The sequence below is a fragment of the Salvelinus alpinus genome, chromosome 5 (genome assembly GCF_045679555.1).
Source record: "Salvelinus alpinus chromosome 5, SLU_Salpinus.1, whole genome shotgun sequence".
NCBI lineage: Eukaryota > Metazoa > Chordata > Actinopteri > Salmoniformes > Salmonidae > Salvelinus > Salvelinus alpinus.
Genome location: NC_092090.1, coordinates 16545745 through 16616394, shown reverse-complemented (window position 1 = coordinate 16616394; position 70650 = coordinate 16545745). Strand labels below are relative to the sequence as shown.

Genomic DNA, 70650 nt, shown 5'->3' with positions numbered 1-70650 from the left:
ACCTTGATTCTGAATAATTCTGAATGAATCGTGAGAGAGTTACGGAGGGTCAAAGTTCATACCCCAAGACATGCTACCCTCCCGTTATGTGGTAATGGTGATAGGTTAGCGTACAGTATCTTGGCGGTATGATCTTTGACCCTCCGTATACTCTCTCACTCGTAATTATTTACAATTCATTCAGGATTATCCTCAATCATGATAGCGTCCATATGACTGGAGAAGTGTTTAGAAATATAGTCTATTCTTATAATAATAATAAAAGTGACTCCAAAATGACACAGTACATCAGTGGTACCAAACTCATTCCATGGAGGGCCTAATGTTTGCAGGTTTTTGGTTTTCCCATTCAATTAAGACCTAGACAACCAGGCGAGGGGAGTTCCTTACTAATTAGCGACCTTAATTCATCAGTCAAGTACAAGAGAGGAGCGAAAACCCGCAGACACTCAGCCATCCGTGGAATGAGGTTGACACCTGCACAGTAATTTAATTTTTTTTTATTTAACTAGGCAAGTCAGTTAAGAACAAATTCTTACTTTACAATGACAGCCTACTGGGGAACCGTGGGTTAACTGCCTTGTTCAGGGGCAGAACAACAGATTTTTACCTTGTCAGCTCAGAGATTCAATCTAGCAACCTTTCAGTTACTGACCCAACACTCTAACCACTAGGCTACCTGCCTCTAACCACTAGGCTACCTGCCTCTAACCACTAGGCTACCTGCCTCTAACCACTAAGCTACCTGCCTCTAACCACTAGGCTACCTATCTCTAACCACTAGGCTACCTATCTCTAACCACTAGGCTACCTGCCTCTAACCACTAGGCTACCTGCCTCTAACCACTAGGCTACCTGCCTCTAACCACTAGGCTACCTGCCTCTAACCACTAGGCTACCTATCTCTAACCACTAGGCTACCTGCCTCTAACCACTAGGCTACCTGCCTCTAACCACTAGGCTACCTATTTCTAACCACTAGGCTACCTGCCTCTAACCACTAGGCTACCTGCCTCTAACCACTAGGCTACATTTACATTTACATTTAAGTCATTTAGCAGACGCTCTTATCCAGAGCGACTTACAAATTGGTGCATTCACCTAATGACATCCAGTGGAACAGCCACTTTACAATAGTGCATCTAAATCTTTTAAGGGGGGGGGGGGGGGGGGGCAGAAGGATTGCTTTATCCTAGGTATTCCTTGAAGAGGTGGGGTTTCAGGTGTCTCCGGAAGGTGGTGATTGACTCCGCTGTCCTGGCGTCGTGAGGGAGTTTGTTCCACCATTGGGGTGCCAGAGCAGCGAACAGTTTTGACTGGGCTGAGCGGGAACTGTACTTCCTCAGTGGTAGGGATGCGAGCAGGCCAGAGGTGGATGAACGCAGAGCCCTTGTTTGGGTGTAGGGCCTGATCAGAGCCTGAAGGTACTGAGGTGCCGTTCCCCTCACAGCTCCGTAGGCAAGCACCATGGTCTTGTAGCGGATGCGAGCTTCAACTGGAAGCCAGTGGAGAGAGCGGAGGAGCGGGGTGACGTGAGAGAACTTGGGAAGGTTGAACACCAGACGGGCTGCGGCGTTCTGGATGAGTTGTAGGGGTTTGATGGCACAGGCAGGGAGCCCAGCCAACAGCGAGTTGCAGTAATCCAGACGGGAGATGACAAGTGCCTGGATTAGGACCTGCGCCGCTTCCTGTGTGAGGCAGGGTCGTACTCTGCGGATGTTGTAGAGCATGAACCTACAGGAACGGGCCACCGCCTTGATGTTAGTTGAGAACGACAGGGTGTTGTCCAGGATCACGCCAAGGTTCTTAGCGCTCTGGGAGGAGGACACAATGGAGTTGTCAACCGTGATGGCGAGATCATGGAACGGGCAGTCCTTCCCCGGGAGGAAGAGCAGCTCCGTCTTGCCGAGGTTCAGCTTGAGGTGGTGATCCGTCATCCACACTGATATGTCTGCCAGACATGCAGAGATGCGATTCGCCACCTGGTCATCAGAAGGGGGAAAGGAGAAGATTAATTGTGTGTCGTCTGCATAGCAGTGATAGGAGAGACCATGTGAGGTTATGACAGAGCCAAGTGACTTGGTGTATAGCGAGAATAGGAGAGGGCCTAGAACAGAGCCCTGGGGGACACCAGTGGTGAGAGCGCGTGGTGAGGAGACAGATTCTCGCCACGCCACCTGGTAGGAGCGACCTGTCAGGTAGGACGCAATCCAAGCGTGGGCCGCGCCGGAGATGCCCAACTCGGAGAGGGTGGAGAGGAGGATCTGATGGTTCACAGTATCGAAGGCAGCCGATAGGTCTAGAAGGATGAGAGCAGAGGAGAGAGAGTTAGCTTTAGCAGTGCGGAGCGCCTCCGTGATACAGAGAAGAGCAGTCTCAGTTGAGTGACTAGTCTTGAAACCTGACTGATTTGGATCAAGAAGGTCATTCTGAGAGAGATAGCAGGAGAGCTGGCCAAGGACGGCACGTTCAAGAGTTTTGGAGAGAAAAGAAAGAAGGGATACTGGTCTGTAGTTGTTGACATCGGAGGGATCGAGTGTAGGTTTTTTCAGAAGGGGTGCAACTCTCGCTCTCTTGAAGACGGAAGGGACGTAGCCAGCGGTCAAGGATGTGTTGATGAGCGAGGTGAGGTAAGGGAGAAGGTCTCCGGAAATGGTCTGGAGAAGAGAGGAGGGGATAGGGTCAAGCGGGCAGGTTGTTGGGCGGCCGGCCGTCACAAGACGCGAGATTTCATCTGGAGAGAGAGGGGAGAAAGAGGTCAAAGCACAGGGTAGGGCAGTGTGAGCAGAACCAGCGGTGTCGTTTGACTTAGCAAACGAGGATCGGATATCGTCGACCTTCTTTTCAAAATGGTTGACGAAGTCGTCTGCAGAGAGGGAGGAGGGGGGGGAGGGGGAGGAGGATTCAGGAGGGAGGAGAAGGTGGCAAAGAGCTTCCTAGGGTTAGAGGCAGATGCTTGGAATTTAGAGTGGTAGAAAGTGGCTTTAGCAGCAGAGACAGAAGAGGAGAATGTAGAGAGGAGGGAGTGAAAGGATGCCAGGTCCGCAGGGAGGCGAGTTTTCCTCCATTTCCGCTCGGCTGCCCGGAGCCCTGTTCTGTGAGCTCGCAATGAGTCGTCGAGCCACGGAGCGGGAGGGGAGGACCGAGCCGGCCTGGAGGATAGGGGACATAGAGAGTCAAAGGATGCAGAAAGGGAGGAGAGGAGGGTTGAGGAGGCAGAATCAGGAGATAGGTTGGAGAAGGTTTGGGCAGAGGGAAGAGATGATAGGATGGAAGAGGAGAGAGTAGCGGGGGAGAGAGAGCAAAGGTTGGGACGGCGCGATACCATCCGAGTAGGGGCAGTGTGGGAAGTGTTGGATGAGAGCGAGAGGGAAAAGGATACAAGGTAGTGGTCGGAGACTTGGAGGGGAGTTGCAATGAGGTTAGTGGAAGAACAGCATCTAGTAAAGATGAGGTCAAGCGTATTGCCTGCCTTGTGAGTAGGGGGGGAAGGTGAGAGGGTGAGGTCAAAAGAGGAGAGGAGTGGAAAGAAGGAGGCAGAGAGGAATGAGTCCAAGGTAGACATGGGGAGGTTAAAGTCACCCAGAACTGTGAGAGGTGAGCCGTCCTCAGGAAAGGAGCTTATCAAGGCATCAAGCTCATTGATGAACTCTCCAAGGGAACCTGGAGGGCGATAAATGATAAGGATGTTAAGCTTGAAAGGGCTGGTAACTGTGACAGCATGGAATTCAAAGGAGGCGATAGACAGATGGGTAAGGGGAGAAAGAGAGAATGACCACTTGGGAGAGATGAGGATCCCGGTGCCACCACCCCGCTGACCAGAAGCTCTCGGGGTGTGCGAGAACACGTGGGCAGACGAAGAGAGAGCAGTAGGAGTAGCAGTGTTATCTGTGGTGAGCCATGTTTCCGTCAGTGCCAAGAAGTCGAGGGACTGGAGGGACGCATAGGCTGAGATGAGCTCTGCCTTGTTGGCCGCGGATCGGCAGTTCCAGAGGCTACCGGAGACCTGGAACTCCACGTGGGTCGTGCGGGCTGGGACCACCAGGTTAGGGTGGGCGCGGCCACGCGGTGTGAAGCGTTTGTATGGTCTGTGCAGAGAGGAGAGAACAGGGATAGACAGACACATAGTTGACAGGCTACAGAAGAGGCTACGCTAAAGCAAAGGAGATTAGAATGACAAGTGGGCTACACGACTCGAATGTTCAGAAAGTTAAGCTTACGTTGCAAAAAAAAAAAAAAAAATAAAAGATCTAATTGACTAAAATGATATAGTACTGCTGGCTGGTGAAGTAGCCTGGCTAGCAGTGGCTGCGTTGTTGAAAGTGAAGCTGGCTAGGTGACCTCGACAATTTCTCTAAATTTCTCTAAACTACACAATTATCATGGATACAAGGACAGCAAAGACAACTAGCTAACACTACGCTAATCAAGTCGTTCCGTTGTAATGTAAGTTTCTACAGTGCTGCTATTCGGTAGAAGTTGGCTAGCTAGCAGTGTTAGCTAGCAGTGTTGGCTAGGTAGGAGGACGGCAGCGCGGCAGGCGAAAATAGCTGGCTAGCTAACCGATAATTACTCAAAGCTACACAATTATCTTAGATACAAAGATAGCAAAGAAAACTATGTAGCTAGCTAACACTACACAAATCAAGTCGTTCCGTTGTAATGTAATCGTTTCTGCAGTGCTGCTAATCGGTGGCTAGCTGGGTTGACTACGTTACGTTACGATAGGACGAGAATACCTGGCTAGCGAACCTCAGCGAACCTCGATAACTACACAATTATCCTTGATACAAAGACGGCTACGTAGCCAGCTAAGTAGCTAGCTAAGATCAAACAAATCAAAGATAGCAAAGACAACTGTGTAGCCAGCCAACACTACACTAATCAAGTCGTTCCGTTGTAAATCACTCGTTTCTACAATGCTGCTATTCGGTGGCAAGCTGGCTAGCTAGCAGTGTTGGCTACGTTGCGTTACGTTAGGACGAAAATAGCTGGCTAGCGAACCTCAATAACTACACAATTATGTTTGATACAAAGACGGCTATGTAGCTAGCTAAGATCAAACAAATCAAACCGTTGTACTGTAATGAAAATGAAAATCAGACCGTTGTACTATAATGAAATGTAATGAAAAGTTATACTACTATTGGGTAGACGGTGGACGTTTGCTAGCTGGCTAGCTGCTGGGCAGATAGCAGTGTGGACTACGATAGACGACGAAATACGATAATTACGCAATTATCTTTGATACACAGACGGCTATGTAGCTAGCTAAGAAGAAATTGCTAAGGTTGGACAAATTAAACAAATTAAACCGTTGTACTATAATGAAATGTAATGAAATGTAATGAAAAGTTATACTACCTGCAGAGCGAATGCAAATGCGACCGCTCGCTCCAAACCGGATGTTATACGAGATAGGTAGCCTAGTGGTTAGAGGCAGGTAGACTAGTGGTTAGAGATAGGTAGCCTAGTGGTTAGAGGCAGGTAGACTAGTGGTTAGAGGCAGGTAGCCTAGTGGTTAGAGATAGGTAGCCTAGTGGTTAGAGGCAGGTAGCCTAGTGGTTAGAGGCAGGTAGCCTAGTGGTAGGCTACTTATCTCTAACCACTAGGCTACCTGCCTCTAACCACTAGGCTACCTGTCTCTAACCACTAGGCTACCTATCTCTAACCACTAGGCTACCTGCCTCTAACCACTAGGCTACCTGCCTCTAACCACTAGGCTACCTGCCTCTAACCACTAGGCTACCTATCTCTAACCACTAGGCTACCTGCCTCTAACCACTAGTCTACCTGCCTCTAACCACTAGGCTACCTATCTCTAACCACTAGTCTACCTGCCTCTAACCACTAGGCTACCTATCTCTAACCACTAAGCTACCTGCCTCTAACCACTAGGCTACCTATCTCTAACCACTAGGCTACCTATCTCTAACCACTAGGCTACCTATCTCTAACCACTAGTCTACCTATCTCTAACCACTAGGCTACCTATCTCTAACCACTAAGCTACCTGCCTTTAACCACTAGGCTACCTGCCTCTAACCACTAGGCTACCTGCCTCTAACCACTAGGCTACCTATCTCTAACCACTAGTCTACCTGCCTCTAACCACTAGGCTACCTATCTCTAACCACTAAGCTACCTGCCTCTAACCACTAGGCTACCTATCTCTAACCACTAGGCTACCTATCTCTAACCACTAGGCTACCTATCTCTAACCACTAGTCTACCTATCTCTAACCACTAGGCTACCTATCTCTAACCACTAAGCTACCTGCCTCTAACCACTAGGCTACCTGCCTCTAACCACTAGGCTACCTGCCTCTAACCACTAGGCTACCTGCCTCTAACCACTAGGCTACCTATCTCTAACCACTAAGCTACCTATCTCTAACCACTAGGCTACCTGCCTCTAACCACTAGGCTACCTATCTCTAACCACTAAGCTACCTGCCTCTAACCACTAGGCTACCTGCCTCTAACCACTAGGCTACCTGCCTCTAACCACTAGGCTATCTGCCTCTAACCACTAGGCTACCTGCCTCTAACCACTAGGCTACCTGCCCCTAACCACTAGGCTACCTACTCTAACCACTAGGTTACCTGCCTCTAACCACTAGGCTACCTGCCTCTAACCACTAGGCTACCTGCCTCTAACCACTAGGCTACCTGCCCCTAACCACTAGGCTACCTGCCCCTAACCACTAGGGTACCTGCCTCTAACCACTAGGCTATCTGCCTCTAACCACTAGGCTACCTGCCTCTAACCACTAGGCTACCTGCCTTACCATTAATTTATATTGGGAACAAAATAATCTGAAACACATCCATAACGAACTCCAACAAGTTTGTAGAGTCACAAGCTTGATGTAGTCATTGCGTGCTAGGAATATGGGACCAAATACTAAACTTTTTATTACTTTATTTATAATAATCTTAAGGAGTGTCAATAATTTTGACCCCTACCTTTTTGAGAAAAAAAAATACTTGTTAAACAAAATCTCTTTCTTTGAGCAATTATATTATGATAAAATAATATAATTTCCTCCTTTTTTTGAGCATAAAATATAGCTCAGTATTTAAATGATTTATTTTATACAGTCATCAGAGCAATGTTGAGGGAAACCTATTTGAATCAGAAAAGTATACAGATATTGTCACGCCCTGGCCATAGAGAGGGTTTTAGTCTCTATTTTGGTTAGGCCAGGGTGTGATTAGGGTGGGCATTCTATATGTTATATTTCTATGTGTTTGGCCGGGTGTGGTTCTCAATCAGAGGCAGCTGTCTATCGTTGTCTCTGATTGAGAACCATACTTAGGTAGCTTTTTCCCACCTGTGTTTTGTGGGAAGTTGTTTTCTGTTTAGTGTGTATACCTGACAGAACTGTTTCATTTCTCACTTTGTTATTTTGCTTGAGTGTTTTTGGTGAATAAATTATCATAAACACGTACCACGCTGCACTGTGGTCCACTTCTTCAGACGAGCGTTACACATATGATGGGTAAGATATACAAAACCTTGCAGAGATCATATCCAACTGAATCTTTTAGAAAAATATTTAAACTACTGGAACCAAGACTTAAAATTGCTCATCTTTATCAAGGGGTTAATAATTTCAGACTGTACTGTATATCATAAATACCTACAGTTATTCCACATCCACAAAAGAAGAGGGAGGGCAAAGGAATGCAATAACATTCTGGAATGGCATGCAGAGTCAGTTTCTCTTTAATCTTAGTTGAGAACAGTCCTCAGTCTAAATCCCCATGTCCAGTGGAGACAGAGTCAGTTTCTCTTTATTCTTAGTTGAGAACAGTCCTCAGTCTAAATCCCCATGTCCAGTGGAGACAGAGTCAGTTTCTCTTTAATCTTAGTTGAGAACAGTCCTCAGTCTAAATCCCCATGTCCAGTGGAGACAGAGTCAGTTTCTCTTTAATCTTAGTTGAGAACAGTCCTCAGTCTAAATCCCCATGTCCAGTGGAGACAGACAGACCAGAAGGATTACATAATTGATGGACAGGGATGCCACAGCAGGACCAGCTCTGATCAATCAGCATCAGAAGGGTCCCTGTCTGGCCCTCATTACACACGGACGTCCATCATGGTCTAGGGCCCTTAGTGGGTGACTAGAGAGAGACCTGCTAGCTATAGCCCGCTGAGAAGTGCCCTCTAGCATGAGTTCATTCAGACAGCTAGCACACCCACTCAACAGAGAGCCACAGAGGGGAAGTGGACAGCTAGCTAGCTAGCCCCCTAGAAAGTGTCCTTGGTCGCCCACTCCTCATGAGTGCACTCAGCCTCCCCCTCACCAGAGTGTCAGGGCAGATTGGGGGCATTAGGTAGGATTATCACCCCTGCTGCCCTTTTTGTTTTGATGTCCGTCTCGCCAGCCTCCCTCCTCTCCGCTTAGGGTCCTGGAACTGTCACACAGTCCTGGTCATTGGCGGGCAGAGCCCAGCAAATCCCCTTAGACCAAATACACATAGCCTATCATCCACACTGTGCGCACACACACACACACACACACACACACACACACACACACACACACACACACACACACACACACACACACACACACACACACACACAGAGTGTGCTTCTGGGTGTGCTGCTGGCAGGAAGAGAAAGAGTGTAAAGAAGTAGAGGCTGCTCAGCCAACGTGAGTTGAGGTGTAGACATCATTAGACAGGAAAATGCGCAACATTCGCTCACCATTAAAAATTGAGCGTTTTATAAAGCAAGTTTAAAAGGTTGACGTTCCGGCCTTCAATGGCCTTTTTCAGAATCTGAAGAAGGCCATTGATGGCCGCAACGTCAGTCTTTTAAACTTGAGGACTGTGTCCAACAAAACATTTTTTTTATGGTGATCGAGCGTTGTGCCTTTTCCTGTCCAGGAATAGAGAGAAAAAGTAGAGGAGAAAAAAAGGGGGAGAAGTTAGACCGGCAGACAGAGAGACGGACGGACGGACGGACGGATGGACAGGCAGGCAGGCAGAGGTCTGATGTGAGGTTGAATAAGATAGTCACAGACAGACAGACAGACAGACAGACAGAGGTCTGATGTGAGGTTGAATAAGATAGTCACAGACAGACAGACAGACAGACAGACAGACAGACAGACAGACAGACAGACAGACAGACAGACAGACAGACAGACAGACAGACAGACAGACAGACAGACAGACAGACAGACAGACAGACAGACAGACAGACAGAGGTCTGATGTGAGGTTGAATAAGATGGTCAGAGACAGACAGACAGACAGACAGACAGACAGACAGACAGACAGACAGACAGACAGACAGACAGACAGACAGACAGACAGACAGACAGACAGACAGACAGACAGACAGAGGTCTGATGTGAGGTTGAATAAGATGGTCAGAGACAGACAGAAGTGGAGAGCCTTTGTTGCGGCCCTATGCCCAGCCAGCACCAAGGGGATGAGTGAGTGAACACCCTCCCCTGTCCATCCCTCCCCCTCCTTGAGCTTCTCGCTCTCACACGCACACAACATACACACACAGAGGGACTGTGAATCAGAGCAACAGATTGAACCCATTTGTATGGCACTTAAACTAATTGAGAATAAAGTCAGGGTGCAGGTTGTAAGACCGGAATCCTTTTCAGGGGTTGGATAGCAGATGATTAGGAGTGTTTTATCTCTGTTGGATCATCTATATGGTATGAATAAGGCTTTGTGTAACATGAATATAGTAACTGACCAGAACAGACTAACCATTACATGTCCATAACATGGACAAAAAAAATGGTAACTGTAATCCGTTACGTTACCAGCAAAAATATTGCAATCAGATTACCGATACTTTTGAAAAACGAAATGATTACTTCAAGGATTACTTTTAAATTCAGAAAGGATGTTTGTGGGAAAAAAATCTTTGACACTTCTCTGTTTTCTCAATGACATTCAAATCAGCATTGCTGCTCTCTCATTCAGCTATTTGCGCCTTATGGATTGTGGTTGTTGTGGATGGCTGTTCACAAATCTAAATGTGTATTTGAACCCAATAATGGTTGAATTCAAGAAGTTTAAGCTGCCTATCAATCATTGTTTTCGAAAGCAGTGGACAGACAGTGACCCTTTTGCAACAGCTGCATAGTGCAGATCCAAGACTGTGGAATAAAAGTGGGACTTTTCGAGCTCAATCTAATTCATGCTGATAAAACAAATTATTGTAGAATAATAGTGAAGACATCAAAACTATGAAATAACACATAAGGGATCATGTAGTGACCAAAAAACTGTTAAACAAATCAAAATATATTTTAGATTTTAGATTCTTCAAAGTAGCCACCCTTTGCCTAGATGAAAGCTTTGCACAATCTTGACAAAGCATGCCATTCTATGAGCGCAGCATTTATTTTTCATCTCGAATCAATGAGCCCAATCAGTCCTCCATGACAACAAAATCATAAACAACAGAGTAGGGCTGGCTAATAAGTCCTTCGTTTTGGGGTCATGCTCAGGTTAAACAATTTGGCTAAACTATACCTCCATATTTCCAAGTCCTATTCTTGAAGATCAAGGGGTATAACATTTACTGGAATGACTGGAATTCTGATAGACTTTGGTTTTTAATGTAAAGATACAATTTAATCGTATTATTATATGTAGTAGAACGTGATGGGTTAAAAGAAACCTACATAACCAACTCATAAAGTAAAATGTAACATCCATATATGGCCAGCTATGTAAACTTTAACATTGATTTATCCTGCAATAGATGTCTTTCAGTTGGTAACATACATTTTTGTCTTCTTCTAATGCCTCTTAAAGGGAAAGTAATCTAAAAGTAATGGAATGTAGTCAGATTACGTTACTGAGTTTGGGTAATCCAAAAGTTACGTTACCGATTACATTTTTGGACCGGTATAACTGCAGGATAACTGACAGACTACAGTAACTGACCAGAACAGACTAACCTTCTAACTGACAGACTATTATAGAGGGCAGCCAAATCATGATCCTGTTTTTATTCAATACAGAGACAACATACTCATACTCTGCCGTTCAGGGCGCTGAAGAGGTCAAGCAGGGTGTTTGTCTGCAACCCCTGACCTCATCTCCCCAGTCTGTAGTGTTCAGGCCTGACCTTTGACCCTGGATGTCTTTGGTCCTTGAGTTCAAATGCAGACCGTGACCCTGTCATTGAACTCCCAGAGGGGAAGGGGAATTCCACCATCGTCTTTTGTTGTGCTCCCGCTCTCATTTCCACAAGGAGTGGTGGACCAGAGTGAGGTGGGGGTCCAGATATCAGAGTGGTGGGCTAGAGTGAGGTGGGGGTCCAGATATCAGAGTGGTGGGCTAGAGTGAGGTGGGGGTCCAGATATCATAGTGGTGGGCTAGAGTGAGGTGGGGGTCCAGATATCAGAGTGGTGGGCTAGAGTGAGGTGGGGGTCCAGATATCAGAGTGGTGGGCTAGAGTGAGGTGGGGGTCCAGATATCAGAGTGGTGGGCTAGAGTGAGGTGGGGGTCCAGATATCAGAGTGGTGGGCTAGAGTGAGGTGGGGGTCCAGATATCAGAGTGGTGGGCTAGAGTGAGGTGGGGGTCCAGATATCAGAGTGGTGGGCTAGAGTGAGGTGGGGGTCCAGATATCATAGTGGTGGGCTAGAGTGAGGTTGGGGTCCAGATATCATAGAGTGGTGGGCTAGAGTGAGGTGGGGGTCCAGATATCATAGAGGGGTGGGCCAGAGTGAGGTGGGGGTCCAGATATCAGAGTGGTGGACCAGAGTGAGGTGGGGGTCCAGATATCATAGAGGGGTGGGCTAGAGTGAGGTGGGGGTCCAGATATCAGAGTGGTGGGCTAGAGTGAGGTGGGGGTCCAGATATCAGAGTGGTGGGCTAGAGTGAGGTGGGGGTCCAGATATCAGAGTGGTGGGCTAGAGTGAGGTGGGGGTCCAGATATCATAGAGTGGTGGGCTAGAGTGAGGTGGGGGTCCAGATATCATAGAGGGGTGGGCCAGAGTGAGGTGGGGGTCCAGATATCAGAGTGGTGGACCAGAGTGAGGTGGGGGTCCAGATATCATAGAGGGGTGGGCTAGAGTGAGGTTGGGGTCCAGATATCAGAGTGGTGGGCTAGAGTGAGGTGGGGGTCCAGATATCAGAGTGGTGGGCTAGAGTGAGGTGGGGGTCCAGATATCAGAGTGGTGGGCTAGAGTGAGGTGGGGGTCCAGATATCATAGTGGTGGGCTAGAGTGAGGTTGGGGTCCAGATATCATAGAGTGGTGGGCTAGAGTGAGGTGGGGGTCCAGATATCATAGAGGGGTGGGCTAGAGTGAGGTTGGGGGTCCAGATATCATAGAGGGGTGGGCTAGAGTGAGGTGGGGGTCCAGATATCATAGTGGTGGGCTAGAGTGAGGTTGGGGTCCAGATATCATAGAGTGGTGGGCTAGAGTGAGGTGGGGGTCCAGATATCATAGAGGGGTGGGCTAGAGTGAGGTGGGGGTCCTGATATCAGAGTGGTGGGCTAGAGTGAGGTGGGGGTCCAGATATCATAGAGGGGTGGGCTAGAGTGAGGTGGGGGTCCAGATATCAGAGTGGTGGGCTAGAGTGAGGTGGGGGTCCAGATATCAGAGTGGTGGGCTAGAGTGAGGTGGGGGTCCAGATATCATAGAGTGGTGGGCTAGAGTGAGGTGGGGGTCCAGATATCAGAGTGGTGGGCTAGAGTGAGGTGGGGGTCCAGATATCATAGAGGGGTGGGCTAGAGTGAGGTGGGGGTCCAGATATCATAGAGGGGTGGATTAGAGTGAGGTGGGGGTCCAGATATCATAGAGTGGTGGGCTAGAGTGAGGTGGTGGTCCAGATATCAGAGTGGTGGGCTAGAGTGAGGTGGGGGTCCAGATATCAGAGTGGTGGATTAGAGTGAGGTGGGGGTCCAGATATCATAGAGTGGTGGGCTAGAGTGAGGTGGGGGTCCAGATATCAGAGTGGTGGATTAGAGTGAGGTGGTGGTCCAGATATCATAGAGTGGTGGGCTAGAGTGAGGTGGGGGTCCAGATATCATAGAGTGGTGGGCTAGAGTGAGGTGGGGGTCCAGATATCAGAGTGGTGGATTAGAGTGAGGTGGTGGTCCAGATATCATAGAGTGGTGGGCTAGAGTGAGGTTGGGGTCCAGATATCAGAGTGGTGGGCTAGAGTGAGGTGGGGGTCCAGATATCAGAGTGGTGGGCTAGAGTGAGGTTGGGGTCCAGATATCATAGAGTGGTGGGCTAGAGTGAGGTGGGGGTCCAGATATCATAGAGTGGTGGGCTAGAGTGAGGTGGGGGTCCAGATATCAGAGTGGTGGGCTAGAGTGAGGTTGGGGTCCAGATAGCATAGAGTGGTGGGCTAGAGTGAGGTGGGGGTACAGATATCAGAGTGGTGGGCTAGAGTGAGGTGGGGGTCCAGATATCATAGAGTGGTGGGCTAGAGTGAGGTTGGGGTCCAGATATCAGAGTGGTGGGCTAGAGTGAGGTGGGGGTCCAGATATCATAGTGGTGGGCTAGAGTGAGGTGGGGGTCCAGATATCATAGTGGTGGGCTAGAGTGAGGTGGGGGTCCAGATATCAGAGTGGTGGGCTAGAGTGAGGTGGGGGTCCAGATATCATAGAGTGGTGGGCTAGAGTGAGGTTGGGGTCCAGATATCAGAGTGGTGGGCTAGAGTGAGGTGGGGGTCCAGATATCATAGAGGGGTGGGCTAGAGTGAGGTTGGGGTCTAGATATCAGAGTGGTGGGCTAGAGTGAGGTGGGGGTCCAGATATCATAGAGTGGTGGGCTAGAGTGAGGTTGGGGTCCAGATATCATAGAGGGGTGGGCTAGAGTGAGGTGGGGGTCCAGATATCATAGTGGTGGGCTAGAGTGAGGTGGGGGTCCAGATATCAGAGTGGTGGGCTAGAGTGAGGTGGGGGTCCAGATATCATAGAGTGGTGGGCTAGAGTGAGGTGGGGGTCCAGATATCATAGAGGGGTGGGCTAGAGTGAGGTGGGGGTCCAGATATCAGAGTGGTGGGCTAGAGTGAGGTTGGGGGTCCAGATATCATAGAGTGGTGGGCTAGAGTGAGGTGGGGGTCCAGATATCATAGAGTGGTGGGCTAGAGTGAGGTGGGGGTCCAGATATCAGAGTGGTGGGCTAGAGTGAGTTGGGGGTCCAGATATCAGAGTGGTGGGCTAGAGTGAGTTGGGGGTCCAGATATCATAGAGTGGTGGGCTAGAGTGAGGTGGGGGTCCAGATATCATAGTGGTGGGCTAGAGTGAGGTGGGGGTCCAGATATCATAGAGGGGTGGGCTAGAGTGAGGTTGGGGTCCAGATATCATAGAGGGGTGGGCTAGAGTGAGGTGGGGGTCCAGATATCATAGAGGGGTGGGCTAGAGTGAGGTGGGGGTCCAGATATCATAGAGGGGTGGGCTAGAGTGAGGTGGGGGTCCAGATATCATAGAGGGGTGGGCTAGAGTGAGGTGGGGGTCCAGATATCATAGAGTGGTGGGCTAGAGTGAGGTGGGGGTCCAGATATCATAGTGGTGGGCTAGAGTGAGTTGGGGGTCCAGATATCATAGAGTGGTGGGCTAGAGTGAGTTGGGGGTCCAGATATCAGAGTGGTGGGCTAGAGTGAGGTGGGGGTCCAGATATCATAGAGGGGTGGGCTAGAGTGAGGTTGGGGTCCAGATATCAGAGTGGTGGGCTAGAGTGAGTTGGGGGTCCAGATATCAGAGTGGTGGGCTAGAGTGAGTTGGGGGTCCAGATATCAGAGTGGTGGGCTAGAGTGAGTTGGGGGTCCAGATATCATAGAGTGGTGGGCTAGAGTGAGGTGGGGGTCCAGATATCATAGTGGTGGGCTAGAGTGAGGTGGGGGTCCAGATATCAGAGTGGTGGGCTAGAGTGAGGTGGGGGTCCAGATATCATAGGATCCTTCAGCATTTAATGACCACTTAAAACAAATTGAATGTTTGTTTTTTTTGTATGGAGGATTAATAGACTGTGTATATCTGCTCAGTACATCTAACTCTATTGGTAATGAGAATATACGGGCCCCCAATCTCATACAGACACACAGACAGTAGACATCGATATAAGCATAGGGTCCTCTGTTCTGTATCACATCCAGCATAGCATCCTAACAGCACCTAGATAGAGCCACAATATCCAGTCAGTCCCACACACCACCGGGAACCAAACGTCACGCAAACGTTTCATTAGCATAATTAACTTCCATCAGTCGAGGCCTTCTCACTTTCATATCTCCCAGCATCTCCAGAGAGTGTGGGAGCTGCACTGTTAAAGCATTGTGCTGCTTAGATTAACATCAGTCCATTCGTCCCCCTAAACTGTAATATGTTCTGGTATGGGGTCCCAATGACATTTCTGCTGAAGTGACAGTGAGTTATTTCCCCATAGCCAATACTGGGCATTTCTGGGGAAAGAAAATAAGTTACCAGAGGAGATAGCACAGGTGTTCAAAACAATGACATTTCTGCATCGTGGGTCGGGCACAGGCTGCCCATAACATGATGCAGCTACCATTATGCTTGACAATATGGAGAGTGCTACTCAGTAATGTGTTGTATAGGATTTGCCCCAAACATAAGTTTGTATTCAAGACATGAAGTTAATTTCTTTGCCACATTTTTTTGCAGTATTACATTAGTGCCTTGTTGCAAACAGGATGCATGTTTTGGAATACCTTTTATTCTGTACAGACTTCCTTCTTTTCACTCTGTCAATTAGGTTAGTATTGTGGAGTAACTACAATATTGTTGATCCATCCTCAGTTTTTTCCTATCACAGCCATTAAACTCTGTAACTCTTTTAAAATCCCCATTGGCATTATGGGGAAATCCCTGAGCAGTTTCCTTCCTCTCCGGCAACTGAGTTAGGAAGGATGCCTGTATCTTTGGATGGTGTATCAATACACCCAGTCACTACAAAGTGTAATTAATAACTTCACCATGCGGTTGAGTCTGTGTTTGAAATTAACTGCTTGACTGAGGGACCTTACAGATAGTTGTTGGGTACAGAGATGAGGTAGTCATTACAAATAAATCATGGTAAACAATATTGAACACAGTTGAGTCTATGCAACTTATTATGTGACTTGTTAAGCACACTTTTACTCGTGCATTTATTTATGCTCGCCAAAACAAAGGGATTGAATACTTATTGACTCAAGAAATTTCAGCTTTACAATTTTTATTAATTTGTAAAAATTCAAAATCAAAACATAATTTCACTTTGACATTATTGGGTATTTTGTGTGACCAAAAAATCTACATTTTATACATGTTAAATTCAGACTGTAACACAACAAAATGTGTAAAATGTCTAACTGGAGTTTCTAACGAGTTTCTTACTGGTGTTAATAACCAAGACAACATCAATGCTCCTGAGTGGCATAGTTACAGTTTTGACTTCAGTCTGCTCGAACATCTATGGCAAGACTTGAAAATGGCTGTCCAGCAATGATCAACAACCAACTTTACAGAGCTTGAAGAATTGTTTAAAGAATAATTTGCAAATATTGTACAATCAAGGTGTGAAAAGCTCTTAGAGACGCAGAAAGACTCACAGTTGTAATCGCTGTCAAAGGTGATTCTAACATGTATTGATTCAGGGGGTTGAATACTTATGTAATCAAGATATTAGTGTTTTATTTGTATATATTTTTCTAGAAATGTAAGATTTGTGTAGATCGCATATATTATATATGTTGTGTACATCGTATATATTATATATTTTGTGTAGATCGTTGACAAAAAATGACAATTAAATCAATTTTAATCCCACTTTGTAACACAACAAAATGTGGAAAAGGTCAAGGGGTGTGAAAACTTTCTGAAGGCCCTGTATATTCATACAGGTGCACGCATGCAAACATGTAATGTGTGGAAAGGAACAGCAGTCCACTATTTTATGTTCCCAGGTTTATGAAAACTCAAACCATTAAGAAAAAAGATTTTAATATAGAATTCATGTCACTTTTCATCATGCTGACCATGCATAAGTAAAAATACTTTTAAGTACTATTTAAGTCGTTTTTTGCTGTGTCAGTACTTCACTTTACTATTTATATTTTTGAGAACTTATACTTTTACTTCACTACATTCCTAAAGAAAATAATGTACTTTTTACTCCCATACATTTTCCCTGACACCCAAAAGTACTTGTTACATTTCGAATGCTCAGGCAGGACAGCAATATGGTCCGTATACGCACCTATCAATCATCCCTACTGCCTCTGACCTGGCGGACTCACTAAACACAAATACTGCGTTTGTAAATTATGTGAGTGTGGGAGTGTGCCCTTATCTGTCTGTAAAAATGTATAGCATTTACTCTTACTCAAGTAGTATTGTACCGGTTACTTGAGTCATTTTCTATGAAGGTATCTTTACTTTTACTCAAGTAGTATTGTACTGGTTACTTGAGTCATTTTCAATGAAGGTATCTTTACTTTTACTCAAGTAGTATTGTACCGGTTACTTGAGTCATTTTCTATGAAGGTATCTTTACTTTTACTCAAGTATGACGATTCAGTAGTTTTTCCACCACTGTAGTTTTAAAACGGTAATACACAAATCCCTCTTCATGTTTTTATTGAATGACTCCCTTTCCTTAATCACTGTGTGTCAGTTGGACTGGCCAAGGGATCAAATTGTATTGGTCGCATACACGTTACTGTGGGTGTAGCAAAATGCTGTACAGAAGAGACAATAAGGGCTGAAACTAAACTATATGTACACAGCTTCACTCATATGTGAATTATAAGTAGTGAATAATGAGAAGCAGTTGATTTTCTAGTTGTGTTGGTGGTAATGTGTGTTCCTTCACTCTCTGTCTAGCTCTTAGAAAACGCACACACTTCTTTGAACTCAAGTTAGCACAATGATGACCCCATGTGGCCATTTAAGGGACTACAGTGGGAAAACGAATATTGAACGTCGTTATTTTCTATAACCAATGAGAATCCATAAATATGATATTCAAAGTATACTTTATTATCCAGAAACAGAACATGTATCAACAGAAAAGAAAAATATAAATGTCAAATTTGTCAGCAGTAAATTGTGTGATATTTTCCACAAGCTGCAATTTCCTGGAGAACAAAAACCCCAAATGCACACAGAGTAAAACTGGTAACATAGACCATAAACATCTGAAACACCAAACCTGGGAGTATTTACAGAACATTAACTCACAGAAAAAAATGACCTTGAGGTAGACAGTAGTAAAAGTAGGCAGTGCAAGTAGGCCTACAACTGTCAGTAAGGGAAGCTGCAATGCTTTGTGGGTGCTGTAGTGTCTACTTTGTGGGTGTTGTAGTCTCTACTAACAGATCAGTCTCTCTTTGTCCTGTAACATCCTAATCATCCGTGGTTCTGCTGTGGAATGAGTCAGTGGAATGTGGAACAACAGGTCTCAGAACAGTCAGTCAGTCAGTCCTCTAAGCAGACAGACACAGACATGGAGGCCAGAGGCAGTCAGGTCTCAGAACAGTCAGTCAGTCCTCTAAGCAGACAGAAACACAGGCATGGAGGCCAGAGGCAGTCCGTTGGCTGTCAGTTGGCCATGTGATGATGCAGACAAGGTGTCTTCTTTACAGAAACAGAGTTGGTCCAAAACCACACCAAGGACAAGGTCTAAGATCCTTATCCTGGCCCAAAGATGAGGGACTCTCTGGATACAGACCGAGGAGAGAAACCTGAGAATAAAAATGAACAGTCAGTTGTAATAGAGTGTTTTTTGTGCTGTTAAGACAGCAGCTAGCTCCATAATCATGCTAGATAATAATCAACACAAAGTTCAAGACAGACAGTGATCGCTACACCGAGAGGAGACCGTCACACAGGCTTAAAAAAGGATGGTATTTCCGTGTGTGAATAGCTTAATCATGCAACACTAACCAGAATGAGCAACACGTGGTGCACTTCTGGTTCAACGTCAGAGAGAGCACACAATACAACACTAACCAGAATGAGTAACACATGGTGCACTTCTGGTTCAACGTCAGAGAGAGCACACAATACATCTTAGACACCATCATCATGTCTCAATGGTCTATGCTTTTCTGTTGTCCAAGAGCATTGAAACCCTGCGTGTTGGAATCTCAGTCGTCATTCTGTTGTGGTAGAAATGAGCCGTTGGTACACTACAGTACAAGCTATGACAATGACAGCGACTAACCTGCAGATATGTCATCCCCGGTGTTTGAAAGGCGGTGGTATCTACTGCCCCTGTCCTGGATCCATGGGTTGTAGAGATGGTGGTATCTACTGCCCCTGGCCTGGATCCATGGGTTGTAGAGATGGTGGTATCTACTGCCCCTGGCCTGGATCCATGGGTTGTAGAGATGGTGGTATCTACTGCCCCTGGCCTGGATCCATGGGTTGTAGAGATGGTGGTATCTACTGCCCCTGGCCTGGATCCATGGGTTGTAGAGATGGTGGTATCTACTGCCCCTGGCCTGGATCCATGGGTTGCAGAGATGGTGGTATCTACTGCCCCTGGCCTGGATCCATGGGTTGTAGAGATGGTGCATTCATCCAACTACCTGTGAGAACATTTATTTTGTTAGTACAATAACTTAGATCAAAGACATATGAACAATTAGAAATAGAGACACAGAGAGAGAGACACAGAGAGAGAGACACGGAGAGAGAGAGACACAGAGAGAGAGACACGGAGAGAGAGAGACACAGAGAGAGAGACAGAGAGAGAGAGACAGAGAGAGAGACACAGAGAGAGAGAGAGAGAGAGAGAGACCAGGCCAGGTCAACCAGTGAAGAACAAACACCATTGTAAATACAAACCAATATTTATGCTTATTTATTTTCCCTTTTGTACTTTAACTGATAAATCTGTCTAGAAGATTCTAAAGATTTCTGTTTTCAACACTGATGAAAACTTAAGCCTAGTATGTCAAACTGAAATGGTATTTTTGTCAGACTAAACAACCTTTTTCCCCCATTTAGTAGACCTGGTCATAATACAATTAGATCTGTGGTCTTAGTTTCACTAAAATCTTGTTTTTCTCTGTTCTCTACATTACTGGATGTGTACTGGCTTTGTGAGGGCTACTTTTCTAGAGGATCTCCCGCCCTTTTTCACGTTAATCCACCTGAACAGTAACTTCAGCAGGTAGGCAACGTTTTTGTTTTCTGGGTGAGTAGCTCTTCATTGGCTCTGCATCCCTAACCACACCTGTGGCTCACTTTGAAACCCTGCCCACAACATTCTCAGCCACTTCACCATCTTTTTGGGTGGTTTGTCGGGAAATGTCTCAGTTGTGTCTGCTTTTCGTTTCAGACAGGGGGCTTTGACTTCTTCAGAGGTGTTGTTTTTTGAGATAAATGATCTCAAATTTGTCACAAGTTCTTCGAAGCTATGTTTTATGCCGGCAACTGAATCGTTGAGAAGCCCGTTCTCATTTTTCATACAAAGTACATATTTCCGGAACTGAAGTTGGCAGATAACTGCAGAATACCTATCATGTTTATCTAATAAGGCCAACTGTTCATCCATATCATCCTCTTTCTCCCACAAACCACCACACTTCTCTAGCTCTCTGATCAAATCATGTGTCACCATGGTGTAGTGTCCACCTGGATGGTGTTGTTCATGCTCCATTGCTTTCTGTTTATCTACAACAAGTCTTTTCAGCAGGGGCCTGTTGCACAAAACTAGGATAAGGGATTAAGCCAGGATATCTTGGTGATCCTGGCTCAATTGATCCGTAATCCGGTTGCACTAAAGATGGATAGGGGGCAGGAGGATATGTTATGGTATAAATTACCATGGAGATTTATTCTGTGGAGCTAGCCTGCTCCAGACCAGGCTAAATTCCAGGATCTATTTAATCTCATCCCTAATGTCAGTCAGCAGTCACCACAAATGGAAACCAATAGTTATTTCACTGCTCACTATACATTGTTATCACATATAACTAGACCCACTGTTATTATTTAAACGTTTGTGATCATTAATTTCAATGATTTTGGATAAAAAATGATTTTTAGATGATGTTGCTATCATTAGATAATTTACAGTTTCCCATAGACTATAAGGCTATATATAAAATGATAGAATATTAGGGCCACAGAGGGGAAAAAAACACAAGTCATAATATTGTAACCAGTTGTTTTAAAGGAGGACAGTTGTTAAAATGACAGATGTGGGGCATTTGGTGAAATTGTACTTCAGTATGGTTTCATAAACAAAGACATGCTGATGTGCCAGAATATTAAGTATCACATTGTCATAAGTATCAAAACTGTAAAAACAATATGTAGCTTTTCTGCAGAAAGAACCAGCCTCATAAATTTATGACTTTATCTTCAGTGTGGCCCTAGTACTCTGTCATATAAACAAATACACATTCCATATGAATATAAAAACACAATGTGTAACATTATGTTCCTTTATTGAATAAGGACAAAACAAAGCAGGTAAACCATCAGCTCCTTTCGAAACTGAAGTCACAGTGACTCTACAAGATGGAAAGCACAGAATCCAAGCATATTATACAAAATGATACATACACATTCAAAGGTCTGTATATAACACACCCTGCATGTCTGCACACTAAAATAAATGCAGGACAAATCCATACACATCAACTGAACAGACAAATGAATGGATGCAGTAGCCTCCCTGCAGCCTTGTATTACACACAGTATACCGCACAAACATCATAAGAGGCCAAATTCGTCAAAAAACGAACCCAAAAAAAACCAAATTCCTCTGCCACCGCAGGACATATTTAACCAAAATTGAAAGCACACATACTAACTAAAATAATTCAACACATATTGGTCCCTCAGCAGCCGACCACTGTCGTCATCAGGGAAGATTGCCGGATTGTCCCAGTCCATGGCTGGTGGCACTCTGGGGGCCCTCTCCTTCCTCAGGCAGGCCACATTGTGGAGGACAGCACAAGCCACAGTAATATCACATGCCCTAACAGGGCTGACCCTTAATTTGTGAAGGCAGTGAAAGCGTGCCTTCAGGAGGCCAAAGGTCATTTCAACTCTGGCCCTGGTCCTGGCATGGGCATGGTTGTAGGCCTGCTGTGCTTCCTGGGGGTCTGTGAAAGGTGTCAGGAGAAAAGGCTGGCAGCCATACCCCCTGTCTCCCAGCAACACACCAGAGAATTCACCTGTCAACACAAAATCTCATCATTACTACCTCATAAACACAGTGATATTCTTGACACAGCCATGATGGTTATAAATAGGGGTTGTGTGGCTTACCTTGTGATAGGCACTGATAGATTTCAGAGGCCCGAAAGATTCTGGAGTCATGGACTGAGCCAGGCCATTTTGCCACAACATTGCTGATCACACAGTCAGCATTGCAGACCATCTGAAATCATAAGATGAGGAATATTACACCAATCAATGCACATCACTGGCAATGCAGAGTGTTCGTCAATGGACAATATCAAAAAGTTATGTTCACCTGAACATTAATGCTGTGAAAGGATTTCCTATTCACAAAATCGGCCTCATGGGCACCTGAGGGGGCTTTTATCCTTATGTGTGTGCAGTCCACTGCACCAATGACATTGGGGAAACCTGTCACACAAGGTAATGAGTATCCTACTATGTGTTAACAGTTGTCCTGTAATTTGTAGATCCTCTTACCTGCAATCCTATAGAACTCCTCTTTGATGTCACAGAGTCTTCTGTGGCCAGGGAAGGAGATGAAGACATCTGCTAATGCTTTGATAGCCAGACACACACTCCTTATTGTGCGGCAAATTGTGGCCTTGTTCAGCTGTTCTGCATCCCCCACTGAGTACAGGAAGGCTCCACTAGCAAAAAAGCGCAAGGCCACACAAACCATTTGCTCCACACTCAGTGCATGGCTCCGTGCAGTGCGGTGCTTAATCCTGGGACCCAGTAGTCTGCATAGATACCTGATGCCATCTGCAGAAAACCTGTATCTTTCATATAGATGGTCATCAGGGAAGGCCAGTGGGTCCAACCGGTCCCTGAAGACCCTTTCTCGCCTGAAGGCTCTCCTCAGCACAAGTGCTTCTTCATCCACCACATCTCGCACGAATGGGCATGCCATTGTCAGAGCAGAAAGGAACACACAATTTTGGGCCTTCATATAGGCTAGTGGCCACACCTGGTGCTGGGGGGGTGGGCAAAAGAGGGCGATGCCTTATAACGATGACTTGGTTGTACTGATTGCTGGGAAAATAAAAAAAACCTTAGAAAGATGCCACCGTCCTGTGTGCTCACAATAAGAGCTCATATGTCATGGCTCACTTGACTTTACGAGAATATACCTAATTTTTATTTTGAGCTGTGTCATCTTCTTGGAGCTGGGGGAGGAAAGAAAAATAATGAATAATACATTTGTGTTACAGTTAGCATACAGTGTACATTGAAGGCATATCTCACCTCCCTCTCAAGTTTTTTTATTTCAAGGTCCAGTTTCCTAATTGTCCTCTTTTTTATTTCGGACTCCAGTGCAAGATTTTCCATCTTTTTCTTCTTGTACTGAATGTCTATGTCTGCCAGTTCTATTTGGCGCCGGAGGTGGTTGCCATACAACTTTCTGATAGCTTGTGAGCTCTGTGAACACAATACAATTAGCGCAGCTGGAATTTGGCAGGATGTGGTGTCCTTTTATTAATACGCACTATGTTGCCAGGCTGGTTTTCCCACTGTATAGCATCTGGGTCCTGTAAAAGAAATTAGATTTTTTGATTTTGATGAGGACTCCTCACCATTGTAGAGTAAATAGTACTTTCACAGTCTTAACATGATACCTCATGCCTTCTGGAATCCAGAGAGATGGTCTCCTCCTCATCATCGTCTCCATCATGTGCTGTTGCTGCTGCACTGGGGCCTTCACCCTATCACATTTAATCGGATTCATATTGAAGCTAGTAGACAAGACATGCCAGGCCTACAGTATGCCTTTGATGGAGTACTCACTGGATCAGCATCGTCTGGTGCTTGTGCTGGTGGCTCTAACAGGAACACAGTGCTGCCAGACACTGCAAGGCAATAGGTAAACCAAAGTCAGACAGTCCAAATTGATTCAATATGAATGTGGTTGTATCCCATGTAGAGATGGAAGGACATACCTTGAATGAAGCGGGTGGCATCTTGGGAGGAACCTATGCTCGTCTCTTTCCCCCCAGGGATCCCCTCTAAGACGGGCCTGCCTTTATTTAGCTCCAAGGCCATGTCCTCTGCTGGGGTAAGGTCAGCCTTTGGTGACCCACCACCCGTGCCTTGTCTGTGGGTATTCTTTTTCACTGCTAAAACAGTACAGACAATGTGTGAGCAGGCACCTTCTGGGTACAATATATGCTTGTGCTTTGTTAAATATTAGTCAGGGACCATACCATTCTGCAGAATGTTCTTGTATTTGATTTTGACCTGCTGCCATGTCCGTTTTGGCCCGTTCATGTTTAATCTACACACACACACACACACACACACACACACACACATTTAATGGAGTCACACTGCAAAAAATTACTTGGTATTTTTGTCTTGTTTTCAGTAAAAATATCAAAAAATTTATCATAGCTTTATACAGTGTGATGGAGTTACTTTACACAATTTCACTCATATCTGCAGTGCATTTCAATTAAAAATTTAACCGTTTCATAATTACAGTACAACTGCATTTTTGGAGATGTGAATTAAATATTTGAATTGTAATTGTGATGTTTCAGCGGAGCGGTGAGTGTGTAATTGTGCACTACTTACGCATTCAGGCGGTCTGCAATACTTTGCCACGCTTTTTCTCTTTGCTTTATCACTGTGGCGGTGTTGCCTTTCTTCGTAATTATATCTTTTACCTCCTCGTATGCCTCCATGAGGATTTGTGCTTCCGACGGGGAAAAGTACGCGGCTCTAGTTGCCATGGTAAATCAGTTAATCTGTGATCTGTGGCGGGGTCTATTTGAGTGAGCCGTGAGCGCGCACCTATCCAGGATTGGTTTCACCTGGCTTAATGAATCCGTGTCTGCTCATCCTGGCTTGGTCTTTGTGCAACCAATTAAGCCTGGACGCACATGTTTTGGCTTCATTGAGCTCAGCTGAGTCATTTATCCCGGATGTCTTAATTCTACTTTTGTGCAACAGGCCCCAGGACTCACTTCACCCCGTAGGGCTGATTGTTGAGGTCTGGCTACTTCCCTCTCCATCTCCTCAGACTTCTCTGTCATTGTGCTTTTACCCTGTAGTGGTGAATGTTGAGGTCTGGCTACTTCACTCGCAAGCCTTGAATCCCTCTCCTCTGACTTCATTGTCATTCCCTCAATGTTCTGTTCAGCAGTTTTCTGTTGTTTCTCAGTGGCAGCATGTCCAGGCTTCACAACTGCTTTCGTGCGGTTGCCTTTCACATTCAGGAGACTTGAGCGCTCCGTTGCCAACACTTTTTCTTTCTTAACTGCCTGCTGAAGTGCTTTCAGCACTGACATTCTTTTTCCTCTGTCCAAAGACTGAAGCCAATCCCAGGTGCGACTCCTCTTGAACATGACCACGGCCTCCAGTGTGATGCCAATGACTCCCGATTTAGCCCTTTGTAGATGCTCCAACAGGCCAACATCTCTCTGTAGGCTGGCATCTTTCTTTGGCATTGACCTCAGCTTGGCTCTCAGCTCATCTGTTGGCAGAACATACCTGCAATGATCAGGATTACTAGACAGCATCTTGCCACATACCCTCAGACAACTAGCAAGTAGCAATTCAACGATCTGAACTGTCAACTCATAAAAGTCTGTGTCTGTCCACATGGTAAGCCTGTCAAACACAAGGTCCTCGGGCACCTCAATGTCATCAAACAAGCACGCATTTCCCTCAACAATCTGTCTCCCATCCTCCTGCCACTCCTTGAGTTTGGTAACAAGGGTTTGATATCGTGCTTCCATTTTCAATATGTTGCCCTTCGAGGTCAAGGCTCTCCAGAGAGGATCAATGATTATCTTAAAAGTCAGACCCAGAGCTCTGAATCCAGCCTTGAACTGTGGAAGCTCCAAATCAGCAGCAACTCCTTTGACAAAACTCCTGTCCACTATGTAATCACTGGTAAACTCCACCAAATCATCATGGATGCTGTACACCCCTGCAGCATTATGACAGAGTGTGTCAAGTCTATTTCCTCTGAATGAAACCAAAGGAACCTCGTCAAATTCTCCTTTGGTGGTCAAAAAGGTTTAGCATTTCACAAACCTGTCATCCTTTGCACACCCTTTGGCTTGGACAGCATCACACACAGATCTCACCAAGTGCACTGTTCCAGACTCCAATTCTGTTATCCCAAAGCTAGGGGAGCCACCAGCTTCCTTATCTCCAAAAATCTGCTTTTCCCACAGTAGAAGAGTTGTTTTTGCCTGGTGAGCTAAGCCGTCAATCAAATGTAAGCCACAGAACAGCTCATTCACAAGGGACAGCATTACCTTTTCAGCATAAGTATAGGCATGATATTGCTCAACCATGTGTGGCAAAATCTCTGATCTGTATTCAGTTAAGATTTGCTTGAATTTCCTCTCTGGGGCAGCCGGGTCACCAACACATATAATCAGTTTGGTAAAGATCTTCCTCTGGTCCACTTCATCCCTCATGACTACATCCAGGATCATTTTCCTAAACATGTCTACTTGGCTGTTTTCTGGGTCGGAGGCTTGCGCTGTGAGCTCAGAGTGAAGATCAGATTCCTCCTGTGGGTATATGTCGGCAAGTACCTTTTTCTGACTAAACTTTGCTTTTTCATAAGCGCACTGTGTGACATTGCATTTTCTTTGCTTTTTCATCAGGCCACTGTGTGGCTTTGTAGAGATGGCATGCTGAGGATACAGGCCTGCCCTTGTGGGTATTTCTAGGACTGAGGTCATTGACCAGGGTTCTTTAACCTGAATAGTCGCCTGAGACTTTGGAAACCTTTTGGCTGGTTTCTTTTTCTCATTTGCCATCATGGCAGTTTTTTCCTCTTTCCTTTCCTTTACATCCAATCGCCTTCTTTCTGAGATTTCTTTCCATCTTTGACACAAGTGATGCATTAGGCATAGTTCCCGTAGCGGCTGTTTTCCGGCGGGGCTTTTGGACTGGGGAACGTGAAGGGTTCCTTCAAGAGTTTCTCTTTCATATCTTTTGGACTGGTGAACGTGAAGGGTTCCTTCAAGAGTTTCTCTTTCATATCTTTCCGTTTTGGTAACCGCTTTAGTCTGTTCCCAATATTTTCGGAGCGTAGCAATTGTTCGTTTTCCAAGTCAAGATGGAAATGGTGTTTAATGACACCAACAACAATCTCCTTAGATGACGCACATACTTCATTGGCAAAATCATGAATTTCAAGCATTAAACCTGTTGTCAGTGAATGCAAATCAAGTTGATTTTTTACTCCCAGTTTTGATTTCACATCAAGGTCTAGACCTATTCTCCTGCAGTAGGGGTACGGGTTATTCACGGTTCTATCCATTGTAGACACCAAATGGGATTGTTCACACCTCTGATCTTCACCATGAAATGCAGGGTGCTGTATGACTCATTGTTAATGGAGACGACATTGAGTCCATTTGTCTGGCCTGGTGTTGCCGTTTCGTCCATATACAGTGTTTCTTCAGTTCTATTCCAGGGTTCCTCATCCTTTATCTGTGGCAGAGATTTGGGGTTAAAATCAGGCTCATCCTTTGTACAGATGTTGTTCGGCTCATTCTTCTGGCAAGACATTGCCTTTTCACCGGTGTACAGTGTTGCAACGGTCTTAGAGTTTGTCTCTGCCTTGATATGCCGAAGAGGTAGGCCTAGATCAGACTCAACCTTTACGTCAATCTCAGAACCTCTATTCTTCTGGACATGTGTTGCCATTTCATCTGCACACTTTGTGACAGCAGTCTCACTAAAAATGGGTTCCTTCTTGACTTGCCCAAAAGATATGGGATGAGGATCAGACTCATCTTTAAAACAGACATCAGTATGTCCTTTCTCTTTGCCAAGTGTTGCAGTTTCAACAGAGCACGACGTGACATCCATCTGATTAGGAATGGTTTCACTGGCATTCTGAAGAGTAACTTGCCCGTCATGATAAAACCAAGTCATTAAAAAGTTGTTCATGGCCTCGTGAGCCTTCTGAAATTTGATGGCATTCTCTTCCTTCCTAGCCATCTGATATTTACTTTGTCTAACTTGCTTGTTTCTCTCCAATTGCTTTTGTTGAGCAAGTTTCTGTCTCAATGTCTTTGATGAGTCCTTGTCTTGGGAAGCCTTTGAAAGTAAAGATGCTTCAGAAATCGATTTCGCTTTCTTCTGAAGATCAGGTAGTGTGAACACTTCAACTGTGTCATTTTTATTGTTATATTTCTTCTTGATTCGCTTTAATCTCGCAGCACGGACAAATTTCCAGCGTTGCTCACTTTGCAAACCGAGATCAAAGTTGTGTTCTAGAATATCAAACACAACATACTGAAAAGCAGTTGTTACCTTGTTGGCAAAGTTATGAATCTCAAACATAACACCGTTAGTCAGAAACTTCAAGTAAAGTTTTTCTTCTGATCTCACATTGAGGTCTAGACCTATTTTCATGCAGTTGGGGTATGGATCCCTAAACTTTATGTGACTCACAGGACAGTTTCTTGACGGGTGGCATACGCTTTTCACTTTGAGCTGGAGGATTGTTCAATGTTTTACAATTGGGTGGCAGAATGACATATTGCTGCTGCACAGAAGCCAAGGTGGTCGCTGCAGTAGGGCTGGTTAGCAGAGGGAGGATGGCAGTACTTTGGCTTGGAAGAAAACTTCCGTCTGACAATTGTCAATTGGTTGGCAACACTGTTTGAGATTGGCTACAACCCTGTGTGGATGGGTTGGTTTTCCCTTCTACAGAGAGACTACTTGGTGGATTTGATAGGATGAAGAACTGTTTTCCTCCTATGTTCAATGCTTGTAGTAGAGGTATACCACTAAGCAGTTTCTTTGACTGAGTGCATGCATTGAGTATTTGGCCTTTTTGAACCACTAATGTTCCCACCCTCTCCATGTGATTGTAAAATGGCTGCAATTTGATCAAAGTTAACAGCCGTTGTTTGATGTTCATTCTGTAATCCAGGGTTATGTTCGGCAGATGAACAGCATCTACAATTTCCCTGCCCTGAACACCACTGGTTAGAACATCTTTCACCTTGATGTGACTTTCTTTTTTCAATGTAGGTGAGGAAACAGGGCAGTGTGGGTCATTTACATTTTGTGTCACTGTGAAATTTGGTTCATTTGTTGATTCTGTGGTAATCTCCCATTCACTTACTACTGCTGTTTCTAACCCACCTGGCGTCTGCCTTTGAGGTTCATTAGGATCTGTTGCATATGGGTGATCTAGTTGTCGGCCTACCTGGGGTAAAGACCATGGGAAAAGACCTTCATCTCATCTAGCTGTACATCTAATACATTCATCTCACAACAAAGCCAATCACTGACTAGTGTTACGCTTAAAGGAAAAGAGAAGTACAGGAAGTAGCCCGAAAACATTTCCAAGTGTGCCAAAAACGTAAGATTCACTGAGCTTAAGTACAATAGGTAGCTAGAGGTAAATTGTGAATATGTCTCAATGGATCCTATTTAAAGACCACAGATTCTAGATCGAATTACCAGCTAAGCAAACTCCTTAACCCCAGTTGTAAGTAGCACAGGGGAAAGTAGATATTAAATAATTTGTTTTAAATAGTAATCTGTACTGTACTGTAGGCTATAGCTAACGTCAGCCAAGTTAGGTCTACAACCAAATAGGCTCACTTGTATCTATAAACGTGAAAGCCAACCAGGTTAGCAAATCGTTTTTATAAAACGTGCTTGACTTTACAAGCTACCGTTAGCTAGTTCCTTCTAGCTCTGGCTGGTACTGTTATCTATCTAGCTGACTAACGTCACCCTTCTGCAAAGAAATAGCCTTGACTTCCATTTAATTCTAGAAAACACTCAACACTTGGTAAATCTGTTCTCCAAACGCGTTCCGTGCATACTTTATTACATAACCTTGTAGAAATTGTGTTGTTTTCAAGAATCGGACCGTAAACAGGATTCAACGACGTGATGTCCATATCCGCCTCAACTTTCGTGCACGATTGTAAGTTGTTTTGATTGGTCCATATTCTTCTTCTTTCGAGTTGGACGGAAGTACAGTGTCTCACATCTAAATCCCATTACCGCCACCTGTCGTCCTGGTAGTGCTCAGATGGAAATTATAATGTGTTCTATTTCACTTCGTTCTCTCGAGATAGATCAGACAGTGCCGTAAAATAGAGAATCTAGTGCCCTAGAATAGTGTTCACTCATCATGTGTTGACTTTCAATGTAAAGTTCACTTCCCCCCTTTCAGACCAAATTCACTGAATGCGAACACATTTGTGGCCGTCTGATTGGTCCAGAAACCGATGGTTTGACCTAGAGTCAGAACACACACTGGTAAAGTGGCAGTTAGAAAATTCGTCATTGGCTTTGATACTCTGATTGGTTAGAGATGATCCAATCGCTGATTAGTTGTTTTGTACAATACCCCTCGTGCCCCTCATCACCACAAAGGACTTCAATGCTGGCAGGCTCAGACTAAAGTTTGCCTGGCCACCTTATCTCAGCTCACTGGTCACAATAACAACACCCACCTGTAGCACGCGCCCCAGCAGGTATATCTCACTGGTCATCCCCAAAGCCAACACCTCGTTTGGCAGCCTTTCCTTACAGTTCTCTGCTGCCAATGACTGGAACGAATTGCAAAAATCGCTGAAGCTGGAGACTTATATTTCCCTCACTAACTTTAAACATCAGCTATCTGAGCAGCTAACCGATCGCTGCAGCTGTACATAGTCCATCTGTAAATAGCCCACCCAATCTACCTACCGCATCCCCATATTGTTTTTATTTACTTTTCTGCTCTTTTGCACACCAGTATCACTACTTGCACATCATCATCTGCTCATCTATCACTCCAGTGTTAATCTGCTAAATTGTAATTACTATGGCCTATTTATTGCCATACCTCCTCACGCCATTTGCACACACTGTATATAGACGTTCTTTTTTTTCTATTGTGTTATTGACTGTACGCTTGTTTATTCCATGTGTAACTCGGTGTTGTTGTTTGTGTCGCACTGCTTTGCTTTATCTTGGCCAGGTCGCAGTTGTAAATGAGAACTTGTTCTCGACTAGCTTAACGGTTAAATAAAGGTGAAATAAAAAAATAAAAAATTTAATAAAAAGTATGTACCAGAACGACAGAGCAAGACTCATCAATGTCACCGGAGAAAGCATCCGAGTGACAGAAACAGCGCCTCTCTGTCTTAGTATCTGTAGCCCATATCTGATACTGTCTGGACAAAAAGGTTATGACATACCATCATATTTTTCTCAAGACAGCATCAGCTACATGGGTTACAGATACTAAGACAGATGAGCGCTGTTTGCCTGGCTGGGATGCTGTCTCTGGTGAAATACAAAATATTAAGAACACCTGCTCTTTCCATGACATAGACTGACCAGGTGAATCCAAGTTGAAGCTATGATCCCTTATTGATTTCACTTGTTAAATCCACTTCAATCAGTGTAGATGAAGGGAAGGAGACAGGTTAAAGAAGGATTTTTAAGCCTTGAGACAATTGAGACATTGATTGTGTCTGTGTGCCATTCAGAGGGTGAATGGGCAAGACAAAAGATTTAAGTGCCTTTGAACGGGGTATGGTAGTAGGTGGCAGACATTGACTATAGCTCAGCATTCAACACCATAGTACCCTCCAAGCTCATCATTCAGCTCAAGGCCCTGGGTCTGAACCCCGCCCTGTGCAATTGGGTCCTGGACTTCCTGGCGGGCCGCACCCATGGTGGGGAAGGTAGGAAACAACACCTCCACTACGCTGATCCTCAACACCGGGGCCCCACAAGGGTGCATGCTCTGTCCCCTCCTGTACTCCCTGTTCACCCATGACTGCATGGCCATGCACGCCTCCAACTCAATCATCAAGTTTGCAGACGACATAACAGTAGTGGGCTTGATTACCAACAATGACGAGACAGCCTACAGGGAGGAGGTGAGGGCTCTGAGTGTGGTGTCAGGAAAATAACCTCTCACTCAACATCAACAAAACAAAGGAGATGATCGTGGACTTCAGGAAACAGCAGAGGGAGCACCCCCCTATCCACATCGACGGGACAGCAGTGGAGAAGGTGGAAAGTTTTAAGTTCCTCTGCATATATATCACTGACAAACTGAAATGGTCCACCCAAACAGACAGTGTGGTGAAGGCGGTGCAACAGCGCCTCTTAAACATCAGGAGGCTGAAGAAATTTGGCTTGTCACCTAAAACCCTCACAAACTTTTACAGATGCACAATTGAGAGCATCCTGTCGGGCTGCATCAACGCCTGGTATGGCAACTGTACCGCCCACAACTGCAGGGCTCTCCAGAGGGTGGTGCGGTCTGCACAACGCACCACCGGGGGCAAACTGCCTGCCCTCCAGGACACCTACAGCACCCGATGTGACAGGAAGGCCAAAAAGATCATCAAGGACAACAACCACCCGAGCCACTGCCTGTTCACCCCACTATCATCCAGAAGGCGAGGTCAGTACAGGTGCATCAAAGCTGGGACCAAGGGATTGAAAAACAGCTTCTATCTCAAGGCCATCTGACTGTTAAATAGCCATCACTAGCACAGAGAGGCTACTGCCTACATACACAGACTTGAAATCATTGGCCACTTTAATAAATGGAACACTAGTCACTTTAATAATGCCACTTTAATAATGTTTACATATTTTGCATGACTCATCTCATATGTATATACTGTATTCTATACTATCTACTGTATTTAGTATGCCGCTCTGACATTGCTCGTCCATGTATTCACATATTCTTAATTCCATTCCTTTACTTAGATTTGTGTGTATTACGTATTTGTTGTCAAATTCTTAGATATTACTTGTTAGATATTGCTGCACTGTCAGAACTAGAAGCACAAGCATTTCACTACACCCGCAAGAACATCTGCTAAACACGTGTATGTGACCAAATTTGATTTGATTTGAGATGTTAAGACTACACACAGTTATAAATGGTCCATTTGCGAGATTGACTTGTCATTTCAATAGGTATAGGCTACAGACTAAAATCTGGGTTTATGATTGTAATTTGCCATGTTTTGCTTAGCTAGTTGCAGGTAGCCTATAGCCCCTGATAGGACTACATCTAATTTCAGATAGCCTACAGTAGCCAAAGCAAGATGTAGACTGAATGATTTAGCAGTTGGTTTAGTTCAAATTGACAGACTAATTTATTCAACGTGAATATCAAGGCGATTTTGAGGTAAGAAGTGTTTGTTTCCCAATAGGCTGCTGGAAAAGGCTACTGAGGAAAGGGTCGTAATATCAATCACTGAATTAAATATTAATAATATGTATGTGAACTGAATATTCCTGTCAACAACTGCCAGTGTTTTTGTAGTTTTTTTAACCTGTAGCCTAATCTGACTGACTGTTACTGTTAATCTAATGGGTTCTAACAACTGATCGGTAATTACGATAGAGCTTTGATAAATCCAATTTACTTAACTAAACATGGCCATTAACAATAGCAAATAATAACACAAGGCTACAACAATAAACTTAAGAAATCTGTTTGCCAGGCCCAGGTAGGCTACACAAGTTTTATTTTTTAATTTAACCTTTATTTAACTAGGCAAGTCAGTTAAGAACAAATTCTTATTTTCAATGACGGCCTACCAAAAGGCAAAAGGCCTCCTGCGGGGACGAGGACTGGGATAAAAAAATTAAAATACTGTAAAAATATAGGACAAAATACACATCACGACAACAGAGACACCACAACACTACATAAAGAGAGACCTAAGACAACAACATAGCATGGCAGCAACACATGACAACACAGCATAGTAGCAAAACAACATGGCAGCAGCAAAACATGGTAGCAGCACAAAACATGGTACAAACATTATTGGGCAAAGACAAAAGCACAAAGGGCAAGAAGGTAGAGACAACAATACATCAGGCGAAGCAGCCACAACTGTCAGTAAGAGTGTCTGTCCATGATTGAGTCTTTGAATGAATAGATCCAGTTTTAGTGTTTTTTTGCAGCTCGTTCCAGTCACTAGCTACAGCGAACTGAAAAGAGGAGCGACCCAGGGATGTGTGTGCTTTGGGGACCTTTAACAGAAAGAGGCTGGTAGAACGGGTGTTGTATGTGGAGGATGAGGGCTGCAGTAGGTATCTCAGACAGGGGGAGTGAGGCCTAAGAGGATTTTATAAATAAGCATCAACCAGTGGGTCTTGCGACGGGTATACAGAGATGACCAGTTTACAGAGGAGTATAGAGTGCAGTGATGTGTCCTATACGGAGCATTGGTGGCAAATCTTATGGCCGAATGGTAAAGATGTTAGCTACAGTGGGACTTTTTTAAATAAAAGGGCTTCATAAATGAAAACATAGCAATGTATCAACCTATGTGACATCTGAGGGCCAACCAACTTTCTGGTAGAGAATGTAGTGATGAGTACTAAAATCGTCACCCGTAATAAAGCGCATTGTGCTATGATAAACTGCATCTAACTGCTTTAATGAATTGGCAGCTGCGTTCATATAGATGATGTCGCCATAGTCTAGGCCGATAGGAATGTTAACTGAATAATCTGCTTTCTACTATTTAGCGAGAGGAAAGACCTATATTTCTATAGAAGAAGCACATTTTTATACTCAGTTTATTAACTAACTCATCAATATGCTTTTTAAAAGACAGCTTTTCATCTATCCAGATGCCCAGATATTTGTAAGCACGGACACAATCAATATGGACACCATCCAAAGTACATATGCTAAAATCAGACTTATTTTTATGCGCTCTAGAGAACAACATATACTTAGCTTTACCTGCATTCTTAGGCAGGAAAGAAGAGGAATTTGTACCCTTCAGTGGATTTACTGTTTTCTAAAATGGTGAGATAGAGCTTGAAAAGCGGTTGATTTAGCTGTCTTCATCAAGATAGTACATCAGTTTCTCAATTGTCTGAAAGATTGCCAGTCCACCACAGAGTCAGGTTATCTTGCTTTAGCCCAGGCACTATTTCTCTTCTGAATATACTCAGATAATTCAGAAGAAAACCAAGGGATCTATCTTTGACTCTGAATTGTTTAAAAGAGACGTGTTTATCTGCCAGAGGAATAAATATGGAGGACACATTTTCTAGAGCCAACTCAAGGTTAGGAATACAGAAGACAATGGCTAGATCAGAGTAGAACATGTCATAAAAAAAAACCTTGATTAGAAAACTTTTTGCAATTTATCTTCTTAATTAAACAAGGATTAGTATTTTTCTGTTTCGTAAACTAATACATACCATGGGACAAAGATCACTGAGATCATATGCAAATACTCTACTAGACAAATATTTGTGGGGGTTATTTGTAAGAATTAAATCAATCAATGAAGAGTTAACAGGGTTTTTCACATTTAGCTGTGTGGGTTTTGAGATCAATTGAGTCTGATTAAAATCAATACATATACTCTTCAATTGATCTGAGGCCGGGGATAGCCAATCCAGATTCAAATTCCCGAAAATGTCCATAATTGTAGCCCAACTTCCAGGAAAACCTCGGACATGGCAACTCAGGCTGTACTGTATTTGTTAAAATGTTGTTTGCGCACAGAGTTGGGTTGGCTCACGTGCGCTCCTCCAGTACAAGCACCAGGTGGCGGTAACACAATTTATTAGCTCTTTTCAGCCAATGAATACAGTCAGCTCTTACTCTGTGGTTCTATACGCAGATCCTCCCAGGAAGTGTTGCTTGAACGAATCTCCCTCGACCGTCATTCCACAAAAAATGGCCAAGTTACAGTTGTTGCAAGCGTTTTTCTCCGACCGATTAACAACAGTGGCCGTAGAGATATCGGTGGCAGTGGAAAACGCGTTTGCCGAGTACCAGGATGAGATCTCTCGTTCAAAGGAGGAGAATCAACGCCTGCAGAGGCTGCTGGATTCGGTTTTAATTCCCGATGTAAAATTACACAAAGCAGGTAAACTATCAACAGGCTTGCCATTAGCTGCTTTTGGCAACACTGGTGTATTTACACACTAGTGTTGACCCTTCGTTAAGCCCCGCCACCGAATATTTGGCAACCAATTGCAGCGCTCCAATGCAATTGTCGTCGAGCGACACCTCGGACAATCTCACGTTTAAATCCACTGACATTTAAAAAAAATACTTATCAATACCAGTATGTACTGTATGTGATTTAGTTTATTTTACGCCTGCTACGTTATGTTATAGGTTTGGGAACGCTGTCAGCAGGGTCACTGCACTTTAAATACGTCACTCATTGAGCGGATTCGATTATGCTGAGCCGGGGCACCGGTCAATGAGTGACGTGAACAGGCGAAAGTGGTGAGTGGTGAGGGAGGTGGTGAGGGAGGAGCGCTCGTTTCAAATGGAACAGTAATCTGTGCCGCTCGGTCATGTTGTCGACTAACCAGCATGGTGCATCGTTCTGTTCCATTAAATATGTTAGACTTTTCAATCTAGTTTGGAAGGCAGATTAAGCGTTTTTATCAAAAGCAATCACGTTTGCATGTGAAAACACAGAATCCTAATCTACGTGCTAATTAATCACTTTTGTTTTGTCCCGACTTTGCCGTGGGATTTGAATGGGGCACCTGGCTCAAATACACCAGCGTCAATAAAAGCACATATATAACACTGTGTATGTAAATTATGCTAACATTAGCTAATAAATTATGTCATTACAGTCTCAAGTCACAGAGGGTGATTATTTATTGAAATGTATAGATTTTTCTTTAAAGTTATTTCATATCTTTCTTTCCAGACCCCCCGCAGCTCACTCTCACTGTTTCTGGAGATGAGGTTCCCCCTGAGCAGCAGCACTGTGAGGAGGAGTGGAGCGATCAAGAGATCATCGAGTCCATATTCATTTCCCCCTGTGTGGAAAGCAACAGTGATCAGGACTCACCCGAGCGCTCACGACTTTACCAAACTCTGAAGAACTCCCTTCCCACCATTGCAGCAGAACTGATCCAAACAAATCCAGATGGAGAGGACAACAAAATATCAGAATCAACCAGTGACACTCCCCTCACACAATTAAAGCCTCTCAAAATGAAGAGAACACGGTTAAAGAAAGGACAAAGGTCTTCCATCTGCACCGAGGGCAAGACAACCAGTGAGTTGAAAGCGCCATTGAGGCTTCACACAAGGAAGAGGCTCTACAGTTGTACCGAGTGCACAGCAACCTATGACAGACCTTGTCATTTGGAAATCCACAAGAGAACTCACACAGGTGAGAAACCATACGAGTGCAAAGACTGTGGTAAATGCTTCAACCGCAAGAATAGCCTAACGATGCATATGCTAACTCACACAGGGGAGAAATCGTTCTGCTGCCATGAATGTGGCAAACGCTTCGGTCTAAACACGAGACTGATACTTCACATGAGGACACACACAGGGGAGAAGCCACACAAGTGCCCTTTCTGTGCCAGATGCTTTACATTTCCAAGTCACTTAAGTCGTCACAAGAAGCTCCACACAGGAGAGAGACCACATCAATGCAATGTATGTGGGAAATGCTACACGCGGAAGGAGCACCTGACAGACCATATGACATCCCACAGTGGAGCAAAACCATACAGCTGTATGCAATGTGGCAAATGCTACGCACTGCAAGGAAACCTGAGAGCGCATATGGCGAGTCACACAGGGAATAAGTCATTGTGCAGGTGCGCTGTGTGTGGATTAGGTGTTCTAAATCTAAGCCGCCACATGCAAGAAGTTCACACAGGAGGCAAACAGCATCAGTGCCAAGATTGTGGGAAGTGCTTCAACCGAAAGGAAAAACTGACAGAGCACATGAGGACTCACACGGGAGAGAAACCGTATCGATGTCATGATTGCGGCGAATGCTTTAGGCTCAATGTAACCCTGAAGAAACACATGATGACACACACATCTGAGGCAAGTGCTGTTCCATGAGAGAAGATATGAGAACTCAAGATGGGACATACACAGGGAGAAATCTGTGTAGTGCAATGCATGTTTCAGCAGTATTGTTTGGTGTTTCAATGTTCACATTCAATGTTAATTTTTATTCACTTATTTTTATACATTGCCCATTTGTAACTTTCACCTCAAAGTTAACCTTTACCTGTCTGTACCTTTCGGTCGTTGTTGGTGATTTATGTTGGTATCAATAAAAGAATGATCAACATGAAAAGTCACATTGCTGTTGTTTCTATATAGCACAAAGACTGCGTTTCTAACCCTCTGAGTCCCTATGATAGAATCTTACTCCAGACATATGAAACAGGTTTTATGAATGACTGTCTGTCGACTTGGGAGCAGAGAGGGAGTTTCTCCACTTTTGTAAACTATCTGCACTCCAAGGATATTTGTTGCAGGGCTCATTGTTCAGTAAATATGTCTTGATTAACAAGAGACTGTTATTACGACAGCCTATCTTTCATCAAAACTCTGCTCTGGTAGATGGAAACGTGGTAGAAAAGTGACCGTTCATGAAACGTGACCGTTCATGATCCAGGGCGTCAGGTAGCCTAGCGGTTAAGAGCGTTGTCTCAGTAACTGAAAGGTTGCTGGTTTGAATCCCCGATCAGACTAGGTGAAAAATCTGTAGATATACCCTTGAGCAAGGCACTTAACACATTGCTCCTGTAAGTCGCTCTGGATAAGAGTGTCTGGTAAATCAACGGATCTCAAACCTCTCCTCGGCGACACCCAGTCATTCCATTTAGTTGATCTATTCCAGAGTTAGCACCCCCGATTCAACTTGTCAACTAATTAGGTGAAAACATCTGTTGCTCTGCCGTTGAGCAAGGCACTTAATTGCTCCAGGGGTGTTGTACAATGGTGACCCTGTTCATGACCCCACTCCCTGCGGGTGTCTCAGGGGGATTTGGGATATGCAACAACAACAAAAATGTCAGGCCAAATATAAGCACCCCCTGAATAATAATGATTCATTATCAAGCCCTTGAATAGGTGAATCAGGTGAGCTAGTTCACAGCTACAACAAAATTGTGAAAAGTTTGTTTGTCTCGAGGAGAGTTATGGTATTTGGTATTTTATTAGGATCCACATTAGCTGTTGTGAAAGCAGCAGCTACTCTTCCTGGGGTCCACGCAAAACATGACATAATACAACATTAATAGACAAAGACAGAACTACATCAATTTAAAAATGGCACACGTAGCCTACATATCAATACATACAAACTATCTAGGTCAAATAGGAGAGAGGCGTTGTGCCATGAGGTGTTGCTTTATCTGTTTTTTTAAACCAGGTTCGCTGTTCATTTGCGCAATATGAAATGGAAGGGAGTTCCATGCATTCTGCCCTGTCCTTTTTATGTGCACTGAGCTATAATAAGAACGGCTATTACTCCAGTACAGCAGGTGGCAGTGCAATGTCGGTTACGACGTTTCAGCCAATGAATGAACCATGAAAGAACAGAGGCAGTTTTTACGACTTTTTTACGACAAAATGTTCTTACTTGTCTCTGTTTACGTGCTAGTCCCGTTCAACAGATATATCCCTAATCTTTGCCGTGGCTCAGTGTTATTACTTTATTCAACCTAAAATGTCTAAACTACATTCGTTGAATGCGTTTCTTACTGCCCGATTAACTGCGGCGGCTGTGGATATATTTGGGGCAGTGGAGAAGACTATAACATCGTACCAGGAAGAAGTCTCCAGATCAAAAGTGGAGAACGACCATCTACGGAAGCTGTTGCTAGATTTCGGTTTCAAACCTGATAGAGAATCACAAAGAGCAGGTGTGTAAGATGAATGGTTCTGTAAACATTATTACGATTTATTAGCTAGCTAGTTAGACAACTGTGACAACCATAGGACAACTGTGCTCAACCTCAATTGTTATTAGCTAGCTAATCAGGCATCAGAATTAGATAGCGATCACTTCTCACTGCACTCTGTAATGTCAGTGTGAGTCTAGTGTGTAAATGTGTTGCGAGCTAAGGGGAAGAAGTAAAACTGAAGTGTGTTGATATATCTCAATGGTAAGTAACTTCCCCATCTTTCTTTTCAGACCTCCAGCAGCTCACTGTCTCTGTCTCTGGAGAGCAGGTTCCCTCTAAACAGGAGTGGAGTGATCAAGAGGACACAGAGTCCATATTCATTCCCCCCTGTGTGGAAAGTGCCAGTGATCAGGACTCACCCCAGAGCTCATACCTTTACCAAATTGGGAAGAACAGCAAGAGGGCCTCCCTTCCCACCAACTCAACAGAACCGATCAAAACCAACCATGATGGAGAGGACTATGGGGCATTAGAATCAACCAGTAACTCTCAGACCATGTCAAAGTCAAAACATACACAGGCAAAGAAAGGACAAAGTCCTCTTGACACTGCGACAAACAGTGAGCTGAAAGCACCAATGAGGGCTCACACAGATGATAGACCATACAAGTGCCCTGTGTGCAGGAAAAGGTTTACTAATAACAACCATTTAAAAACGCATCAGAGAATTCACACAGGGGAGAGGCCACATTGGTGCAAAGAATGTGGCAAGTGCTTCAGCCGCAAGGGGGACCTGGGCACACACATGAGGACTCACACAGGAGAGAAACCGTACCAGTGCAGCGTTTGTGGCAAAAGCTTCAGGCGAAACCGACTGAATGAGCATATGAGGGTACACACAGGGGAAAGACCCTATCGGTGTGCCGACTGTGAGAAGGGCTTTATTTCAGTAAGTGACCTAAAACGCCACCAGCGCATTCACACGGGAGAAAAGCCGTTTAGGTGCGACAGTTGCGGAAAATGCTTCAGTCAGATGACAACCTTGAAAAAACATATGAGGACTGTTCATAAGAAGGTTCAATTGCAGAGCAGTGAGGAAAGCCCAGATCCCTGCTAGCATTAGGGACTCCTGTTCATTTATGTGATAATGACAAACAGCACAGGACATATCTTATGTTAACCTCGGTACCATCTGCGTGTGCTTTAGACAATTTCTCTGACTATCGCTGTCATTCATTCATGCAATTTTGTGTGTTGTAAATCTCTTCTACAGACCAGTTGCTTTCTTTCAGGACACTGCTCTAACACCAAGATCTACCAGATGACAATCATCATGTATTGTTGTTACTAGACATTAAAGTGGATATACTGGGGCTTTCAAACTCTGTGCCAACATTGATAGAATTAAATAATAAGACTTTTTTGGGGGGGGGGTCTTATTTGTTCTGTTGCACACAAGTGTGTAATGGAAACGTGTTTGTTGCATATCCCAACTGCCCCTAAGACACCCTCAGTGAGTGGGGTCACGGCCAGGGTCACCATTGTCCAGCTCCCCTGGAGCAATTGGGTTAAGCGCCTTGCTCAAGGGCCCAGCAACAGATTTCTTTCACCTTGTCGGCTCCAGGATTCAACCCAGTGGCCTTTCAGTTGCTGGCCCAACACTCTAACCCCGAGGCTACCTGCTGCTCTATTTTGGAACAGTCACAAATCCCTCGCTAAAGCAAGTGCATAAGCCTGCAACTAACTCATTGCCATGACCAAACTCTTGGGGTTGTTTTTACAGATCCAGATTATGCCTAGTCCTGGACCATAACATACTTTCAACAATCTCTCCAACAAGAATGATTTTGAATCCAGGACTAGGTTTAACCTGTATTCGGGAAACCGGCCCCTGGTATTTTTGTTTGAGATGTTTTGCCAGGCCTAATGTTAGGCATATAAATGGGTTGTTAATCAGAGCAATGAACTAAAAGGACATACTGTCCAACACACTGTTTGTCATATCCTGTATGTACCCTGAATATACATACACAAAGACATCTATCAAGGTAAAATAGTTACTTTGTTTCTTATTATTGTTATCTTTATTATAAATGTTAGCTTTTTCATTTGTTTCTAACCCCACTTTATCATTTATGATTTATGTAGATAATTGCATTCCATACTTGAATTTTATAGTCGAACTGAATGTTCCCCATTAATTCAATGCGTGGCTGACTTGTTCAACAGTGTCATGTGTTCTTCAGCTCAGCTAAATATTGTAAACTAATATGTAGTTAATCAAGTTATGTAGGTAAGATTTTGTTCATTCATTACAGATTATATCCTACATTATCTATTACAGATTAACTTTGTACTACATTATATTAATGTATTCAAATATTAAGTGCATGAGCCTACAACCTCTTGACACAACCAACAATCTTGATATTTTCCTTTGAGATTCTTTGCTTTTAGTATGTTTTCATAATCAGAGCAATGATAAAAGACATACTGTGTACAACACCTGATGCATGTACCTAAAATATGCACAAGAGGTCTATGAACTACTTCCCCGACAAGTCATTCTATTGGTCAATTCAAGTAGCAGTACGAGGCGTGAGAGCAAGTATCGTTCTCCATTGGACGAGAGCAACTTGTTGCTTCAAACCGATTTCAAACAGCCAACGTGCGCGCCCCTGTCTCTCCAGCTTCCGAGCGCCGCCGTCCACACCGCGCTTTCGTCGATCCAAAATTCCGTCTGTCTCACGTGCTTTGTGAATATAAAAGCTCTCTTGTTTCCCTTCATCATGTCTAGTGTGTCACCAGACAAACGGCGAAAGATGGAGTCGGCGTTGGAGCAGCTGAAGAAACACACCGTGGTCGTGGCGGACACCGGAGACTTCAACGGTAACAGATTGGATTGACCGCTATGCACTACTAGCCAAGGCCAGGCAAGCATTAGCTAGCTAGAATAACATGTTGCAAGGTTTATAGCTGCGTAAACGTTATCGTAGTCTGCTCGAATATTAATTCCGTTAAACTTCTGTTATCTTTTAAATTAAAGTTTCTAGCTAGCTGTCGTATCATGTGTGGCTAATAATTAACTTACTGCACTTGTGGCTAGCTAGTTATGACCACGGCTCTTGCACGTTTCATGCATTGCAACTTGGTCGCTAATGTTAATTAACTATGGGAAGAACTATATAGCTATGGATTTCTATATTCAGGTGTTGTCTAATTTAGAAGACGGGTTGTGAGCTACTTAACAGGAATTGCATTTTTTAAACAATTACTTACTCCTGTCAGGGCACGTACGTTGACGCTGTCACGCCCAACTAGTCAACATTGGTTATCCCACGTGACACTAATGTGTTTAGTTAATAACAATAAATGCAGAAGACAACCTAAAAGACCACATTCAACGTAGCTGGTAAGCTACATATGATTTATACAAATGCAATGTTATCTGCCCTCGACTGACATTACTGTCTCCCAGATTCAGTGAACTGGTTCCTCCTCCGTTTGAATAAGGAAGTAGGAATGATGTAATCCATTAGTTACCTCCATTGTGGTGTAAACCAAACATTTCCTCATGCTTGCTCTGCAAGTCAGGATGACAAGACAGAAACGGTCTGCCTGCCACAGGGTAATGTTAACCAGGCTGAAATGGCGCACACCGTAAGTGGATAGGCTTTGATGACATGCTGCTACAGTCTACACAGAATGCTTCTCAGGATAAGTGAAGGTGTGTTGGAGCTTCACAGGTTTTGTTCCCTGAATGCAGCAGTCTTTAGGACAGGGTTATTCAATGTTTTTGCTCTCTATAGAAAATACACTGTTGCAGGAACCTGAAGAATGTGTCTATAGGACCAGTCACTCAAATGGCCTATGATTCTGAAGATTGACCAAGGTATCTGTGACCTTGACCAAGGTATCTGTGACCTTGACCAAGGTATCTGTGACCTTGCTTCATGCCTCAGCAGTTCAGTTTTTAGACTGGTGAGAGGAACCTCGATGTACCCATAGACCCAATTTCATGTTGTGAAAGGGTGCACTTGGCCGAATCCCATTGTGAAAGGACCTCACTGGCCAACTCTTGTGCGATGCAGTGCATTCATTGGTCAACTGGTTTGAAGACTGTGAAACTCTGACTGCAATACTGAAGGACAGTTGAACCACACCAGTTAGTATTGGATGTTGCGCTTCTCATGGTGCTACAGTCATTTTACCAGTGGATCATGTCCAGTAGGATTAAAACAGGAACAATCACTTTCAAACTTGGTCAAGTTCAATTAGCAACTCTTGTCTGGCATATAGTGTGATATCATATGGATGTTTGTACATATTGCAAAGCCTAATACCTTGTCTACCTTAGCTATGTTAAATTATTTAAGCTGACTCGTGATGGCTTTTAAGTGTAGCGTCATTGACAATATTTTGCTGGCATGCAGAATGGTGAACAGCTCAATAAGTTGTACAATTCCACAGTTATCCCAATAATGGGAAGGGTGTAAATTTAATCTCTTTCAATGGAATAAATGCATCAGATTACATTGGCACATAACATGCTTTATCTTGCCAGTTGCTGTCTTTGTTCAGATGGGGGGTGGTTAGTGTATCTTATCTTAGGGTTGGTCTCTGTAGGCTTATATGGCTGGACTGATTCAGCTAAGCCTTATTCCTTCAAGAAAAGACCTCACCAACAGACATGAGAATTACTAAAAGAAACAAATAAAGTGCCTCATAACTTTTCTCAAAGGAACACACTTTTGGCATCTTTACCTTCCCTTACATGTTGTAAAACCCACACGTGTCATCTTCTGTCAAATATTGACTGGTTGCAAGCACAAGCTTGTTCAAATTGAGCAACCCTTTTTTTCCTTGTCCCTGTGGAATTTGTCAGTGCATGGTTAGAAGTGCACCCCTGTACTCTTCCTTAACCATGTGGGAAACACATGGTCACTCTAGTGTTTATGCATGGCAGTCATCTGGTGTGCCTAACAAATGGAAAGTAGTATACAATTTGCAGCAACACTTTAGCCTGAAGTTGCCCTTTTTAATATGCCATGTTACTCTAACTACTTTTGTAACCTCTGTGCAGATACTGCACTGTGGTAATTGCAGATGTGGCACATAATCATCGAACTGTTGTGAAAAGTACACCAACTTTGGTTTCTAATTGGGTGTTTTATTAATACATCAAATCTATAACTACCAGGTATTTGAAGTGGAGGCCTAATCCAAATATCTGACCCCCTGGGGTATGCCTCAAGCTCTCATTGAACAGTTACACAATCTAGATTCACTTTTTTCTGGCAAGACAAAGCTCTTGATATGGAGAACTGTCTGCATGTTTTCCACAAACACAATATTTGACTGCCTGGTTATCCAATCTTTCTCAAAAGAACTCCAACAGAATTCAGCTACCAGAAGTCTGTACTGTTCATTCACAAACGGCTTGTTTGGATATGTTATTTTGGATTGTTAAATCACTGGCAGTAATGCATAATGGTGATAACATGGGTGGCTGTGGGAATGGATTACAAATCGCTGCCTGCGACGGATCCAGCCATAAGGACTGGCTAAAAGAGTAGGGTATTCGAACAGAAAGAGATGGTGAGAGCCTAGAATGTTTTGGTTGTTTTCAGAGAAACACAGGGGGCCTTTGTGCTTCATTGTCGCCTACTCCCTGTCAGTGGCAGAAGCTTGGCCAGCTGGTCTAAAGCCCATCGCCACAGGCCTCCCTCACTGTAGCTGACATGGCATATCACAATGATGGGAGTACACTATACTAATCAAAACTGGAACCGGCGAGTACCCTGATCTTAGGCTAACAAGGCTATAGTAAAGGCCCTCCAGTGCAAAGTAGGAAAAGCAAAACAATTGTTTTAACTTAAATATATATATTTTTAATTGTATTGCAGTGGGCGGCAGGTAATCTATAGTGGTTATTAGCGCGTTGGACTAGTAACTGAAAGGTTGCACAAGGTAGTTAACCCACAGTTCCTAGGCCATCATTGAAAGTAAGAATTTGTTCTTAACTGACTTGCCTAGTTAAATAAAGGTAAAATATATATTTTTTGAATTGCAGTGTCTGAGGAACAGGAAATAGGGATTTTCGTTCAAATTTTCACTCTTACCCCAATGTCGCACTCTGTATTAGACATTTACCTAGGATGCTTCACTACTAGGCTACCTCACAGGCTAAAGGGATTTAACCTTGAATGTTTCATTTGAACTTCGTGTCATTCTTCTACTGCAGTGTTGCAGGTAGACAATGGGCTGTTTTTCCTCTCAATGTTCTGCTTTAGTTGAGGAAACTGCAGTTGGCTTGTGTCTACAGTAGCGGTCACTGAGACCAGTGCTTCTTGACCAGTCCAGAGCTTTCTAGTTCTCTCTCCTGTATAAGTGACTTTTTATTCAAAATAGACATAAGCAATATCTGAATAGACCTTTAACTGAATTCAGGGCTGATAGCAGTTATTTCACAGCTAAACCTCTCAGGATAAGATTGGTGAATAAAGTTGTGTCCTATGAAGGCTTGTATGTACCTTGGGACTGAAGGCGTCCGCATGCTTCCCAGACGAAACGGTTCGGTTGAGTTCCTGCATATTATGTTTTGACTTTTTTCTGGCGGCAAGCTGAAGTTCAGAGGCAAAGTCTACGCCCACTTGTAGGTGATCAGTCAACAGTAGGGTTTCTTCAAAGTATTTGTCAATCAACAAGTGACTCTATTTCATTGACAAATACTGCACCAAGCATTTAATGTAAAATTGCGTGACTAAGATCTCCTTGGTGAAAACGTCACTAAGGAATCTGTCATAATGTTTCTCGGATTAATTCTGATTATTTTGAGGAAGTGTACTGACTATGGTTTCTCAATGGCCTAACACTATGGCCACTTTCTCATTTTCATGCGTAGGTCTAGTGAACACCTAGTGTTGTGAGCTGCTCTTAACTTGTGTTGTCTCTCTCCCACTTCTCTGAACAGCCATTGAAGAGTACAAACCCCAGGATGCCACCACCAACCCCTCCCTCATCCTGGCTGCTGCCAAGATGGCCGCCTACCAGCATCTGGTCGACCAGGCCATCAAATACGGCATCGCCAAGGGCGGGTAAGATGGGCACTCTGAAATGTATACGACCCCTACCGTTTCAATGACTGGTGAAATAAGCTCATGTAATCATATTGCAATTCTGCACTGCTTCTACATTTGTTTAGTAGTTCACTGACCTCCCCTTTAAACAATGGGATTTTGAGTGAACAAAGAATCAGGCGTTTTCCGTTTGCTCAAGATAAGTGTTGTCAATGCAGGTGCCCTGAGGGTGCTGATCAGTCTGCCTCGCACATGCCTGCAAATTATACATGTGTTTCACGGTCGCTTCGCCCCGTTATGAACATTGTCTTGGTGATTGACAACTTTAAGGTGTCCGTTTGCAACTGGCGCTAATCATTTAGTCTAAAGAACAAATATTTCCAAGCCACTGAAGTACATCTGAAGACGTCAGTTTTGGGCTTTCCTATTATTTGCCTGGTTTATAATGTCGTATTTCCAAGCCTCCAATGCGCTTTAGAATATTAATCAGTGCCAAATTGAGAATGCATTGAGTAGGACTGAGGTGAGAACATGAATACTGGAAAGTGAATGAACTTCAAGTTTATTACAGCACTTAATTAACTGGGTAGTTTGAGCCCTGAATGCTGATAGGTCAACAGCCGTGGTATATCTGACTGTACCACAGGTAGAAACCTTTTTTTACTGCTCTAATTACCTTGGTAAGTTTGTAATTGCAATAAGGCACCTTGATTTGTTATGTGGCCAATATGCTAAAGTCTGTATTAGAACAGCCCTTAGCCGTGGTGCTTATTGGCCATATACCACACCCCCTAGGCCTTACTGCTTAAATATACACATTAACACCTACTCTTTCCATGTGACTGACCAGGTGAAAGCTATGATCCCGTATTGTCACTTGTTAAAGCCACTTCAATCAGTGTAGAAGGGGAGGAGACGGGTTAAAGGAGGTGGGGGTGCAACTCAATATTTGTTTGGTGTACTCCAAGTGATTACTTGGTTAATAAAGCCTTAGTCTATTGCTAAAAGCTATGATCACACGTTTGCTATGCTTGAGCTATTGCACCTCACCAGTATCCTGTTCCTCTGTCCATCAGACCTGAGGAGGAGCAGGTCACCAACACCATGGACAAGCTGTTTGTGAGCTTCGGCCTGGAGATCCTGAAGAAGATCCCAGGCAGGGTCTCCACGGAGGTAGATGCCAGGTACAGAAAAGCCCCCTGCGCCGCTTGGGCCTACATAAGTCGATCATGTGTTTTGTATCTATCGACACCAGTTGTCTGCATCTATCAGAATAACACCCACTCATCAATTATGGTTTCAATATAAATATCTGAACATAGCTATGTAGGCATTATCAATTTTTATGTGGGGGAATGGTTCATGTGAAATTGCATTTACGAATATGCTCAATTCCACGAAGTAGCTGAATGGACTTGTTGCCTCAAATGCAACCTGGAGCCTTTACAGATCAGGGTAGCAAATTGATCCTTTAACTTGACTCTAGCTCAATGAATAGTCTCAAGTTCACAGCAGGGCTTCAGACTCAAATGACTGGTATGGAGTCCACAAAACGGCATTACCAAATAGTAATCGTTCATAGCGTTAATATTTAGATTAACTCAACCTCTCCCACTCGACATTAGGCTTTCGTACGATAAGGATGAGATGGTGGCTCGGGCCCTGCGGATCATTGCCTTGTACGAAGAGGCTGGTATCAAGAAGGGCCGTGTTCTCATCAAGCTCTCTTCAACATGGGAAGGCATCCAGGCTGGCAGGTGTGTGAGATGGAGATGTGGAGGGGGAGGGAAGGACATGAGTCATCTACCTTACAGGGGCATTTCTTCATCTGGGCCCAGTTTTTCAAAAGTTATTCAACTGGATTTCGCCGATTAGGCTTAAGTGGAATGCATAGGTCGAGACTCCCCATTTCAAGTCAATGATTTGTCCTTTCTATGCTTTTAATCCTATCCGGTAGGTGAAATCCAGTTAACTTTTGAAGAAATGAATACTGTAAATATGCACATCTTGGAATGTGGACTAAAAACAGATGTGATGTTAGGTGTTCTGTTGGTACACAGTAAAGTGGAATGTCTTCAAAAACATGCTGTTTTGCCAAAACTAATTTGATGCAAATGGTTAAACCATTTACCTGCTATGTTCGGTGTCAGTTTACCTCCAACCTAGAAATAATTTTGGTGTCAATCTGTCTCTAAGAAATGTTGGTTTTGACAGCCATGGAAGCACAGTGAAGCTCTGCTGTTAACTGTCCTTTAATGTGCCTGTCAATGTGTGTACCTGCAGGGAGCTGGAGGAGAAGCACGGGGTCCACTGCAACATGACCCTGCTGTTCTCCTTCGCCCAGGCAGTGGCCTGCGCCGAGGCCAAAGTCACCCTCATCTCACCCTTTGTGGGCCGCATCATGGACTGGTACAAGGAGAACACTGCCCAGAAGAGCTTCGAGGCCCATGAGGACCCAGGTATGGGCTGACTGATCCATCATTTGATAGCATGAGTGTTAGCTTCTAACAACTTTAGGTTGGCCTCAACAGTCCCAGACCTTACCATTATGAGTATAAATAAGATACTTGGGTGTATTGATTGACTTCATTACTGTACTGGAGTGGCTTTATTATGCATAAACATCTTTATTTTGATCTCTTCACTCAGGTGTGATCAGTGTGACCAAGATCTACAACCACTACAAGAAGTATGACTATACCACGGTGGTGATGGGAGCTTCCTTCAGGAACACCGGGGAGGTCAAGGCCCTGGCCGGCTGTGACCTGCTTACCATTTCCCCCAGCCTACTGGGAGAGCTGAGCAAAGACCACAGCACCATCACGCCAATGCTTACGGTTCAGAAAGGTAACAGGACTCATTGCTACCCCCTACAGGACACTAGTATGAGCTCCCTGGAACAGTTGGGAAAGAACATGTAAAAAGGTCTGTTGTGATATCACATTGTGGTTGTCACGTGCTGAATACAGCAGGTGTAGACTTTACTGTGAAAGAAGCCTCTAACTAACAATCCAGTTAAGAGAATATTTACTAAATAAAATAACATTGAGGCTATATACAGGGGGTATCTGTAGAGGCAATGTTTGGGGTTACAGGTTAGTCCATGTAAATAGTCCTGGTGGCCATTTGCTTGTTCAGCAGTCTTGAGGCTTGGGGTAGAAGCTGTTAAGGAGTTTTTTGGACCTGGACTTGGTGCCCCGGTACTGCTTGCCGTGCAGTAGCAGTGAGAACAGTATGACTTTGGTGACCGGAGTCTGACAACTTTATAAAATATTTTTTTTTGCGGGGGGGGGGGGGGGGTTTCATCTGACACCGCCTAGGGTATAGATCCTGGATGGCAGGAAGCTTGGCCCCAGTGATGTACAGTTGGCTGTACGCATTACCCTCAAGCGCCTTTATGATCGGATGCCGAGCAGTTGCGGTGACGCAACCGGTCAGGATTCTCTCGACGGTGCAGCTCTAGCACTTTTTGATGATCTGGGGACCCATGCCAAATCTTTTCAGTCTCCTGACGGGGGGAAAAGGTGTGCCCTTTTCACAACTGTCTTGGTGTCTGGACCATGATGACTTGGTGCTGTGGATACCAAGGAACTTGACGCTCTCAACCTGCTCCATTAAAGCCCTGTCAATGAGGTTGGGGGGTGTGCTCGGGCCTCTTTCCTGTCGTCCACAATCATCTCCTTTGTCTTGAGCACGTTGAGTGTGAGGTTGTTGTCCTGGCACCACACGGCCAGGTCACTGACCTCAGTAAACTTAACCTTTATAGAGTCACAAACCCGGATCCGGGATCCCCCCCCATCAAAAAAGCTGACTAGCATAGCCTAGCCTAAAGCCACAGGGATATCATATAATCAAATGTTCATGAAATCACAAGTCCAAGACACCAAATGAAAGATACAGATCTTGTGAATCCAGGCATCATTTCCAATTTTTTAAATGTTTTACAGGGAAGACAAAATATGTATTTCTATTAGCTAACCACCATAGCAAAAGACAACTTTTTTTTGTCCACCATTTTTTTCCTGCATCAGTAGCTATCACTAATTCGACTAAATAAAGATATATATATATAGCCACTAACCAAGAAACAACTTCATAAGATGACAGTCTGATAACATATTTATGGTATAGGATATGTTTTTTTTAGAAAAATGTGCATTTTTCAGGTATAAATCACAGTTGTACATTGCAGCTGCAATCTGAAATAGCGTTGGAAGCAGCCGGAATAATTACAGAGACCGAAGTCAATTACCAAAATACTCATCCTAAAACATTTCAGAAAAATACACAGCCTACAGCAATCGAAAGACACAGATCTTGTGAATCCAGACAATATTTCAGATTTTCTAAGTGTTTTACAGCAAACACAATATATCGTTATATTAGCATACCACATGAGCTAACATCACCCCAGCATTAAATCAAGGCAAAGGGGGCGATAACGTTATCGCCACCAAAATATATAATTTTTTTCACTAACCTTCTCAGAATTCTTCAGATGACAGTCCTGTAACATCATATTACACAATGCATATAGAGTTTGTTCGAAAATGTGCATATTTAGCCACAAAAATCGTGGTTATACAATGAGAAAAGTAGCTAAACTGGGCAGAAAATGTCGGGCGCCATCTTGGAGAGTGACTTAGTCTAATCATTAAATAATCATAAACTTGACTAAAAAATACAGCGTGGACAGCATTTGAAAGACAAATTAGTTCTTAATGCAATCGCTGAATTACATTTTTTAAATTAACCTTACTGCGCAATACAAGTTGCGCCAAAGCGAAGCTACCCAAAAGAAAATGGCAGCTTATGCGTTTAACATTTTTCAACAGAACAACGATTTATCAGCATAAATAGTTCTTACTATTAGCTGAGCTTCCATCAGAATCTTGGGCAATGTGTCCTTTCTCCGGTCTAATCGTCTTTTGGTCGAAAGATGTCCTCTTGTCCTGTCGAAATGGCCACTAACGTTCGGCATGTACAGGGAAAGTGTCCAACTCTTGAAAGTGCGTCACAAAAAAATGCCAGAAAATCGCTATAAACTGAAATAATTCGGTTCAAAATAACAAGATTATGATGTCTTTAAAGCTTATATTGAATAAAAACATGACCGGAATTATCTAAGGAGCTAAAACCAGAGCTTCCACAACGATATGCAAAGCTCCTCTTCGCGCCCGAGCGCAGATCCAAAAGAATGGCCACTGTAATTCCCAAAGTTTATAAATTGATTGGAATCACGGACTCCATTTCAAGTCTCCCTATTCGCTGACACCCAGGGGAAGGCGTATGCAGTGCATCTCAACCAATAGAGGACAGGCAAATTAATACACAGATCTCAGAACAGCCAGTACAATTCTGAATTCTGACATACACATAGGAAAATCGCTCTAAGTCGAGTTCTGTTTCACCCACAGACATAATTCAAACGGTTTTAGAAACTAGAGTTTTCTATCCAATAGTAATAATAATATGCATATTGTACGAGCAAGAATTGAGTACGAGGCAGTTTAATTTGGAGACGAATCTGGACTGTCAATGGCACCCCCTAGTGGCAAGAAGTTAATGATAGTGTTGGAGTCGTGCTTGGCCAAGCAGTCATGGGTGAACGGAGTACAGGAGGGGACTAGGCACACATCACTGAGGGGTCCCTGTGTTGAGGATCAGCGTGGCAGATGTGTTGCATACCATTGCCACCTGGGGGTGGCCCATCTGGAGGTCCAGGATCCAGTTGCAGAGGGAGGGAGGTGTTTAGTCCCAGGGTCCTTGGCGACAAGCTTTGTGGGCGCTATGGTGTTCAACTCTGAGCTGTAGTCAATGAACAGCATTCTCACATGGGTGTTCCTTTTGACCAGGTTTTGCAAGGGCAGTGTGGATCATCTGTTGGTGGTATGTGAATTGGAGTGCGTCTGGGGAAAAGTGCAGGCCCCGGGCACTTCAATCTGGCCTGTGAGATTTTTTTATGACCCCCTTCTCCCCAATTTTGTGATATTCAATTGGTAGTTGTTCTTGTCCCATCACTAACTCCCATACGGACTCGAGAGGTGACGGTTGAGAGCCGTACGTCCTCTGAAACACGACCCGGCCAAGCCACACTGCTTCTTGACACAATGCTCGCGTAAACCAGAAGCCCGCTGCATCAATGTGTCAGAGGAAATGCTGTACTGGTTCCTGTCAGCGTGCATGCGCCCAGCCTGCCACAGGAGTCGCTAGAGCATGATGGGACAAGGGAATCTTGACCTGCCTAACCCGGATGACGCTGGGACAATTGTGCGCCGCCTCATGGGTCTCCCAGTCACGGCCACCTGTGACAGAGCTTGGGATCGAACCCAGGTTTGTAGTGACGCCTCGAGCCCTGAGACGCAGTGCCTCGGACTGCTGCGCCACCTGGGAGGCCCCCACAAATAGATTTAACAGACCATTGGACCCCCAAAAATGCAGCCCTCAATTTCAAAATCCCAACGTGGCCTCGGCCAAGTTTGCCCATCCCTGGTCTAGGGTTTCTGGGATGACTGACGTGAGCCATGACTGGCCATTTCAAAGTACTTCATGGCTACTGATGTGAGTGCTACGGGGCGGTAGTCATTTAGGCGTCTTTGCTTTCTTTGATTTCTTCTTCAGATAATGATTTTGAAACCAGGCCTGACTGATACAAATGTAATCTGTGCTTGATTGTGTTTGCCTGGCTTAATGAACCAATAGAATAGTGTTAACTGCAAACCCTGCCCATATTGCACCCCAGACAGTCTAGTGTGAACTCTAAAAGTATTTGAAGGGTTTCAAATGGCGTTTCATCAGGTCTGGTCCATGCAGGTGTCGTTATAACATTGGTTCATATTCTAATGGAAATCTCACTGCATCATATGGGTTCAGTGATGCAGTAAATATACTATCAATGATGTAACATGTCTGTCACAACCATGATATCTAAGCACATGGAAGAAGCGCTCTTCCCTTACACTTCAACTCTAGATCGTATCTTCAGGACTCCTACACAATACTGTGAATGTATTCTGCTTTCTTACACTCCGGCTTCGTTTTGAATGTTAACCTGCTCAAAGCGTCAGACGGGAACGAGGGGCTGATGGGAAGGATGCGTGTGTCATGCACCAGACAATGTTTCCTCTGTAATAAACCACACAAAGGAAGCAGAGGGTAACATGTACTGTATGAATAAGCACTAATTGATTTTTAAAAGTTGAGTTCCGCTGAAATGTTATTTCAAGGACATAATTTGAATTGTTGGGAACTGTCATGCAGTTCAAGGAAAGCTGGTAAAGTAGGTCTACTTGGAAGACACCTTGAGGTAGCATCTGAGCCCTGTAGGTTACTGTTACACACTAGCAGGTCAAAGACCAAGTTTTGTTTTTGTTAGACCTCTAAGGAGAACTTGCTGAGGCCCCTTCAACATTGGTTATGCAGTCTCTTATGAGTAGGAATGTAACCATTTTGCCTATTAGTTTCAACAATTTGAACCTCGGGCAACAATGGCTGTAATTCACAAACCTACAGAGCAAAACAAATTCTTTGCTGTGTATTTCAATGTTTGGTATATCTTTGAGGCTTCTCAAATGTCTTTTAAATGGATGCTTGTGTGTCTCCCCCTGGGACAGGTCTGCATTGAAAAAGGGTATATTGATCCTGCATACGTTGTTTCCTTCATTAAACACCTGAAACCATTGAGGGGATAATGAGGTCCTCTATAGGTAAAACCATATGCCGTAAGCATTCTGGTAGACTGCAGCCATACTACCAGTCCTTCAAAGGCCTGGGGACGGACTACGTAATCACATTGGACCAAGGATGAATAAACTGTAATGGCAATTCTTTCTCTCACTTTGTCCCCTGTTTAGCCAAGGCCTGTGACTTGGAGAAGGTTCACCTGGATGAGAAGGCATTCCGCTGGCAACACAATGAGGACCGCATGGCCGTGGAGAAGCTCTCTGACGGCATCCGCAAGTTCGCCGCCGACGCCATCAAGCTGGAGACCATGATCAAGGTGAGACAGGAGCACTGAGGTTGTAAACATTTCTGAATGACCTGTGGAGTTGGCGTATGGTGCACATGTGAAGAAAGTCCATGTAGGAACAGCAAGAACTATTGCCTCATAACATTTTTAATACATGTTTGGATCAAAGTAATGCTGAGAATTCTGTTACGGTGTCCTGTGGGTGAAACTTCGACAATTAAGTTCCTTTGCCTTTTTGGGTTTCGTTTTCTTTAATAAAAAAAATACGCTTGCGTTCCTCCTCCACAGGAGAAGATGCTGAATGTGAAGAACGGCCAGTAAAGAGGGACCAGATGTTCAAACCTCCCAGCAGGAAACTATGACAGTTGTGCGACAACCACCACTGGGGGCCCAAGGGACCAACTCTCCCACCTCCCCTGACCCCAAAGTGGGACCCCCTCAACACGAATGACTCGCCACTGTAGGCCTGGATTGACTCTGATTTACTGTATTTTTGTTTTGACTCAATGCAGAGATTTCAATTGTGAATCCAGCACTGATGCAATGCTATTTTTGTTACTTGCCGCACTGTAGATTTGGTCAGAGGCACGAACACACAACGGTCAGGCTCGGTCCAGTCTTTTTACTCATCAGCCCTTTAGTGATCTAGAAAAACAACTTCAAACTGTAACAAGTATGAACATTCCTCAGGAAAATAATGAAATGACAGTTTCACCAATTAAACTCTTTCCTCAGTGAACCTGTTTGTCCTGAATGTTTCATTCAGCCAGGAGTTTGTTGTTTAACGGTTCATAAAGCTTCTTTGTTTTTGGTGTTCTGGCACACTTGTTGACGTTGCATAAATCTCCCCATTTTAAGAGATGCTTTGGGATGAAATTTAAAACTAAATGTGGGTGATTGAGTGAAATGGGATTTTGTCCAAATATGCTAATATTTGTGGTTAGTTTATTAAAACCAAGTGTGGATTGCAGTCACTGTCCATAAACTCATTTTCTTTTTTTGAGGTAAGGAAACAATTCTTGTAATATCTGAAGTATTCCTTTACTTCTGTCTAGAAACCAGTCCATAATGTTACACTTCAAACCATTTCTGTTCTGCTGGATATCTTCCTAGTGAGGTATGGTCCAACTGCTTAAGACATAATTAGACTACGAAATGCCATTTATTTGGCTAAGTTTCCGTTTGTGCTGAAAATACGTCACTCATTGTAATTCAGTCATACCGTTTCCTCTTAGTCAGTGCCACTGGTCCAGCCAGTTTAGCATCATTTTTCAATCTCAAGTGAATTCCCAGCAATGTGAAAGCTGAGATGCAGCCTGAACTTCCTATCGGACCACAACTCGTTGCAGACAGCTGTCCATCTGAACACCAAGAGACCGTTGGTTGTGTGATTAAGGTTGGTATTGGAGGGAAAAGACATTCATAAAGGATTACTTTTAAATCAGATAAATTGTATCTTGGTCATGAGGTTGGACCTCTGATAAACATAAACATTATACTTTTTGGTTGTGACAAGCGGTTATGGGATTTGAGCTTCGATGGCTGTGTTTACACCTTTACCCTGAGAACCCAATTGTAACTTGTTTTTCTGACTGCACACTAAATTGTGACCCATATCACATCAGCTATGGGGTGGTAGAAATAAAATAATTGGCAAAAGATCTGAATTGAGCTGCTGGTGTAAACGCAGCCTGTAAAGTTTCTTCATACTTGGCATAGACCAATGGTCAAACATCTGGATTCCATACATTTTCTAACATGTCCTGGTGTTTAGGAAAGGGGTGGAGTGTCAATGGTATACGCTCAGTGCATGAGTTAATTTTAAAGGGTAAATTTGCTTTTCAAACATTAACGAAGTTGCCACCACTGATTTGGTAAATAGCTGAGGGATGGGACTGGAAAAATGGAACCACTCAAATTCATAGATGGCTAAGAATGCGAAGACTGATCAGCTATGATAACATTTTTCACCATTTTATGAAGCTATAGTGTTAATTTAACTTAGAAATAAAGGGGTAAAACAAGCTTATTGGTTAAGACGGTTGAACTAACATGATGAATTATAAGTAATATTCAAGAATCCATGTGTGGTGTAATGAATTTAAAAGTACTAAAATTGATCTAGCAATTGCAGATTGACTCTAAGGGAAGTAGTTTGTTTCCCTCGGTAACATAATGTAAACATGCACAACACAATGTTCTCTCCAGTCAGTGTTGGGGTGCTGAATTTTTTTTCTTGTCAGCTTACATAGTTCAGGGCCTGGTGGTTGTCAGGTACATGACCACTGGTCAGATATGTTGTGCTGGAACAAAAGCCTGTACACACACCTGTGACCTTCACACCTGGGCCCGTATTCACAAAGCCTGGAGTAGGAGAGGTATACTACAAAACCGAATCAATGAGTTAAGCAGCTTACTTTGATCAACAACTAGACAGAACTACAGATTTTCTGGGTCATTATGCGAAACTTAAATGTATTTTGTGTTGTCAATTAGTCCATGCCCATTTGAAGCTTATCTTTTTTTTTAAATGTCAAGTTATTTCAGAATATTTTGGCAATTTAGCTGGCTAACTTATTTATCCTCCTTTGTAGTATAGCTGTCTGATCTTGGATTTAGATCCTAATAAATAAGATGGGGATCTGATCCTAGACCAGCACTCTGAGATGCCCTAATTCAATGTATCTTTACCAACTTACCATCAAGTCCATTGAAGTGGCATCTAACAGGTCATTTATTTCCTTACTCGGACTACATTTAAATCAAATGTTATTTGTCACATGCTTCATAAACAAGTGTGGACTAAAAGTGAAATGCTTGCTTACGGGACCTTCCTAACAACGCAGAGAGAAAAATAGAAAAAATAACCTGAGGAATATATACATGAGTAATGATAACTTTGCTATATACATGGGGTAAGTACTGAGTCGATGTGCAGGGGTACGAGGTAATTGAGGTAGATATGCCTACTAGAAAGTGTGTGCCCTCAGGCCTGGAGGGAAGCAATAGCCATTCCACTACCTAAGAATAGTAAAGCCCCCTTTACTGGCTCAAATAGCTGACCAATCAGCCTGTTACCAAACATTAGTCAACTTTTGGAAAAAATTGTGTTTGACCAGATCCAATGATATTTAACAATAACCAAATTGACAACAGACTTTCAGCACACTTATAGGAAAGGACATTCAACACGCACAACACTTATACAAATGACTGATGATTGGCAGAGAAATTGATGATAAAAATATTGTGGGGGCTGTTTTGTTAGACTTCAGTGCAGCTTTTGACATTATCGGTCATAGTCTGCTGCTGGAAAAAAACTTATGTGTTATGGCTTTACACCCCCTGCTATATTGTGGATAAAGAGTTACCTGTCAGAACACAGAGTGTGTTCTTTAATGGAAGACTCCAACATAAGGTAGAATCAGGAATTCCCCAGGGCTGCTGTCTAGACCCCTTACCTTTTCAATCTTTACTAACATGCCACAGGCTTTGTGTAAAGCCAGTGTGTCTATGTATGCGGATGACTCAACACTATACACGTCAGCTACCACAGCGACTGAAATGACTGCAACACTTAACAAAGAGCTGCAGTTCGTTTCAGAATGGGTGGCAAGGAATATGTTAGTCCTAAATAGTTCAAAAACTAAAAGCGTTGTATTTGGGAAAAGTCATTCATTAAAACCTAACCCTCCACTAAATCTTGTAATTAATAATGTGGAAATTGAGTAAATTGAGGTGACTAAACTGCTTTGAGTAACCCTGGATGGTGAACTGTCATGGTCAAAACATATTGATACAGAAGCTAAGATGGGGAGACGTCTGTCCATAATAAAGCGCGGCTCTGCCTTAACAATATCAACAAGGCAGGTCCTACAGGCCCTAGTTTTGCCGCACCTGGACTACTGTTCAGTCGTGTGGTCAGGTGCCACAAAGAGCCACGCACTGCTGGCCCTTAAATATACACGGAGAGCTAAAATTAATGATATGCATGTCAATCTCTCATGGATGCAAGTGGAGAGACAAGCTGACAGTGTTGACAAGCTGAATGCACCGAGCTGTCAGTTTAAACTACTAGCACACAGCTCAAACACCCATGCATACCCCACAAGACATGCCACCAGAGGTCTCTTCACAATCCCCAAGTCCAGAACAGACTATGGGAGGCGCACAGTACTACATAGAGCCATGCCTATATGGAACTCTATTCCACAGCAGGTAACTGATGCAAGCAGTAGAATCAGATTTAAAAAACAGATAAAAATACAGCTTATGGAACAGCGGGGACTGTGAAGAGACACACACAAAGGTACAGACACTCGCATAAACACACAAACGCTAGCACACACACGTACATTGTAATATTGTTGTATGTTGGTATTATACATTTTGTATTGTAGATTTGTAGTGGTGTAATAATGTTATATGATGTACTGTTTTATATTTTGTTTTATATGTGATGTAAGTGCTTTAATGTGTTTGGACACCAGGAAGAGTAGCTGCTGCCTTGGCAGGAACTAATGGGGATCCATAATAAACCCCAGGAAGAGTAGCTGCTGCCTTGGCAGGAACTAATGGGGATCCATAATAAACCCCAGGAAGAGTAGCTGCTGCCTTGGCAGGAACTAATGGGGATCAATAATAAACACCAGGAAGAGTAGCTGCTGCCTTGGCAGGGACTAATGGGGATCCATAATAAACCCCAGGAAGAGTAGCTGCTGCCTTGGCAGGAACTAATGGGGATCCTTAATAAACCCCAGGAAGAGTAGCTGCTGCCTTGGCAGGAACTAATGGGGATCCATAATAAACCCCAGGAAGAGTAGCTGCTGCCTTGGCAGGAACTAAAGGGGATCACTAAAAAATACAAAATACAAATATGTACATATTGGTAGGAATAAAGTAACTAGGCAACAGGATAGATAATAAACAGCAGCAGCGTATGTGATGAGTCAAGAGTTCATGCAAAATGGGTCAATGCAGGGGGTCTATTTAACTAACTTGGTTGTTGCCCTGGCACCTCACTGCTATGTCACTGACCTCCCTATAGGCTGTCTCATCGTCTTTGGTGATCAGGCCAACCACCGTTGTGTCGTCAACAAACTTAATGATGATGTTGGAGTCGTGCGCAACCACACAATCGTGGAGTCATGGGGGAACAGGGAGTACAGGAGGGAACTGAGCACGCACCCCTGAGGGGCCCTCGTGTTGAAGGTCAGTGTGGCAGATGGGTTGTTGCCTGCACTCACCACCTGGGGGCGGACAATTAGGAAGTTCAGGATCCAGTTGCATAGGGAGGTGTTCAATCCCAGGGTCCTGAGCTTAGTGATGAGCTTGGAGGGCATTATGGTGTTGAACACTGAGAAATAGTCAGTGAACAGCATTCTCACATAAGTGTTCCTCTTGTCCAAGTAGAGAGGGCATTGTTGAGTGCAATAGAAATTGTGTCATCTGTGGATCTGTTGGGGCGGTATGCAAATTGGTGTGAGTCCAGGGTGTCTGGGATGATGGTGTTGATGTGAGCCATGACCAGCCTTTCAAAGCATTTCTTGGCTACAGATGTGAGTGCTACAGAGCGATAATCATTTAGACAGGTTACCTTGGCGTTCTTGGGCACAGGGACTATAGTTTTCTGCTTGAAACACGTAGGTATTACAGACTGGGTCAGGGAAAGGTTGAAAATGTAATTGAAGACACTTTCCAGCTGGTCAGCACATGCTCAGAGTACGCATCCTGGTAATCAGTCTGAATGTTAACCTGTTGAAAGGTCTTACTAACATCGGCTACGGAGAGCGAGATCACCCAGTCGTCCGGAACAGCTGGTGCTCTCATGCATGGTTCAATGTTGCTTGCCTCGAAGTGAGCATAAAAGGCATTTAGCTTGTCTGGTAGGCTCACGTCCCTGGGAAGCGTCCCTGGGTTTCCCTTTGTCAGAGCCAGTGTAGTAGGATTTGATCTTAGTCCTCTATTGATGTTTTGACTGTTTGATGGCTCATCGGAAAACGTAGAGGGATTTCTTATAAGTGCTGTCCTGCTTTTTGAAAGCGGCAGCTCTAGCCTTTAGCTCAATGAGGATGTTGCCTGTAATCCATGGCTTCTAGTTGGGATATGTACGTATGTTCAATGTGGGGACGACAACGTCCTCGATGCACTTATTAATGATGCCGGTGACTGATGCGATAAACTCCTCAATGCCATCGGATGAATCCCGGAACATATTCCAGTCTGTAATGGTGAAACAGTCCTGTAGCTTAGTTTAAACAGGCAGCCCAATTCTACAATTTTTGGCAAAAGATCTGATCTGATTGGTCAAAAGACCAATAATTGTCCAAAAGACCAATAATTGGGCAAAAGATCAGAGTTTGGCTGTCTGTGAAAATGCAGCCTTTAGGAAGATCACAATTGCATACGCCTTGCATCCTCTCTCCTCGTTTCCTTCTCAAAACCCATTGGAGGAGAATGTCAAAGGGGCAGAACATCTGGCTTTCTCATCCAATAGCTTCTGATAAGGAAACGAGGAGAGAGGACACAAGGTGTATGGAATCTCCCATAGACTTTCAGGAATCTGATGTGCCCTTGAGCAAGGCCTAATTAGTCTGTCAGTCAATTGCAGCCCCACCACTTGGTTTTCTATAAAGCAGAGGGATAGGGCTGGAGAAATGTAAGATCTCATTCATTGATGGAGCTATGGATGAAATGACTGACAGCCAATAAGATCAACATATTTAGAAGTTATACAGGACAGTGTTTGTAACTTTTAAAACTGAATCCTTAGAATGGATTTTCTTCGCATACCATCCCCACATACAAATGAACAGGTCATAGTTTTCACCCTCTAACACTGAATCCCAATGAGGGTAAATTAGGTTAGTCTTGAAATTCCTCAGGCTTGGAATTACTCCTTAAAGGCCCAATGCAGTCGTTTTCATATCAATACCACATTTCTGGGTAACATTTGGTACCTTACTGTAATAGATTAACCATTAAAATGGGCAAAAATTGCTTTTTAGCAGAAAAATATTTCTCAAGCAAGGACTGTATGGGAGTGGTCTGAGTGGGGAGGGGAAATCTGAAAACTAGCTGTTATTGACAGAGAAGTCTCCATAACCATGTGTGTTGGAACTTTGGAAAAGAATGAGACATTATGCAAAAACAACAGGGATGTCCACATTCATAACATTCTAACCTTGATGTGTTGATGTCCTGTTGACTTTTACAAAGACTACAATCATTTAAGTTGTGTTACTACTAGCACATTTACAAATGTTTGGTCATTGTCTCAATATTGATCCTGTTTTGTAAAATAAGAGTGAGTGTGTTTGTCTGTGTTTCATGTCTGTGATTGCCCTCTAACGGGCCTCCATTTCTGTCTCCAGAGGCCCAAGCTTCCTTCGACACACATCCCTGTGTGAAAAGCTCTGATGTTGATCCGAGTTGTTCTGGGGCACCTGGTTGTGGCCCTAGGCCTGCTCCTGCCCTACCCTGTCTGTGAGGCCACCTCTCTGGGTGCAGTGGTCAATGTTGTCCCTCTAGAGAAGAGTGGAGGAAATATGGTGAGGTTACACATTGTTAATTACCAATGCTGTCAGCTTTTAACACTGTGTATTAGGAATTTCAGGATTGACCTAAAATATGCACTGCGATAACGATAGGCTTTCTATGTTACGATGCACACGTGCGCAGTATTCAAATGAATTACAAATCCATGTTGATTGGTTCTTGCTGTACCTCCCAGCTGTAAACACACAGTCCCTCCAGGTTACTTACTACACTGGTATTTTACAGTCTCTGAGATTTACCTGTTGTTTCATTGTTTTTGTTTCAATTTACTTGATAAAATGGTAAATAGCCAATAATTACAGTGTGGTTTGGGCACCAATAACAGGTTGACAATGATTGTGCTGAATTCCTAAAAGCAAGATCCTCATTGTTACCATGTAATTAATTACATGACCTCCTGACCTCACGTCACCTTTGGCAGGTGAGGGCCCACTACACCGTGATCTCTGCCCTTCCCTGTCCTACGTTCTCCGGAGTGTGTCAGACAGGCGAAGACTGTGTCGTGCATACCACCTCGTTACCCTACACAGGACAGAAGCCCGCCTCAGGCTGGTGCGTCCGCCAATGGCAGAGGACCATTCCCAGCAACTACAAGGCCAACGTGAATGTGGGGTATGTGATTCGCTGAGAGACCTGTTATTATTATCACACCATGACCATTTGATGTGCTTTTGTAGAACATCTATAGAATCAATACACACTGACTGGTCATGTTCAGTGCTAGCTTCCGCAACATTGAAGACCGTAAGGTTTCATGAGTTGGTTTCATAATGGTGAAAATGTTACACAAACCTACTTTAAAGCAGTTGGACATTAAACCTCCTCAGTCCTCACAATTCAGAACATTCATGTATAATGCAGTTTCATGACTGATCATTCTTACTTTATATCATATGCATTATGTTATCTGTTATAAAGCAACTATTTTGCAGGTTATGTCACACCATTTCAGTAAAAGTGAAAAACAAACATATTTATTTGACTCCCCTGTAACTGTGAATTAGGTCCAACGTGAATGTGTTTCTGTTCTTGTGGGCTGGACCCTCCAACCAGTCTAACCCATTGAGACTAAACCAGCCCCCTTACTGCAGCCTGCCTCCTCCTCTCAGGTAACTCAACTCACTGTAACCTGGACCTGAGTCTTGTACTGCACATAAAAACATGACTCTGTTTACTCTAGTCTACACATTCTCACGGTTTTGACTGTTGATATGTAGTGTGATTTATTTGGTCATGATGACTGATACATTTTGACCCTTTTCTCTCCTCTTTGTCCTTCTCTCCCTTTCTCTCCTCTTTCCTTCCTTCCTTCCTTCCTCACCACCGTTCTCCCTTTCCATACTTTTTTCTTTCTCCTCTGTATCTCATCCCAATTGTCAAGCTCTTCGGTTCCGCTACAGCCTCTTCAAGTCTCTCAAAACAGGGTCCCAGTCCTCAAACTGTCTGTGTGTCTGACTTATTGTTTGTGAGATACACTATATACACACCGTCCAAAAGTTTGGGGTCACTTAGAAATTTCATTGTTTTTGAAAGAAAAGCACATTTTTTTACCATTAAAATAATATCAAATTGATCAGAAATGCAGTGTAGACATTGTTAATGTTGTAAATGACTATTGTAGCTGGAAACGGGCTGATTTTTTATGGAATATCTACACAGGCGTACAGAGGCCCATTATCAGCAACCATCACTCCTGTGTTCCAATGGCACGTTGTGTTAGCTAATCCAAGTTTATCATTTTAAAAGGCTAATTAATCATTAGAAAACCCTTTTGCAATTATGTTAGCACAGCTGAAAAGTGTTGTCCTGATTAAAGAAGCAATAAAATTGGCCTTCTTTAGACTAGTTGAGTATCTGGAGCATCTGCATTTGCAGGTTCGATTACAGGCTCAAAATGGCCAGAAACAAAGTACTTTATTCTGAAACTCGTCAGTCTATTCTTGTTCTGAGAAATTAAGGCTATTCCATGCGAGAAATTGCCAAAAAAACTGAAGATCTCGTACACCGCTGTGTACTACTCCCTTCACAGAACGGCGCAAACTGGCTCTAACCAGAATAGAAAGAGGAGTGGGAGGCCCCGGGGCACAACTGAGCAAGAGGACAAGTACATTAGTGTAACGGGCTTCCTCCTTCTCTTCATTCGAAGAGGAGTAACAAGGATTAGACCAACGTGCAGCGGGTTGTGAATACATAATGATTTATTATAAAGACTAAGACAAACACGAAAAACACTTGATACTTTTACAAAACAACAAACGAAGTAGACAGACCTGGTGCGACGAACTTACATGTAACACGAAGAACGCAATAACAGGAAAACTGACTACATAAAACGAATGAACAAACAAAACCGAAAACAGTCCCGTGTGGCGTAACATACAGACACTGACACAGGAGACAATCACCCACAAACAAACAGTGAGAACAACCTACCTTAATATGACTCTCAATCAGAGGAAACGTCAAACACCTGCCTCTAATTGAGAGCCATACCAGGCAACCCAAAACCAACATAGAAACAGAAAACATAGACTGCCCACCCAAAACTCACGCCCTGACCATCAAACACATACAAAACAACAGAAAACAGGTCAGGAACGTGACAGAACCCCCCCCTCAAGGTGCGAACTCCGGGCGCACCCCTAAAACTCAAGGGGAGGGTCTGGGTGGGCATCTGTCCACGGTGGCGGCTCCGGCGGTGGACGAGGACACCACTCCACCATTGTCTTTGTCCCCCTCCTTAGCGTCCTTTGAGTGGCGACCCTCGCCCCCGACCATGGTCCAGGAACCCTCACTAAGGCCCCTCCTACATAGAGGAGACAGCTCAGGACAGAGAGGTAGCTCCGGACAGAGAGGTAGCTCCGGACAGAGAGGTAGCTCCGGACAGAGGGACAACTCTGTACTAATGGCAGCTCCAGACTCGGTGGCAGCTCATGACTGTAGGGCAGCTCATGACTGTAGGGCCGCTCATGACTGTAGGGCCGCTCATGACTGGAGGGCCGCTCATGACTGGAGGGCCGCTCATGACTGGAGGGCCGCTCATGACTGGAGGGCCGCTCATGACTGGAGGGCCGCTCATGACTGGAGGGCCGCTCATGACTGGAGGGCCGCTCATGACTGGAGGGCCGCTCATGACTGTAGGGCCGCTCATGACTGGAGGGCCGCTCATGACTGGAGGGCCGCTCATGACTGGAGGGCCGCTCATGACTGGAGGGCCGCTCATGACTGGAGGGCCGCTCATGACTGGAGGGCCGCTCATGACTGGAGGGTCGCTCATGACTGGAGGGCCGCTCATGACTGGCTGGCGGCTCCTGACTGGCTGGCGGCTCTGGCAGCTCCTGACTGGCTGGCGGCTCTGGCAGCTCCTGACTGGCTGGCGGCTCTGGCAGCTCCTGACTGGCTGGCGGCTCTGGCAGCTCCTGACTGGCTGGCGGCTCTGGCAGCTCCTGACTGGCTGGCGGCTCTGGCAGCTCCTGACTGGCTGGCGGCTCTGGCAGCTCCTGACTGGCTGGCGGCTCTGGCAGCTCCTGACTGGCTGGCGGCTCTGGCAGCTCCTGACAGACGGACGGCTCTGGCAGCTCCTGGGCAGACGGACGGCTCAGAAGGCGCTGGGCAGACGGACGGCTCAGAAGGCGCTGGGCAGACGGACGGCTCAGAAGGCGCTGGGCAGACGGACGGCTCAGAAGGCGCTGGGCAGACGGACGGCTCAGAAGGCGCTGGGCAGACGGACGGCTCAGAAGGCGCTGGGCAGACGGACGGCTCAGAAGGCGCTGGGCAGACGGACGGCTCAGAAGGCGCTGGGCAGACGGACGGCTCAGAAGGCGCTGGGCAGACGGACGGCTCAGAAGGCGCTGGGCAGACGGACGGCTCAGAAGGCGCTGGGCAGACGGACGGCTCAGAAGGCGCTGGGCAGACGGACGGCTCAGACGGCGCTGGGCAGACGGACGGCTCAGACGGCGCTGGGCAGACGGACGGCTCAGACGGCGCTGGGCAGACGGACGGCTCAGACGACGCTGGGCAGACGGACGGCTCAGACGACGCTGGGCAGACAGGCAGTGCAGAAGGCGTTGGGCAGACGGCCGACTCTGCCCTGCTGAGGCGCACAGTAGGCCTGGTGCGTGGTGCCGGAACTGGAGGTACCGGGATGACGGCACGCACTTCAAGGCTAGTGCGGGGAGCAGGGACAGGGCACACTGACCTCTCGAAGCGCACTATAGGCCTGGTGCGTGGTACCGGAACTGGAGGTACCGGGCTGAGGGCACGCACCTCAGGGCGAGTGCGGGGAGAAGGAACAGTGCGTACAGGGCTCTGGAGACGCACAGGTGGCTTAGTGCGTGGTGCCGGAACTGGAGGCACTGGGCTGGAGACACGCACCATAGGGAGAGTGCGTGAAGGAGGAACAGGGCTCTGGAAACGCACCGGATGCCTGGTGCGTGGTGTGCCGGAAATACCGGACCGTGTAGGCGTACTGGCTCCCTTAAGCACTGAACCTGCCCAACCTTACCTGGTTGTATGCTCCCCGTCGCCTGACCAGTGCGGGGAGGTGGAATAACCCGCACCGGGCTATGTAGGCGAACCGGGGACACCATGCGTAAGGCTGGTGCCATGTAAGCCGGCCCAAGGAGACGTACTGGTGGCCAGATATGTAGAGCCGGCTTCATGGCACTTGGCTCAATGCTCAATCTAGCCCTACCAGTGCGGGGAGGTGGAATAACCCGCACCGGGCTATGCACACGTACAGGAGACACCGTGCGCTTTACTGCGTAACACGGTGTCTGCCCGTACTCCCGCTCTCCACGGTTAGCCTGGGAAGTGGGCGCAGGTCTCCTACCTGCCCTAGACCCACTACCTCTTAGCCCCCCCCCCAAGAAATGTTTGGGTTGTACTTGCGGGCTTTTCGGGCTTCCGTGCTAGACGCGTCCCCTCGTAACGCCGGTTCCTCTCTCCGGTTTCCTCCGCTCTCCGAGCTGCCTCCAGCTGTTCCCATGGGCGGCGATTCCCTTCAACTTTAGCCCATGGTCCTTTTCCTTCCATGATTTCCTCCCAAGACCATAAATCCTGCTTCATGCGCTGTCCGTTAACCCGCTGCTTGATCTGGGTTTGGTGGGTGATTCTGTAACGGGCTTCCTCCTTCTCTTCATCCGAAGAGGAGTAACAAGGATTAGACCAACGTGCAGCGGGTTGTGAATACATAATGATTTATTATAAAGACTAAGACAAACACGAAAAACACTTGATACTTTTACAAAACAACAAACGAAGTAGACAGACCTGGTGCGACGAACTTACATGTAACACGAAGAACGCAATAACAGGAAAACTGACTACATAAAACGAATGACCAAACAAAACCGAAAACAGTCCCGTGTGGCGTAACATACAGACACTGACACAGGAGACAATCACCCACAAACAAACAGTGAGAACAACCTATCTTAATATGACTCTCAATCAGAGGAAACGTCAAACACCTGCCTCTAATTGAGAGCCATACCAGGCAACCCAAAACCAACATAGAAACAGAAAACATAGACTGCCCACCCAAAACTCACGCCCTGACCATCAAACACATACAAAACAACAGAAAACAGGTCAGGAACGTGACAATTAGAGTGTCTAGTTTGAGAAACAGATGCCTCACAAGTCCTCAACTGGCAGCTTCATTAAATAGTACCCGCAAAACACCAGTCTCAAAGTCAACAGTGAAGAGGCGACTCCGGGATGCTGGCCTTCTAGGCAGAGTTGCAAAGAAAAATACATATCTCAGACTGGCCAATAAAAATAAAATATTAAGATGGGCAAAAGAACACAGACTTTGGACGGAGGACCTCTGCCTAGAAGGCCAGCATCCCGAAGTCGCCTCTTCACTGTTGACGTTGAGACTGGTGTTTTGTGGGTACTATTTAATGAAGCTGCCAGGAGGAAAATATATATATAATAAAGTGGGGAGAAAAACTCTTAAGTTACATATGATATTAACTGAGTGTGTATTCTTGTGTCAGGGCTCGCGTGAACTGCCCACATCACTTCCCACTGACGGTGAAGGACCTGGATGGGGACACAGTGCTCTGTCGCTTTGCCCAGGCTGACCTTGGAGAATGCCTTGACTGCCCCCAGAACAACTTTCTGCAGATGGAGGAGGTGAGTCTTAACTTATTTGTGTCTTTGTGTTAGTCCACACAGCAGTGACTGTTACGATGCCCCAAACCGCCAAGAAAAGGTGCAAGAAAGAGAACCGTGTAGGATTTTATTCCTATACAGAGAAATATCAAACATTAATCGGTCATTATGGATGCATCATGCACCATCTAAATGTGCGGGGAGGTTAAACCAGTTTAGAGTTATTTGTTGGACTTGCTTCTTTTGAGGGTTAGGCTTTCGGCTTCAGGCATGTGCTCTGTGGGAAACAAAGAACAATTGTTTTCAAATAAATGTTGTTGAGTTTGTTTTAATTGCTACTTCATAGGAGACGTGTACGCTGTTGTACAATGGTAAATCGTCCGCTGGCCAATACTCTGTGCAGCTGATGGTGGAGGACTTTTCACGCCAAACCCAAAGCAACAAACCCAAAGCACTCAGTTCCATCCCACTGCACCTGTCCCTTACAGGTGAGACTGACCCACAAACTATTTCACGCTGTCTTCTCTTTATTGATGGGCCTGTTTTAGGGGGAAATGAATCAGGTATATTCTGCTGGTCTGTTCTCAATAACTATACATACTGGACTCTATGATGTAGCTGTGTTGTTCAGTCTTGATCTGAGGCACCCTAGGATTGATTTATCAAGCGCTCTTGAAAAATACAATTTCAACACAGTAGTTAGTAATGGATGAATGACCCATAGTTATGTACCGGTTGGAACATTTTATATTGAGATACACCCAAAGTTCTTCAAAAGGAGCAATCATATACAGTATGATACCTGAAGGAGGTTAAAAAGAAAGTTGTTTAAAACTAAATAACCTTAGCTTTTGTCTTGTTCTTGGTTTCAGTGGAGGAGGCGTCCTCAAGCTGCAGTGCTGAGCCGGTCACTACGGGACTGACACCAACAGGGGGAGCCACCATCTCCGTTCTGCCCTATGAGCAGATAAACGTGCCTGTCACCTTTCATTCTGACCTAGAGAGGTGTGTTATAGCATTGTTTCCCAAACTCGCTCCTCAACCTGATGGTGTGTTATACTACTCAACCTAGAGGGGTGTGTTATACTACTCAACCTGATGGTGTGTTATACTACTCAACCTAGAGGTGTGTTATACTACTCAACCTGATGGTGTGTTATACTACTCAACCTAGAGGTGTGTTATACTACTCAACCTAGAGGTGTGTTATACTACTCAACCTAGAGGTGTGTTATACTACTCAACCTAGAGGTGTGTTATACTACTCAACCTAGAGAGGTGTGTTATACTACTCAACCTAGAGGTGTGTTATACTACTCAACCTGATGGTGTGTTATACTACTCAACCTAGAGGTGTGTTATACTACTCAACCTGATGGTGTGTTATACTACTCAACCTGATGGTGTGTTATACTACTCAACCTAGAGGTGTGTTATACTACTCAACCTAGAGGTGTGTTATACTACTCAACCTAGAGGTGTGTTATACTACTCAACCTAGAGGTGTGTTATACTACTCAACCTAGAGGTGTGTTATACTACTCAACCTGATTGTGTGTTATACTACTCAACCTAGAGGTGTGTTATACTACTCAACCTGATGGTGTGTTATACTACTCAACCTGATGGTGTGTTATACTACTCAACCTAGAGGTGTGTTATACTACTCAACCTGATGGTGTGTTATACTACTCAACCTAGAGGTGTGTTATACTACTCAACCTAGAGCTGTGTTATACTACTCAACCTAGAGGTGTGTTATACTACTCAACCTAGAGGTGTGTTATACTACTCAACCTAGAGGTGTGTTATACTACTCAACCTAGAGGTGTGTTATACTACTCAACCTAGATGTGTGTTATACTACTCAACCTGATGGTGTGTTATACTACTCAACCTGATGGTGTGTTATACTACTCAACCTAGAGGTGTGTTATACTACTCAACCTAGAGGTGTGTTATACTACTCAACCTAGAGGTGTGTTATACTACTCAACCTAGAGGTGTGTTATACTACTCAACCTAGAGGTGTGTTATACTACTCAACCTAGAGGTGTGTTATACTACTCAACCTGATGGTGTGTTATACTACTCAACCTAGAGGTGTGTTATACTACTCAACC

At 44.5% G+C, this 70650-nt stretch overlaps 5 protein-coding genes and 1 long non-coding RNA gene across 9 annotated transcripts in view; 4 read left to right on the top strand and 2 right to left on the bottom strand.

Moving 5' to 3' along the window:
- Positions 1 to 17974: 17974 nt before the first annotated feature.
- LOC139575014 (uncharacterized) lies at positions 17975 to 30074 on the bottom strand. Its single transcript, XR_011674866.1, has 3 exons — positions 29993 to 30074; positions 19182 to 19548; positions 17975 to 18699 (listed from the first exon to the last, which is right to left on the bottom strand). It is a non-coding gene; the product is annotated as an uncharacterized lncRNA (long non-coding RNA).
- Positions 21380 to 30084, bottom strand: LOC139575012 (putative nuclease HARBI1). 4 transcript variants are annotated; one of them, XR_011674864.1, is made up of 9 exons: positions 24100 to 30082; positions 23948 to 24009; positions 23779 to 23865; positions 23650 to 23691; positions 23408 to 23581; positions 23293 to 23328; positions 22640 to 23194; positions 22247 to 22358; positions 21380 to 22152 (listed from the first exon to the last, which is right to left on the bottom strand). XR_011674864.1 is itself a non-coding variant. In XM_071399894.1 (9 exons), the coding sequence occupies exons 6-9, from the start codon at positions 23109 to 23111 to the stop codon at positions 21782 to 21784; spliced, it is 1071 nt and encodes a 356-aa protein (XP_071255995.1). In that variant the 5' UTR covers positions 23112 to 23194; positions 23293 to 23328; positions 23408 to 23691; positions 23779 to 23865; positions 23948 to 24009; positions 24100 to 30084; the 3' UTR covers positions 21380 to 21781. The 4 variants fall into 4 exon arrangements, 2 of the variants coding, with proteins under 2 accessions (XP_071255995.1, XP_071255996.1); XM_071399894.1 differs by adding an exon at positions 22455 to 22570 and having other exon boundaries at positions 23408 to 23691; positions 24100 to 30084; XM_071399895.1 differs by adding an exon at positions 22455 to 22570 and having other exon boundaries at positions 22640 to 23328; positions 23408 to 23691; positions 24100 to 30084.
- Positions 30085 to 35759: 5675 nt separating this feature from the next.
- LOC139575011 (oocyte zinc finger protein XlCOF22-like) lies at positions 35760 to 38244 on the top strand. Its single transcript, XM_071399893.1, has 2 exons — positions 35760 to 36033; positions 36841 to 38244. The coding sequence occupies exons 1-2, from the start codon at positions 35841 to 35843 to the stop codon at positions 38001 to 38003; spliced, it is 1356 nt and encodes a 451-aa protein (XP_071255994.1). The 5' UTR covers positions 35760 to 35840; the 3' UTR covers positions 38004 to 38244.
- A 1270-nt stretch (positions 38245 to 39514) lies between these two features.
- On the top strand, positions 39515 to 41994 carry LOC139575010 (zinc finger protein 239-like). Its single transcript, XM_071399892.1, has 2 exons — positions 39515 to 39820; positions 40093 to 41994. The coding sequence occupies exons 1-2, from the start codon at positions 39625 to 39627 to the stop codon at positions 40917 to 40919; spliced, it is 1023 nt and encodes a 340-aa protein (XP_071255993.1). The 5' UTR covers positions 39515 to 39624; the 3' UTR covers positions 40920 to 41994.
- A 372-nt stretch (positions 41995 to 42366) lies between these two features.
- On the top strand, positions 42367 to 55589 carry taldo1 (transaldolase 1). Its single transcript, XM_071399891.1, has 8 exons — positions 42367 to 42691; positions 46776 to 46899; positions 47958 to 48065; positions 48507 to 48638; positions 49165 to 49340; positions 49531 to 49728; positions 54735 to 54880; positions 55139 to 55589. Exons 1-8 carry the CDS (start codon positions 42592 to 42594, stop codon positions 55169 to 55171), a joined length of 1017 nt encoding a protein of 338 aa, XP_071255992.1. The 5' UTR covers positions 42367 to 42591; the 3' UTR covers positions 55172 to 55589.
- Positions 55590 to 59901: 4312 nt separating this feature from the next.
- Positions 59902 to 70650, top strand: part of LOC139575176 (uncharacterized) — a 23485-nt gene continuing 12736 nt past the window's right edge. Inside the window, exons 1-7 of the mRNA XM_071400177.1 lie at positions 59902 to 60061; positions 62224 to 62405; positions 62834 to 63019; positions 63412 to 63516; positions 68410 to 68548; positions 68874 to 69015; positions 69400 to 69532. Coding sequence (XP_071256278.1) covers positions 62269 to 62405; positions 62834 to 63019; positions 63412 to 63516; positions 68410 to 68548; positions 68874 to 69015; positions 69400 to 69532 — 842 coding nt within the window. The 5' untranslated portion in view covers positions 59902 to 60061; positions 62224 to 62268. The remainder of the gene's footprint in view (positions 60062 to 62223; positions 62406 to 62833; positions 63020 to 63411; positions 63517 to 68409; positions 68549 to 68873; positions 69016 to 69399; positions 69533 to 70650) is intronic.

What these genes read in the sequence shown, in the direction of transcription:
- LOC139575012 (XM_071399895.1), bottom strand. Translation starts at nt 23,111, where the DNA reads ATGAAGGCCCAAAATTGTGTGTTCCTTTCTGCTCTGACAATGGCATGC. An exon ending in GGAGTTCTATAGGATTGCAG is followed by an intron (nt 22,571 to 22,639) that starts GTAAGAGGATCT and finishes CTTGTGTGACAG; the next exon opens with GTTTCCCCAATGTCATTGGT. An exon ending in TTCACAGCATTAATGTTCAG is followed by an intron (nt 22,359 to 22,454) that starts GTGAACATAACT and finishes TTATGATTTCAG; the next exon opens with ATGGTCTGCAATGCTGACTG.
- LOC139575011 (XM_071399893.1), top strand. Translation starts at nt 35,841, where the DNA reads ATGGCCAAGTTACAGTTGTTGCAAGCGTTTTTCTCCGACCGATTAACA. An exon ending in TGTAAAATTACACAAAGCAG is followed by an intron (nt 36,034 to 36,840) that starts GTAAACTATCAA and finishes CTTTCTTTCCAG; the next exon opens with ACCCCCCGCAGCTCACTCTC.
- LOC139575010 (XM_071399892.1), top strand. Translation starts at nt 39,625, where the DNA reads ATGTCTAAACTACATTCGTTGAATGCGTTTCTTACTGCCCGATTAACT. An exon ending in TAGAGAATCACAAAGAGCAG is followed by an intron (nt 39,821 to 40,092) that starts GTGTGTAAGATG and finishes CTTTCTTTTCAG; the next exon opens with ACCTCCAGCAGCTCACTGTC.
- taldo1 (XM_071399891.1), top strand. Translation starts at nt 42,592, where the DNA reads ATGTCTAGTGTGTCACCAGACAAACGGCGAAAGATGGAGTCGGCGTTG. An exon ending in TACGGCATCGCCAAGGGCGG is followed by an intron (nt 46,900 to 47,957) that starts GTAAGATGGGCA and finishes TCTGTCCATCAG; the next exon opens with ACCTGAGGAGGAGCAGGTCA. An exon ending in AATGCTTACGGTTCAGAAAG is followed by an intron (nt 49,729 to 54,734) that starts GTAACAGGACTC and finishes TCCCCTGTTTAG; the next exon opens with CCAAGGCCTGTGACTTGGAG.